Raw genomic sequence first — 72,089 nt, forward strand, 5'->3', positions numbered from 1 at the left:
TGCTAAAATACTGGCCAGTCCAGAGACCATCAGAGTCATTGATCCTTACAAGGAACAGACAGCAGTAATGAGGTGGTTAATGAAATAAAAAGACAGTTAAATGTAGTTTACTGAATTAATAGTTGGAGATGGAGTATCATCAGGAACTAGCGAGCAGAGGTAGCACAACTTGTGGGCACTATGAACTGCCATATGTATCATAATTTCTAAATATACTATATGGCAATTTAAATATACATATTGAAACTCGCAGTTCATACTTTTCCAGGCTATTGTTCTCAGGCGTTGATCCATTTTCTCCCTCTTTGTAAAGCTGCAGGTACCTGTCAGTCACTGACGCGATGGTGGAATAACATTGCAAGGAGAATCTTGTTTAGATCAAACAGAAACCTCGCAGTGACACAAATAGGTCCCTTGGCAAGTGCCATGAATTACAGTCAGTAAACAAACAAGGTCAGTGACATGCTTTCTTCTGAACACGTTATATGTCAAACAGTGTACTTGCCCAAATATTGCGCAGACATGAATTGAAGCTTTCTAAAACCCAGAATATAATTTGATTGAATGTTCCACTGGTGAAAACTGCACAGCGCTATCGTTACATTGGTACAATACTGTCCATATCGACCTGTGGATTTTGTACAGTGCCATGCGTGCATTTAAACAGTACTGCCTCCCTCTGCTGGTGAATACTGCACAGTACAATTGTTTCATTTGAGCAGTAAAACCTCCATCCTTGTGTCGGTATGACAGTGCAGTATTATATTAATATAGCAATGATGAGTGCAAAGACTACATTGATATATTAATGTCTACCTCATTTGGTGAATACCAACTTATACTTCTGGTGGGGAAGACTAAGCAGTGCAGTGTCTACATTTGCACAGTCATACCCTCGTTTCTTTGGAATACAGAATAGTGCATTGGTTACTGTTCCGATCAGGTGATGAGGGTCACATTACTCCCCACTTGTCCTTCCTCTCATTTGACTGCAGCAGGGTTTATATTCTTTTTAGACACTGGATGTACTTAACAGTCCAGTGAGTGTTTTACCTTTTTCCTTTGTTGTCATAGTAAAAGAAAAATATTGGACAGGGTTTCTTGAGTTTAAACAAGGAAGAGGTGAGTTTATCACACTTAATAATCAGATATAAAAAATAAACGTACACTACACATTCACACACGTACACAGACACACAAAGACACATAGAAACACGCACACACACACCTGTATTACAGCGTGATAATAAGTTGATGGGTGTTTGGAGTAGAGTCCATAACACAGTCTGTCTTGTATCCAGCAAACAGCAGCAGATTCTGCTTGTTCCACACGAGGTCTTCTGGAGAGAGAAAAAGAGACACCCCTCATGGCGTCTTCACGGAATGAGTCACTGGCTTGTGTGCTTTGTCCAAGGGGTAACTCCCAGCTTTCACAGAGATGGACTGACGGTCACATGACTGCCTCAGTGTATTGCCTGGAACCGTCAAATGGAATTCAAGTTTCGTAATTTCAGTCCCTCAGGGCTCAGGATGTTAACCTTTACACCTGGAGGATTGGCTCTTTCAAGGCTAATGTTTAGGCTGGCTCTATACGGCCTTCGAATGAAAGGAATCTCCTGTGATTAACTCAGCAGAACAAACCATTATTTTGTGTACAGGCCCATCAGACATGTGTCTCCTCTTTGAGGCCTTGGAATGTTCAAGGTGTTCAAATACAAATTGTGGTGGCCATCTTGTCTGCCAGCTTTTTAAAAAAAGTTAACTGTAGAATTCCATCTTCTTCTGTTTCATTAAATGTTTAAAGTAGGTTTCCAATCCAAGAATTTAAAAAAAAAACTTTTTATAGCAGGTTTTCTTGACATTATGTTTAATATCATAATGCTTATAGCCACTGGTAGATCCACTTCCATAAACTGCACCAATGGCTCCAGCTGATGCAATATGTGCTTTCACACGAGACACAGTAAATTCACCCAGTATTTCTAAACTTTTTCAAGGTCAAGAAAATAAACGTGCACAGCATCTATGGAGTGACACATAAAACATCAACTGGCCACGAACCATAAACAGACAGTATTTTCATAAACTGACCTCCTACGGAAAAACTGAACTTGTTCATATAAACTGACGCCAACCATACATTTATACTATTCATAAAATATTGCGCGACTCATTAACTGAACAGGTCTCCAAAGCATACACATCGCAACTAAATACATAACCATCGACATCGAATTGTTTTGTGAAGTGTTCTCTTCTTTTATTCTTGTCCTAGATGTGCATCTCTTTAAGGGAGCTGCGGAAAATTGTAGGTGCCTCTCCACTCTCACAGGAGTGAGGTGCTTAGCCTGCCCAGTAAACATATATCGCTTTTACTGTCTCTGCTGACAGATTCCTCTGCACGGCTAGGCCCTTCAGAAGCAGGAGAACCAAGCCAGCAATACCAATCTGAACAGTCACCGCTCATACTTCAACACGCACCAGTTCAGCTTTGAGCACAATGCCTGGGAATTATGGTGAGTTCGCACAGTATGTACAGGGTGAAGTTCACTATGCAAGTGAGTAGCATTGGCAGTGGTGAAAGGTACAGCAGAGGACAGAGGAGGCAGGTGAGTGAACCCTGACCCAAACATTGCTGAAGAGTGTGGAGATTACCAATGTAATGCCTGAGTTTTCACGCAAAGGAAATTGGAATAGTACCAGCAGAGAACGGTTGTGTGAGTAACCTTTCAAAGACTTTCCACATCATGGATGAGACTATGGAGGAGCAAACAGTCTATGACTGGTACCTGGACGTTCCTGTTTATGGGACGAGTTGCCTGTGTCCTGTTATGGAGAATGTGCTGTCACCTACGGAAGCTGCAGTGAGGCTTACACAGAAAGAACCCTGGTAACCACCAAGGATAGCTTTGATTGCAGCCCAACCTGCTGCTATTGGGGCTTTGGTTTCTACAGTGTCTTCCAGCCTCGAAAAGTAGAGAATCAGCGTGGACAGATTTAGTGGCTCGAATGAAGAGGAGCTTTGGTCAGATCACTGATGTCCTTCAGTTTTCTCTCATGCAGATCAGTGATAGATAGATGTGCAGCCACATGGGAGCAGACTGGCGCTACGGCAGCTGCAGATAGTGTTCTCTTTCAAGAGGGAAGTGCATCTGTGCCCTTGAACAGACCCTCATACTATGCCCATGCAGGCATCAGCAAGTTAGTCGAGATACACCAGCCTGAAGCCAGTCACATTCTCGGTCGCACCGCCGAAAATGCCGGTTGTAAATATCAGCAGTGCCCTTTTTACGACTGCAGCAAGCGTCCAGCACGCTGAACGAAAAGGGGCAGCTCCATAATTAGAACATGCCAGCCTTCAGGGAAACACCATTCAGTGGCACATGAATGAATATTAATTTGAGTTCAATTTTTATTAACGTAACATAAGTCAAACGTTTATCCATGTCAATTTGTGCAAAACGTTTTGTTCATAATTTAGGGTCTTCACAGTATGAATGCCTCATGCAGGGAATTTCTCTGTTCTGGTGCATTGGAGATGTGAGCTAAATGTCGGGGAAGAATCATCTTCGTGTATCACTTGGTGCAGGGATGGGAGGAAGGGGTGTGAGTAGCATTTCAATACAGCCGATATTTAATCCCTTGTGCTCAGACTTCACATGTTACTCGCAGCTTCACCGTGCAATGCCAGGCACCACATGGTCAACTTTCGGTGTGGTCGCCAATTCTGCTGCACAATGACAGTGCAGTGACTGGTACGGCAGAGCCATCTCTCAGTGTGGGCTCCAGGTCTGGCTGCTGACACAGGGCAGTGGGAGGGAAATATTAAATATCTATCAAAGAGGACCACATATCTGCCAATGTGATAGGAAAGAGGAAGGTTAATCCCAGGGTAACTGCTACAGTCGTGAGTCAATAGGGGATCCCTCCACCGAGCACGAACCCACACTTCCTCCAATTCAACTTGCTCGTCCATTACCAATACATGCTATTCAAAAATACAGGAGCGCTTTAAAGGCTGAAAAGTGCCAATAGAAAGTTGACGTGTTCATTGAAGACTCATCCAATCGCCGTTTGGTCTGTGCAGAATAGACTCCATTGTGAGTAACGAATACCATGTACTCAATTAGATGCTTGTTTCGTCCAGAAAGAATGTTTGGGACGCTCTCTGTGAAAAGGGAGGAGGGGAAAGAACAGGTGCCACATCATCCGACACTTGCATGAGATGTTTCTGTGGGTAGAGGAGTGATTCTAGGATTGATAGAGGACTAAACTAGAGCTTCACAGAGGGAATAGAGCCTTTGGATTGTGGTCACATGGCGCTGGACGTCACAGAAATTGTAGAAAACTGTTGAATATGTAGGTGTTGCTGTGAAAAGTGAGGACAAGGCGAACTGGATCATGGCTCTGGTGGCGACGAGAAGGGATGTGGGCGGAATTGCAGGTTATGTGCCTGAAGAAGCGAACTCTTCAGTCGAGGAAAGACAGAAGCCAATTCGGAAATGATGATGTGGAAGGTGGCGTCGTTGGAACCGCTGGAACAGAGATGTAGATACCTGGAAAAGGCAATAGAGGCCTGACACGAAGCAGGATGGAGGAAGTAGGGGTGCATAATCAAGGTAGGTCTCTGAGTTGGTGCCTACAGATAAACATTGTGAGCTACCTGCTTATCCTCAGTTATGGAGATAGTAACTTGAGGAATCGAATTGAGGATGGGTCGTGTAAAGGTAAAGTAGGCATGGCAGCTAGAAGCCTTTCAGTTGGGAACCAGTTCAGGAAACTACACTGAAAAAGTCATCAATGTACCCAAACGAGATGCCGTTTGCTGGTGGGAGTTAAAGGTGTCAAAGGACTGGATGGCAAGGCGAGTGATAACGATGCCGAGAGGCTGCACTTCCCAGTCAGAGATACAGGTGTAGGTGTAAGATACATCCTGGTAAAAGATGGACTGTAAAGCGACTGGAAATCCCGGTGTGGGCAGGTAAAGTAGAGAGCTGCATATTTTGAATGGGCTAAGTTGTAGATGGTTTGAACATTGCGGTAACAAATGGAAGTGTTGTGGGTACAGCCGTTCTGATGAGGGATGAAGTAGACGGGATCCAAATTTTTTGAATGGATTGAGTTTAAAAGGGATTTATCGTACTGGTGATAAATAGAGTTTCAGCAGAATTACATGCTCTGGAGAGAGATCGAAGTTTAAAGGGAATGAACATCTTGGTGAGAGATGTAAATGTAGAGTGGTTGGACGGCCTGGGGAGGGATGGCGTTGAGGGAGTCTACATGTCCTGTTTACAGTGTTGGACTGGATGTCCATGGTGAAAAGGAAACATTTCTGGCCAGGAAACTAGAGTAGCTAAAATCGTGGATGGCTACAGAAAAAGACAAGGGGAGAAAGTGCAATAGAAAGAGTTAAGATCCATCGGGAAAGGAGCAGATTGAAATGTTGAGTCTATCGAGGTAGCCTTGTTTGTGGATGTTTGGAGGATTTGGAAGGGGCTGTGCGTGGTTACAGGCACGGGATGAAGATCTCAAGAGGAAATGATTTCAATGATAGTATGGGAAAGGATGACATGATTTTCGGTGGTGTGGTCATGGTCTGTGGGAGGTGGAACGATGTGTCAGAGCGTTCGTGTTTAGGCTCCCCAAGGAAGAGGTATTTACAAAAAACAACAACAGTGATTCCATTGTCAGCAGGTTTAATGACAATGTCAGGGTTGAGAGAATGAAGTGCTGCAGGTCACAGGGACACAGACAAGAGAGAGTAAAGGGGGCGGAATTGATTTAATCAACTTGCCTCCATCTTAACACAAACCTTCACTCTTTTACTCTCTCCAGTCCCCCTTCATCCCTGGTTCTATATTTGCTAAAAGTAATTAATCTCGGCTAATATATATTTCTGAAGAAACGCATTAACGTTCAAAGCGAGTTCTGTGTCTCTCGCCACAGATGGTATCTCAGCTGTTAAGTATTTCCAGCATGATTCTGCTGGTTGATACGGGTATTTCAGTAAGCCAACGAGTCACAAAAATCACAGTTTTCTGGAGAGTAATGCACGGTGTATTCGTTCTCCCGACAGAGTAACAATTGCGCTCTGCTGATGACGAACTGAAATGTTTAAAATTGCCGGTAAAAACACAAAAATTTCTGATCACATTCTCCTGCTCTCCCACCATACTCCAGAGTAATGTAGCGCAGTAAAACAACATTGTCTTGTATCTAGGAATTGGTGTATATTTAGTATTTGAACCATAAAAGAGTCATAAATATTGACAAAGGCACAAATTCCAACTGCAACATTGAATAAATGTTTTTAATTATTTTTTTTTAATTATTCCCATTGTACATCAACACTTACATTATAAACTGCAGTAATTTGTCCACGTTGAGTATATGGCGGTGGAGCAAACAGTTACTATAAATGCAGACTAAAGAGACAGACTATTTATTTGTCACATGACGTGTTCTAAACCTTTTTATTAACAGGATATGGAAAAGTGACTCGGTTACTAAACGAACTTTGTATAAGCTCTTTATTAATTAAGCAATGGTTTTAATCTCTGTGACAGTGTTGGTAATAACAGGCGGAGTAATATATCTCAGTATTTGTATAGACAGAGAAATGATCCGAAATCAATTCTGTTTGGTATTTTAATTAAACAGAATACACACACTTCCAGAAAAAATACCAAGAAAAGGCAAATCTAGTTATTTCAACACAAATTAACATGATAGTTCATTAAAATAAAGTGATGTTTATATAGTAAAGCAAAGCACATTTATCATGTTCACACTGTTGGATAAGTTCACATCATTCGTTCATATTTAACACAGAATATTTTCCACCAATCTGTGATCATACTCCAGACATCATAGGCAGGATTTGAGGCTGACTTTTACCTTAAAGAACAACAAAAACGACTGGTGAGGGTTACAGCAATGTTAACCATCAAACCAACACATCAAATACATTATATGATCCCTTCAGAATATTTATGCTTCAATAAGCCTCCTATTTCTTTAGTAAGTACAGAAAATGTTCTCTCTGATACTTTGGAATCACTGACCATTGAAAACACCATTAATGATCATATAAAAATTGGAAACAGCCGGGACTGCACACTGTCAGCACAAATACATGGAGCAAATAATAAAACATTGCTCTCACCGGACTAATGGAGATGGAAGATGTTGAACCACATAGTCACTGCCCATCGTTGTTGGAACGTCTGCTATTGTGAACGTGTCACAGTGAGCATCCTCATAGTTGTCAGCAATGGAGGGAACCGGTAAACCGGGATCAGTGCGAGTCTGAGAGCTGTGTACTGTGGAGAGAAATATTATGTATTAATGATTGGACAGAAAGCGGGTTCAGTGCGGGTCTGAGAGCTATATACCGTGGAGGGAAAGAATATGGAGTAACGACTGGACGGAACGCGGTTTCAGTGTGCGTCTGAGAGGTGCAGACTGCGGAGAGAACGATTATGGATTAATGATTGGATTGAAAGCGGGTTCAGTACGGGTCTGAGAGCTGTATACTGTGGAGAGAAAGATTATGGGTTAATGATTGGACTGAAAGTGGGTTCAGTGTGGGTCTGAGAGCTGTATACTGTGGAGAGAAAGATTATGGAATAATGATTGGACTGAAAGCGGGTTCAGTGCGGGCCTGAGAGCTGTATATTGTGGAGAGAAAGATTATGGGTTAATGATTGGACTGAATGCGGGATCAGTGCGGGTCATAGAGCTGTATATTGTGGAGAGAAAGATTATGGAATAATGATTGGACTGAAAGCGGGTTCAGTGCGGGTCTGAGAGCTGTATACTGTGGAGAGAAAGATTATGGATTAATGATTGGACTGAAAGCGGGTTCAGTGCGGGTCTGAGAGCTGTATATTGTGGAGATAAAGATTATGGATGAATGATTGGACTGAATGCGGGTTCAGTGCGTGACTGGGAGCTGTATCCTGTGGAGAGAAAGATTATGGAATAATGATTGGACTGAATGCGGGATCAGTGCGGGACTGGGAGCTGTATCCCGTGGAGAGAAACGTTATGGATTTATGATTGGATTGAAAGCAGGTTCAGTGCGGGTCTGAGAGCTGTATACTGTGGAGAGAAAGATTATGTATTAATGATTGGACTGAATGCGGGTTCAGTGCGGGTCTGAGAGCTGTAAACTGTGGAGAGAAAGATTATGGGTTAATGATTGGACTGAATGCGGGTTCAGTGCGAGTCTGAGAGCTGTATACTGTGGAGAGAAAGAATATGTATTAATGATTGGACTGAATGCGGGTTCAGTGCGGGTCTGAGAGCTGTATATTGTGGAGAGAAAGATAATTGATTAATGATTGGTGTGAAAGCGGGTTCAGTGCGGGTCTGAGAGCAAGATACTGTGGAGAGAAAGATTATGTATTAATGATTGGACTGAAAGCGGGTTCAGTGCGGGTCTGAGAGCTGTATATTGTGGAGAGAAAGATAATTGATTAATGATTGTTGTGAAAGCGGGTTCAGTGCGGGTCTGAGAGCTATATACTGTGGAGAGAAAGATTATGTATTAATGATTGGACAGAAAGCGGGTTCAGTGTGGGTCTGAATGCTGTATACTATGGAGAGAAAGATAATGGATTCATGACTGGAGTGAAAGAGCGTTCAGTGCGGGTCTGAGAGCTGTATTCTGTGGAGAGAAAAGTTATGGATTAATGATTGGATTGAATGCGGGTTCAGTGTGGGTCTGAATGCTGTATACTGTGGAGAGAAAGATTATGGATTAATGATTGGACTGAAAGCGGGTTCAGTGCGGGTCTGAGAGCTGTATATTGTGGAGAGAAAGATTATGTATTAATGATTGGACTGAATGCGGGTTCAGTGTGGGTCTGAGAGCTGTACACTGTGGAGAGAAAGATTATGTATTAATGATTGGACTGAATGCGGGTTCAGTGCGGGTCTGAGAGCTGTATATTGTGGAGAGAAAGATAATTGATTAATGATTGGTGTGAAAGCGGGTTCAGTGCGAGTCTGAGAGCTATAGACTGTGGAGAGAAAGATTATGTATTAATGATTGGACTGAAAGCGGGTTCAGTGCGGGTCTGAGAGCTGTATACTGTGGAGAGAAAGATTATGTATTAATGATTGGACTGAATGCGGGTTCAGTGCGGGTCTGAGAGCTGTATATTGTGGAGAGAAAGATAATTGATCAATGATTGGTGTGAAAGCGGGTTCAGTGCTGGTCTGAGAGCTGTATACTGTGGAGAGAAAGATTATGGATTAATGATTGGACTGAAAGCGGGTTCAGTGCGGGTCTGAGAGCTGAATACTGTGGAGAGAAAGATTATGTATTAATGATTGGACTGAAAGCGGGTTCAGTGTGGGTCTGAGAGCTATATACTGTGGAGAGAAAGATTATGTATTAATGATTGGACTGAGAGCGTGTTCAGTGCGGGTCTGAGAGCTGTATACTGTGGAGAGAAAGAATTTGTATTAATGATTGGACTGAATGCGGGTTCAGTGCGGGTCTGAGAGCTGTATATTGTGGAGAGAAAGATAATTGATTAATGATTGGACTGAAAGCGGGTTCAGTGCGGGTCTGAGAGCTGTATACTGTGGAGAGAAAGATTATGTATTAATGATTGGACTGAAAGCGGGTTCAGTGTGGGTCTGAGAGCTGTATACTGTGGAGAGAAAGATTATGTATTAATGATTGGACTGAAAGCGGGTTCAGTGTGGGTCTGAGAGCTGTATACTATGGAGAGAAAGATTATGTATTAATGATTGGACTGAAAGCGGGTTCAGTGCGGGTCTGAGAGCTGTATACTGTGGAGAGAAAGATAATTGATTAATGATTGTTGTGAAAGCGGGTTCAGTGCGGGTCTGAGAGCTATATACTGTGGAGAGAAAAATTATGTATTGATGATTGGACAGAAAGCGGGTTCAGTGTGGGTCTGAATGCTGTATACTATGGAGAGAAAGATAATGGATTCATGACTGGAGTGAAAGAGCGTTCAGTGCGGGTCTGAGAGCTATATACTGTGGAGAGAAAGATTATGGATTAATGATTGGACTGAAAGCGGGTTCAGTGCGGGTCTGAAAGCTGTATACTGTGGAGAGAAAGTTTATGGATTAATGATTGGACTGAAAGCGGGTTCAGTGTGGGTCTGAGAGCTGTATACTGTGGAGAGAAAGATTATGTATTAATGATTGGACTGAATGCGGGTTCAGTGTGGGTCTGAGAGCTGTATACTGTGGAGAGAAAGATTATGGGTTAATGATTGGACTGAAAGCGGGTTCAGTGCGGGTCTGAGAGCTGTATATTGTGGAGAGAAAGATAATTGATTAATGATTGGTGTGAAAGCGGGTTCAGTGCGAGTCTGAGAGCTATATACTGTGGAGAGAAAGATTATGTATTAATGATTGGACTGAAAGCGGGTTCAGTGCGGGTCTGAGAGCTGTATATTGTGGAGAGAAAGATAATTGATTAATGATTGGTGTGAAAGCGGGTTCAGTGCGAGTCTGAGAGCTATATACTGTGGAGAGAAAGATTATGTATTAATGATTGGACTGAAAGCTGGTTCAGTGTGGGTCTGAGAGCTGTATATTGTGGAGAGAAATATAATTGATTAATGATTGTTGTGAAAGCGGGTTCAGTGCGGGTCTGAGAGCTATATACTGTGGAGAGAAAGATTATGTATTAATGATTGGACTGAAAGCGGGTTCAGTGTGGGTCTGAGAGCTGTATACTGTGGAGAGAAAGATTATGTATTAATGATTGGACTGAATGCGGGTCAGTGCGGGTCTGAGAGCTGGATACTGTGGAGAGAAATATTATGCATTAATGATTGGCCTGAAAGCGGGTTCAGTGCCGGTCTGAGAGCTGTATACTGTGGAGAGAAAGATTATGTATTAATGATTGGACTGAAAGCGGGTTCAGTGTGGGTCTGAAAGCTGTATACTGTGGAGAGAAAGATTATGTATTAATGATTGGACGGAAAGCGGGTTCAGTGTGGGTCTGAGAGCTGGATACTGTGGAGAGAAATATTATGCATTAATGATTGGACTGAAAGCGGGTTCAGTGCGGGTCTGAGAGCTGTATACTGTGGAGAGAAATATTATGCATTAATGATTGGACTGAAAGCGGGTTCAGTGCGGGTCTGAGAGCTGTATACTGTGGAGAGAAAGATTATGGATTAATGATTGGACTGAAAGCGGGTTCAGTGCGGGTCTGAGAGCTGTATACTGTGGAGATGAAGATTATGTATTAATGATTGGACTGAATGCGGGTTCAGTGCGGGTCTGAGAGCAGTATATTGTGGAGAGAAAGATAATTGATTAATGATTGTTGTGAAAGCGGGTTCAGTGCGGGTCTGAGAGCTGTATACTGTGGAGAGAAAGATTATGTATTAATGATTGGTCTGAATGCGGGGTCAGTGCGGGTCTGAGAGCTGTATCCTATGGAGAGAAAGATTATGGAGTAATGATTGGACTGAGAGCGTGTTCAGTGCGGGTCTGAGAGCTGTATACTGTGGAGAGAAAGATTATGTATTAATGATTGGACTGAATGCGGGTTCAGTGTGGGTCTGAGAGCTTTATCCTATGGAGAGAAAGATTATGGAGTAATGATTGGACTGAGAGCGTGTTCAGTGCGGGTCTGAGAGCTGTATACTGTGGAGAGAAAGATTATGTATTAATGATTGGACTGAATGCGGGTTCAGTGTGGGTCTGAGAGCTTTATCCTACGGAGAGAAAGATTATGGAGTAATGATTGGACTGAATGCGGGTTCAGTGCGTGTCTGAGAGCTGTATACTGTGGAGAGTGAGATTATGGATTAATGATTGGACTGGAAGCGTGTTCAGTGTGGGTCTGAGAGCTGTATACTGTGGAGAGTGAGATTATGGATTAATGATTGGACTGGAAGCGTGTTCAGTGCGGGTCTGACAGCTGTACACTGTGGCGAGAAAGATTATGGATTAATTATTGGGCTGAAAGCGTGATCAGTGCGCGTTTGAGAGCTATATACTGTGGAGAGAATTGTTATGAATTAATGATTGGACTGAAAGTGGATTCAATGTGGGTCTGTGAGCTGTATACTGTGGAGAGAAACGTTATGGATTAACGATTGGACTGAAAGCGGGGTCAGTACGGGTCTGAGAGTTGTATACTTTGCAGAGAAAGATTATGTAGTAACGATTGGACTTAACGCGAGTTCTGTGAGGGGCTGAGAGCCGTACACTGTGGAGAGAAATATTATGGATTAATGTTTGGACTGAAAACGGGTTCAGTGCGGGTCTGTGAGCTGTATGCATTGGAGAGAACGTTTATGAATTAATGATTGGTTTGAAAGCGGGTTCAGTGCGGGTCGTCTATATATGTGTCAATAATGTAAAGGGGAATGGAATTTTCTGACAGCTGAATGTTTCCCAGCTCCATTCACTGTTTTTTTTAATCGCTTCGTGATAGCAGATGAAATGGATCAGCTAAGCCTGAATCAGTGTGTTCATTTTGAGCACCTGAAAGATTTCCAGTGACTGTGTTAACAAGAGAGATATCACACACCGAATAACATAAGGGTGTCCTTTCCAAAATAAGTCAAGCACTGTTTTGTCTAATTTCCTTTAATCACAACATGAATTTATATCAACCAGTAGTCTGTGACATTGCCGAGTGGAACGAAATTCAAAGTAGTGATGGAGAGCTGGTGACTGTGGGAGTTCAACTCACCGAGAGTGGAGAGATCACGGCCGGCACTTGTCAGTGTGAAGAGATCATCAGGACCACTGTCCAGCAACATGTGACCATCCTGAGTGTCAATGGCTCCAGTCGTTACATCATCATAATCACCCGAACCCACACCTGAGAGGAAATAATGATTTTCACTGACATTAAATGGTAACAATGAATACTTAGAATTATATTATTAGACGTCAGTCTACCAGGGCCGGCCAGGGTAGACTGTGATCTTCAGCCGTAGTGAAATTAGATGCTGATGAATGGTGGGAGCATGTCGTGTCACAATAGGTAAGTCACAGATCATGCTATGATTAAAATGCAGCCTGCAATCGATTGAAAGGCAGGGCCAGTGTGGGACATTAGTTGGGAGACAGACAACCCGCATGTTTGGCAGATGGCAGCAGCCAGAGCAAGGGTGGCGCCCAGGCTTTTGCATGCCTCCATGAGCGTGTTCCTTCAGACAGCAAGGGCAAGGAGGGAAGCGCTTTTCCATCGGGACGGGAGGAGAAGGCCAGCATGGCAGGTGAGGAGGGCATGGCAGGAGATTGAGCAGGGGGTGAGCAGCCGTGATGTGTTCCCATGGGCGGCACAGTGGCGCAGTGGTTAGCACCGCAGCCTCACAGCTCAAGCGACCCGGGTTCAATTCTGGGTACCGCCTGTGTGGAGTTTGCAAGTTCTCCCTGTTTCTGCGTGGGTTTTCTCCGGGTGCTCCGGTTTCCTCCCACAGCCAAAAAGACTTGCAGGTTGGTACGTAAATTGGCCATTATAAATTGCCCCTAGTATAGGTCGGTGGTCGGGAAATATAGGAACAGGTGAGGATGTGGTAGGAATATGGGATGAGTATAGGATTAGTATATAATGGGTGGTTGATGGTCAGCACAGACTCGGTGGGCCGAAGGGCCTGTTTCAGTGCTGTAACTCTAAAAAAAAGTAAGAGGTTTCAGTGCAGAAACGGGCTAAATGCCCTTATGTCGTATGGCAAGGTGAATGCACTGCGTAACATTAATCTGACAGCCTTTAATGTCACAAAAGATAAAAATTAAACTCATTGGTGCAGATGTTCCTCCACTTTCGAGCACAGCTCAGCGACCACCTCCTTGGAAAGGCACAATCATCAGTGACACTGCTGCTCCGACATTTGCAAGGAGCAGAGCCTCTGATGGTAAGCCCTCTTTGGTGGGTGGCATCTTCTGCACTCAAGAAGCTGGATGCGTGCGGCTGTGCACCCTGCTCATCCACACTCTCTTCCAGCCTCACGATTCTTGTCCCTGTCTGAGTGCTGCAGCCTAACCCCAGGGAACTGCAGCTGTCTCCATCTCTGATTGTCGTCCACTATGGGAGTCCTCAAAAACGGAGTGACAGACACCTATTGTAAATTGCTGCACTCACTTCTCAAGGCCTCCATTCTTTTTACTTGGCATATGTAAGTTACAAGTCGGAGAGGATGTTCATCCTGAATACTTCTGTTGTGATCTCCAAGATCGGTCAGCCTCCAGATTACCAATACCGCGATACAGTATCTCTCACCCTCCCTCCAGTGCCACAATGCTTTTCACAGCCAAAACGGAGCTTCCTCTGAGCTTCCCCTCCCTTACAGATGGAGAGTCTCTGAAAACTGTTGTTCTTGCGCGCCTTTCACGAAATTGTGAATAGCTTGGAACATTGCCATGAATTTCCTGTTTTATAGATTCAATTACCTGCCCAGCGCCTTAAAGTGCCGCCTCCACCCACCAGCTCGGCCGCTTCCAGGAATATCATTTAACAGCGTAAAGACGTCGGGTTTCCTTTGCACCGCTATCCAGCGGCATTTTCTCTCCTAGTCTGTCGCCACTGTGTGACAAAATTCTGCCCGCCATTTTGAATTCACATCTTTCTCATTGAATTACCCATTCAACATACGCACACATGTCACATTTAACCGCCCAGACATCAGTGTCAAAAATCACAATAATTGAATGTCTCATTCCATTAATGTACTGGGTGCAATCGGGATGATTTTGTAAAATTCCAAATTATTTCTCCATTTTTTAAACTAAAATCACTCAGTCAATCTCCATGTCTTCAGCAGCATCACTTCGCAGTGAGTACGTTCTGATATATTTAGTTCTTGATTTTAGATAGCAGACAGCGTGATGGATTAAAAAAAAGTAAAGGTAACAAGTAAAAATGTACCCACCCTGAATGCTGGAGGAGTTCCCTTCAGGATTTTCTGATCCAGGATCCGTGTCACCCAAACTGTGACTGGTGTAATATTCAATCTGATTGAGGGACTCAATGGAATCAGCAACTGTAAGACACAAACATGGATGGTTATTGGAGAGATTGAGTGGGACGTTCGAGAAAATAACAATAAAACGTCATCATCTGGTGACAATATCCTGGAACTTTGTATCTGACACGATTGTGAAACATTCATCACAGGGATTGCAGTGGTTCAAGTGCAACTAGAGATGGACCATAAATGTTGGCGCATATAGCGAGCAGTTAAAACAATACACAGTGCAGCTGGTGGGTCAGATTTCAGACATCAGAGCGGAGACAATAGTGTAAAACATAGTCTGTTAGCACAGCTTCTTAATCCAGAATTCCTCCACCCTGTCCCCGAGTCCTTCCCTTTCAGAGTCTCAGACGGCTGGTGGTGGCTTCAAAACCGAATCCCACCCCGGATAATGGGGCAGAAAAGAGTGCAATGAGGCTAATAACGAAGTTGTTCTTCTTGGTGTGTTTTGTTTCAACCTGAGAAATTTCTATCAGTGGTTAACTCGCTCCCCAAATGTAGCGCAAGACAAAACTTTTATTGATTTGGTAGAGTTTTTGCCCCTAGTATCGTGAAGCAGAATTTGCCGATTAATGGGTGGAATAGGTTTTTTGAAGAAACCACCGATTTCAGGTAAGGAGTTCCTGGTGGGAACATGTTTCCGATCCAGAAATCCAGTCACCGAGAGAAATAAAATCTGTGTCAATGTAACTGTCTCCTCCTGAGAGCAGTGAATATTTATGGTCCAGTTTAAAGGGAATAAAATGACATGATAGTGATAAAGATTTCAAAGTCAGCAGACACAGAAAATGCTACAAAGATGTGATGATCCATGAAATATTGAAGAGAGTTTCAGTCGATTTATGATATTCAATTGCTGTAGGATACACTATAAAATAACAAAAAATAACACGAACAGCCGATGTGTTTGTTATTCAGGTGTTCAGATATCTGAGGCAGTCCATGTGCAGACGGAAGGGAAAATCGATCATCGGTTTTGATTGCTAGTTAAAAATAAACAGAAATCACGGGTGAATATCTTCCCAAACCCATTGCTCATCTTACTATACACACAGATATAGACACACTCACACTGTAATAGGACTCCTTCACATGGTGATAGTGAGCGGATTTCTGATAGGGTTCAGTCAGTAAACTGACAATTAAAATGTGGTATTTAAGCGGAAGTGACATTTTTTTGTTGAAAATTCAATTCGGTATGAAATATAAAACACAGACCTGAACGCCGGATCTGATAGGAATCTTTGCCTGGTGGAACATTCCCAATCTCTTCATAAACTGCTTGGTACAAACCAACCAGTGAACCGTTGGTGCTAGTGACAAAACCTGTCAGATGGGTGGGAAGATTCACGTTTTGTTACAACCCATGAGCGTTTAACAGTAAATTATCTGTGAACACATCCAAATCACATAGATAGTAATAGTAAAGAGTAAAAAGCCAGAAATTGTGAATGCGGAGTAGATTTGTTGTGTGTATTTTCGTGTACGTCTATGTGTCTATTTTTCTGCATACTCATATCTTCACCTGCAACAGACTGGGGACAAATGTGTTGACTGAGGAAAAAGTCAATCAATTTTGTTAGAAACGATCTCCCCTGAGAAAGCCATGCTGACTAACCCTGATTGATCCCTGCCTCTCCAAGTGGAGATTAATCCTGTTCCTCAGAATTTTTTCCAACAGTTTCCCTACCACTGATGTTAGATTCACAGGCCTGTAATTACCTGGTTTATATCTGCTACCCTTCTTGAATAATGGTACCACATTCACTGTCCTCCAGTCCTCTGGTACATCTACAGCGGCCAGAGAGGATTTGAAAATGTGTGTCAAAGCCCCTATCTCCTCCCTTGACTCACATAACAGCCTGGGATATATCTCATCTGGGCATGGGAATTTATCCATTTTATGCCCGCTAAAACAGCGAATACTTCATACCGTTCAATGCTAATTTGTTCAAATATATCTCAATCCCCCTCCCGGATCTCTACATCTACGTCGTCAGTCTCCATGGTGAGCACAGATGTAAAGTGATCAATTAAAATCTAATCCATGTCCTCGGGCTCCACACACAGCTCGTCACTTTGGTCCCTAATCGGCCCTACTCTTTCCCTGGTTATCATCTCGCCCTTAATATACTTATAAAACGCACTGGGATTGTCCTTTATCTTGCTCTCCAGTGTTTTTCCATGTCCCCACTTCGCTCTCCTAATTCATTTTTTAAGTACGCCCGACACTTTCTATACTCCTCCATGGACTCTGCTGTTTTCAGCCCTTTGAATCTGCCATAAACCTCCTTTTTTGTTCCTTATCCAATCCTCTATATCCTTTGACATCCATGATTCTCTGGACATGTTGGTCCTACCCTTCAACTTTACGGGAACATGTTGGCCCTGAGCTCTCCCTGTTTCATTTTGAAGGTAAGACATCATGGGATCCAATACAATTTGACAAATTGGATCCAAAATTGGCTTAGTGGCAGGAGGCAGAAGGTGATGGTCTAAGGTTGCTTTTGCGTGTGGAGGCCTGTGACCAGTGGCGTACTAAAGCGGTTGGTGCTGGGACCCTTATTGTTTGTCGAGTACATTAATGACTTAGACGTGAATATAGGAGGTGTGGTCAGGAAGTTCGCAGATGGCACGTAATTAGTGGTGTTGTAAACAGTGAGGAGGAAAGCCGCAAATTACAGGGTGATATAGATGGGCTGGTAAGATGAGTGGGAGAGCAACAAGTGGATTCTATTCTTGAGAAGTGTGAGGTGAAGCATTTCGGGAGGATTTACAAGGCAAGGGGATATGCGATGGATGGGAGGACCCTAGGAAGTTCAAAGCGTCAGAGGGACCTTGGTGTACCTGTCCATAGATCATAGAAGGCAGTAGCAAAGGGCGATAAGGTGGTTAGGAATGCATATGGGATACTTGCCTTTATTAGCCGAGGCATAGAATATAAGAGCCGGGAGGCTATGATGGAGCTGTATAGAACGCTAGTTACGGCAAAGCTGGAGTACTGTGCATAGTTCTGGGCACCACACTATCGGAAGGATGTGATTGCACTGGAGAGTGTGCAGAGGAGATCCACCTGGATGTTGCCTGGGCTGGAGCATTTCAACTATGAAGAGAGACTGGATAGGCGAGGGTCATTTTCTTAAGGGCAGAGAAGGCTGAGCGGGGACCTGATTCTGAAGGCCATTGATGGGATAGATTGGAAGAAACTATTTCTCTTAGCGGAGGCATCAGTAACCGGGGGCATAGAGTTAAAGTAAGGGGCAGGAGGTTTAGAGGGGATTTGAGGAAAAAGATATTCACCCAGAGGATGGTTGGAGTCTGGAACACACTGCCTGAAGAGGTGGCAGAGGCAGGAACCCTCACAACATTTAAGGTATTTGGATGATCACTTGAAATGCCACAACATACAAGGCTAAGAGCCAAGTGCTGGCAAATGGGATTAGAATAGATAGGTTCTTGATGGACAGCATCGACACGATGAGCTGCGGGGTCTGTTTCGGTGCTGTATAATTCTATTACTCTATCACTCTCTGACCTGATCTCGTACTTGCGATCGTTTGTAAAATACTGCCAGTCTAGTGAGGTTACAAGGCTCGATCTTTTCAGCTTTAGGATTGTCTTGTTTCAGAGCCTTATCTGGTCACGTCCTCGGAAGAGATAATATGCCTATGCTGCCCTCGCTGTGGAATCTTTCGCAATAAGAGAGAGAGAGGGAGAGTGAGAGACTGCATTTTCTGTAAGAAGTCAAAATTATTATGTAACGTGTTTTTTTTATTAAGAGTTCCATTTGTTATTATAAATTAGGAGAGATTTGAAATATGATTGGAAGCCTTGCTTTGGAATGTAGAATCATGGCTGGTGAATGCAGAAGTTCCTAAACAAGTATCACTTGTCAAAATAACGGACAGACCCGGTTAGACAGCTCGAGATTGGATGCCCAGAGCCAGAATTTGAAGGTTGGAATTGATTCCCAATTGATGAAGGAAGATTAACAGTCAAATAAACTGCTGAATGTACAGCTCAAAAGTTTCAATTAAACGTCCTGATCCATAGTTACAATAAGTAAATTCTTGCAGAGTTTCATGTATTATGTGATGAACTCTCACAGTAAATGTGGACACTTCAAATCAGTCTCCATTTTAAATGTCACATTTTACTAATTCTGGAGCACACTGAATGCAGCAAAACAGCAAAAAAAAGATTACTATGTATTTCAAACAAGGTCACTTGACATTCCATAGAAAGCTGCAATGAACGAGAGTCTTGCAAGTATATGACACAATATCTGGGATCTTGTGTTGGATCCGCGGTAAGAGATGAGCCTCACCTCTTCGAATTGACTTTTTCAGTATAACCACCATCAGTGAAATCAACACACCGATTAGCAGGACTCCAAAGCAGACCGCAACGAGGATGAAAGTCGTTGCATATCCCTGTTCTTAATGACAAAAATAAAGAAAGGTTTAACACAGACACAGTCCGTCTTGTGTGATAAAATATTTACAATAGTTATTTAATATTATATCCACTGCTTTTGGGCAATGAGTCGGGCTGAACATTCCCCAGTATGTGTGGTGCACATTGCACCAGAGGAAAGTGTGAACCATTCTAAATTAAAGGCAAAGTGTCCCCATGTTTCTGCTGAGTACAGGACAATTCAGGTACAGCCAGCAACTGGGATTAGAAGAGTTTCAACCTGACAATATGCAATATGTGGTGAGGAACAAAACGTTCCAGTCAGCGAGAACGTGCTCATAGTATCTTCAGAAAATGGCCGCAATACCAATTCAACTAATACAAACCCTAACACGAGCTGGAACACTAATACTGGTAAGTACCTGCAGATGTGGACGAGACAGCAATTGGAGGCACATCGGGTCCTGTGGAATATATTGTACAAAAAGTTCAGGAGGATGAAACTTCAGCACTTTGCATTTAAACAATAAATACTGTTATTAATTTCCTGAAGTAATGAGTCAATTTAACAAAACAAGGAACCCTAACCCCACTCTCCAAATCCTGCCACCCTCACCAGAACAAATCACACTGGCATCTTCCTTGTGATCACAGTCAGTTTGAGCCCGCGATGAGGGAGGACAGTCGGCCAGAGAAGATTCACTTCCAGTGCACTTCACCTCATCCAGCCAGATAACACCGTCACCCTGAAAGAACATGGCCCCTCCTGGGGCCAATCGAGCGTGGCCACAACTCAGCTGTCTGCAGACAACATTGGCATCGGCCATATCCCAGGAGTCATCACACACCGTGCCCCAGATGTTATTGCACAATATCTCCACTCTCCCAGAGCATTTCGTTTTACCTCCAAACAGGCGCAACCATTGTCCCGAGTCTGTCAAAAAGAATCAACGATTATTATTAATGTGGTAGAAGACAGGAGTACCAGTCACATAGTTGATGTAATAAAGATGAAGTAGTACCTTGTGAAAGTACACGTTTACAACCATGTTGTCGAAAGCAGTCCTTTGATCTGTGGGGCTGCTCCTTAATTACCTTTGCTTCTGTTGAGAAGAGAAACATGTTGACTGTGTCAGACACAAAAGTTTGAAATGACACTCCCACATTGAGAGGAGTGTCGTGTTACCTGATCAAACAACACCAGCATCCGCCCTGTGTTCACAGTTGTGTTTACCCCACGGTTCTGTTCGACACTGCCAAAGGAACGATTCGTGTGAAATACACTCCATCCCATCAAGCCAAATGGGTCCGGATCCTTCTCCGAATGACTGAGCGTAATAATCGATAGAACTGAGGGGACCGCACTGTAATTGTTTACAGATCACTTCTGCATCCGGTCCATCAAGTGAATCTGAGCACACTGTTCCCGATGTGCCATTGCTAGAACACTTCCACTCTCCCCTAACAGCGATGCTTTCCATTCACCAGCCGCATCTCTTTGTGCTCTGTCAATGACACAAGAAATATCCAGATAGTTAGATTGATAACTCGTTGTGTGTTCATACTGCACAGCTCAACACATGCTGCACCGGTTGCGTTCACTGATTGCGGGTAATTATTTCAGAAAATTGATAGAAAAACACCGACAGCCCATAAAGTAATAAAAATTAATGAACATGGTTTTCACAACAGAAGAAGAAACAATGTTATTGAATTCTTTGAAGAAGTTACAGAAAGATAACGGGGATACTGCAGTCGATGCAATATGCAAGTTTATTTTTTCAGAAGTACCTCTGACAAGGTACAACATGGTGGGATCATGACTGGGGTCAGAGCATGTGGACTCAAGAGATCAGTGGAGGTTTGGTAGAAAACTAGCTACAAAAAGTGGTAACCCAGAATGGCAGAATGTGGGAAGTGGTGTTCCTTTGGGCTGGGTTCACTGCTGATCAATATTTGTACAAACGGTTTGGACTTTGGCATGGGAGACATAATTTCAAAATTTAAGATGACAGCAATTTGGGGATACAGTTAACACTAAGGAAGACAGACAAAATACGGGAAGACGTGACTAAATGGGCCGAATGGGCATACAATTACCAAATTAGTTTTAATACAGATAGGTCTGAGGTGGTGAGTGTTGGTAGGAAGAATAAGGAGGCCACCTATTTCTTGCAAAATAAGAGTGAAAATGATGTAGAGCAGCAACGAGATCCCGGGATACAAAGACACTAATCACTTATAAAGTGACAGAGGCCGAAGCTAGTGATCATAAATATAGGATAAGCATGAATAAGTCTCATATGAAATTCAGGAGATTTTGATTTTTACGTAGGGAGTGGTTTGAATTTGGAATTCCGAACACAAGCAATTGTTGAGTTGAATAGCACCGATGTCTTTAAGGAAAAGCTGAATAGTTACATGAGGGAGAAAGAAGTAGGAGGACATGCAAAGAGTGTCAGATGCAGTAAAGTGGGGCGATACTTGTGGGCAACATAAACACCAAATTGAACAGTTAGGCCGAATGGCCAGATTCTGTCCTGTGCATTGTATGTAATTCGATGTAATATCTTCCCTGTGACGCCACCTGCGCAACATTACGGAAAATGGGCACATGGAAGCACCCTTACCTGAACACATGATCCTCAGATCTTCTTCATGAGAACAGTCGTGGTTACCCCACGATGCTGAGGGACATTCCCAGAGAAATGATTCGTTACCGTAACAGTTCAGTTCATCAAACCAAACTGGCCCTGAGCCTGGTCCACAAGATGCAGGAAGTGACATGTCCAATGCCTTTCCACAACCCAGCTGTTTGCAAATCACGTCAGCGCCCGCCAGATCCCAGGAATCAGCACAAACTGAGCCCCATGTCCCATTGTAATAAATCTCCACTCGGCCAGTACATGGGCTTCCACCGCCGGACAGCCTTAGCTGCACGTGGTCTGTTGGACAACAGTACATGAGCATTATAAGTTCAATACACATTCACCTCATCACTCAATCCAACTTATTGTCCCATCACCAGATAAATCAAACATGTTAAATGCGCCTTCGAAAGGTAAATAAAACTATACAACAGAATATCTGTTTACACTTCCTTATTACATAGAATATAAAGAACAGGAATGTTTCAGATGTCCTACTAGATCTGCCTTTGACAAGTTATGGTCTCCAGTTCCCCTTTTATGTTTGAATGCTGTGTACGTTGTTGTAAGGCAAGCAGTCACGTGATTAACTGTCAATTTATACTCATGTTATATAACTCTATCTGTTCCTTGTCTATGTATGTTACCCTTATTTGTTTTTTTTGGTCAGACATTTACTGCCATCTCCTCTTTCCTTGACTAACAAGTGACTTGCATTTCTCTAGCGTCGTTAACGTTATAAAAGATTCCAAGGCGCGAAACAGGAGTGATTTCAAAGAAATTTTAACACAAAGCACCTAAGATGACCAAAAGCTAAGTCAAAGAGTTAGTTTTTATGGAGGATCTTAAAGCAGGAAAGAGAGGTTGACAGGCAAAGTGATTTAAGCAAGTAATTCTGGAGTGTGTGACCTTCGCAGTTCAAAACACAGCCGCCAATGGTGCGCAATTAAAATGAGGAATGCTCATGAAGCCAGAACTGGGAGCTGTCAGACTGGAGCCGATTGTAAAGACAGGAGCTGTGAGGCCAAGATTTCCGCTGTGTCCGAAGAAAATACTTACTCTAACCAATCGGTATCAAAACTGAATCATTAAATATCTCATACGTTGTAAGTTCCACTCTGGCATATGTAAATAAATGTTCATTGGAACAATCCAAAACATCTGTCCACACTTACATTCTGCAGAATAAAACATCCCCAGAACATATGCCTGCATTTTCATGCTGCACAATAGAACTTTCAAGGGTAAGTCCAAAACATCTGTCTACTTTTATACACAGCCTAATGAAACTTACACCAGGCAATCTCCCACACAGCTGTGAGGCCTACTTACATACTGGACAATGGAACTGATTGCAAGCTCGCTGCTGGATTTGATACCAGAGCTCAGAGTCCAATTCCATATTCTATTTATCACAAGACCTTTATCTTTAACCTCTATCATCATTCACCCACCTTCCTGCCTCAGCCCATCTGCTGCTGAAATGCTCACCCATGCTTTGTTGCCTGCAGAATCGAATATTTCAATGTTAACCTGGGCGATTATCCATCCTGCATACTCCAGAAACATCAGCTCATCCAAAGCTTTGTTGCCTGCCCTACATGAAGCCCCTTTCAGGAGCGCCACTGAACTCACTGTTCTAATGGTTTCCCTGCCGCCAATGCCTCGAGTTTTCAATTATGATCGTCATGTTCAGACACCTTCATGCTCTCCCCCTGCCATCAGTATAACCGCCTCCAGTCTGAACCATTTCAGTAGCTCTGCTTTTCTCGGAATCCAGCTGCTTGTACTTCACCCACTTCCATTGCCCATAACTTTCAGTTTTGCCTTTAACCATCTAACCCCTCCCCCCCAGATCCGAATTTTCACCCGAAATATTTCCGTGTCTCCAGCTCTTCAAATCCAACCATCTGACTAAGAATTTAGTCACCCACTCTAACATCTCTTTGTTTGGCTCTTTGTCAGTTTTCAGTCCGATTATATTCCTGTTCGTCTCCTTGTGATGTATGTGTTAATTGAAAGTTCTGTAATAAAAAAAGTTCTTGCTGTTTAATTGTGTCCGTGTCCTCTCTTTCTGCACACGACCACCATCCAGCCCCAGCTCCCCGACCGCCCACCATCCTTACCCCCTGCCCCCAAGTGAAATTACTGGTCTGAGACACCCAGGAACAAGTAACCAAGATTATCACTTTTCTCAGCAGATTAGACATTTCACATCCTTGTTATTGTAAAAGCAGTGAAGAATTTGTTTACCTGAACACAGGACCCCGACATCCATACTGTCAGTGATAGACGAATTCAATGTGAAGAAGCTGCAGTTCTGGAGCTGCAATTCGTTTCCTTCACACTGGACATCATTCACCCAGACGGGTCCTTCTCTCTTTCCGTCCTTTGAATATTTATAAGCGGCTGTCGCTTCACCGCAGCCCAGTTGCATGCAGAACACGTTGGCATCATTCAGGGTCCAGTGTCTATCCTGCAATCTCCCCCAGCTGCATTGTAGTAAATATCCACTTGCCCATCACACCAGCTTCCCCCATTAGTCAGCCTCAGTGACCAATTTTCATCTACAGCATGCAACAAATTGAGAATTGTGAAACTGAAGCAAAATATCACAGAATTTACTGCCACCAGAAAAGTTATTAATTTTAATGGTTACTATTTCTGTCATCATTGTTCAGAAGGCTTGTCGAAAGATCTTCTTCACCATTACCTTTTCTCAGTAAATACATTTTAGAGACGGGAAAAGTTTAGAGGGGATGTGCGACACAAGTTCTTTACACAGAGGGTGGTGAGTGCCTGGAGCTTGCTGCCGGGGGAGGTGGTGGAAGCAGGCACGATAGCGACGTTTAAGAGGATCTTGACAAATACGTGAATAGGATGGGAATAGAGGGAAACAGTCCCCGGAAGTGCAGAAAGTTTTAGTTTAGGCAGGCATCAAGATCGGCGCAGGCTTGGAGGGACGAATGGCCTGTTCCTATGCTGTCCTGTTCTTTGTTCTTTGTTCATCCAAGCCCCAAAACACTGCTTCTCAGTGAAACAATGATTTACTTGTACTGCCTTCTTTTTAGTAAACTGCATTTACTGCATTGACTGATCATGATACAGCCTCCTTTACATTGGGAGACCAATCACAGTTGAGTGCTTACTTTGCACAACTCCTTTGTTCAGTCTGCAAGCTTTACCTGAAGCTTCCAGTTGCCTGTCCTTTTCATTCTTTATTCCGCTCCCACTTTGACCTCTCTCCCCTCTTTCTCCTGTACAGTTCCAATGAAGGTTAACATAAGTTTGAGAAACAGCACTTCCTCTTTCCACTAGACTGTTTACAGTCCTATGGAATGAACACGAAGTTCAGCAATTTCAGATCCGATTCCCTCCATTTTTGGACGATATTGTGCCTTTTAATTTGCAGCTCCTCTCGAGATGTGCTTTTTAGTTTGCTCATTCCGATATCTTTTTGCCTTGCATTGTGCCATTTACCATTTAATCTCTCCTGTCTTCCACCATATCACAAATTGTTCCTTTCGTTCTTTCCTTGTTTCCCCCTTTCTTTAAAAACTGTTAAATCTCTAAGTTCTGATGAAAAAGCTGCAAATTGCAAGGTTGATTCTGTTTCTTTCACTATAGATGCTGCCAGAACCTCTGAGTATTTTCAGTACTTACTGTTTTTATTACCTATATTTTAAATTGTGAAACGTGGGAGCAATTTGCGTTGAGCAATGTCCCACGTACAGCGATCAGTTAACTGAGCAGATAATCTGTTATAAGAGGGCGCTGGTTGAGGAATAACTGGGAGAATTGTAATTTACATCAAGTTTGTGAAATAATCAAAGACATAGCATATTGGTGAAATAACGAGTTACTTCACTCACTATCATTTTATTGCCCTTAATGTAATGGAAATTAAAATTTATCTCATGTCATTTAGCTGGAAACAAGTTCACAGATTTTTCTATTTGTCAGCTGATCTTTGCAGAGAATTCCATGATAATTCATATTTGAACGGCCAACATTGATCACAGTTTCAATGCTCGAGCAACATTTCCATTCTATGGCAGTGGTCCTGGGAGCAAATTGCTGATTCTATAGCCCTTGAATAATGCCCTAGATTTACCACAAAAGAGATATTATATGAGCGGGAAGTACTAATCACGAGACATTGTATGTATTCAATGTTTACTGGAGTGAAGCTCTTTGATTCATTTGTAATTTAATTCAGACCAATAAACCGACAAACACATCTCAGAATCTTAGTGTCAAAGGCAGCATGGGATCAGCAAAACTAGTGAATCAGCGACCTGTAGAAATAGTCAATGATGCTTGACAGCAGAACAGTTGAGGTATTTCAGTTCAATTGACTGAGATGACTCACCCGTACAGATGACACTGGCATCATTTTCATGGGAGCAGCTAAACTGTTCCCAGGATGAAACAGGACAATCCCACAATCGCGTCTCATTCCGCCGACACCTGTAACTTTCCTTCCACACTGGACCGGCTCCCTTCCCAAAGTGAGCTCCTCCCGGGATTGAGGTTACTGTCCCACACTGCAAGTGCTCACAGACCACATTGGCGTCTTCCAGATCAAAGTACATGTCACACAGCGTCCCCCACTGGTCTCCGTGCAGCACCTCCACCCGGCCAGAGCATCTGTTCGTCCCATCAACCAATCGAGGTCCATGTTTCCCTGTATTGGAAACCAATCCAAATCCAAATAATTTATAAATCATCCTCTGCATAGAAACAGCAAAATAGAAAATGGGTATAAAAGTTGAATCTTATGTACACGATTATCTATCCATACTTTACACAAATTATCTATCAAAAACAATTAGAATTATCACAGCAACACAAAAGCAAAATACTGCAGATGTTGGAAATCTGAAATAAAACAGAAAATGTTGGAAATACTGAGCAGGGTTAGCAGCATCTGTGGAGAGAGCAAGAGAGTTATGTTTCAGGTCTGTGTACTTTCATCACAATAATTACTACAGGACCTCTTTAAGAAGTTGGCTGAACACTCAAAAATTAACAGCTCTTCTTGCAATCGCTAATCGATTGTTGGTCTTGCTCTCTTGGATTTTGGAATGTAAACGATGAAGGATGTGATGTTTCTGTTGTCTCTGTTGTCACGTTTGGGCACGGCACTTCACAAAACCACTGGCTTTGGAGGTTGTTCAGGACAGTGTCACTAGAATGGCAACAATGCTTAAAGCGTTACATTATGAAGACAAGTTGCATAAACTTTGTTTGCAGTAGATTTGGTTCAGAAGGATTACAGCTTATCTAGTTGATGTGTTTAAAATGGTTAAGGGGTTTGATAGATGAGCTGTCGAAGATCTGGAGAACAAATACAAAACAAGCCCATTTAGGAGCTGCTTTTATTTATGCGGATGTGGACATCTCTGGCAGAGGTGGCAGTTATTGCTCAACTCTATTTGCCCTTGAAACCGGTGTCAGGACCGTCCTCTTGAACTGCAATTGCCTGCATGGGGAATGTTCTTCTGCAATGCAGTCAGGTAGAGTTAAGGCAAAGTGTGCAAGCATCGAGTGTACCTTTAACTCCATGTGTTGTAAGCAGAGTGGGAAGTTTGGAATTTGGTAATTAGTGGCTAACACTGAAATCTAGCCTTAACAATTAGCAATTCGCTTGGAATTAAAAACCAAACCGCAAGGCAGTTCATTGTTCGCAGTTAACAGGGCAAGTCAGGTTAGCAGTAAGCTGTCAATCAGCTGTGATTGTGCGAACTCGGGTAATTACTGTCAGCTGGAAACTGTCCAGACTGTTGCATCTCGAATGTGCCTCAAAAAGCATATAATATTGGACGTCATTGCAAGAGGATTTGATTCAAGGAGCAAGATGTTACTGCACCTATACAGGGCTTTGGTGACACCACACCTGGAGTACTGTGTGCAGTTTTGGTCTCCTGTTCTGAGGAAGGATGCCCTTGCCATGAAGAGTGTGCAAAGTAGATTTACAAGGCTAATTCCTGGGATGGCAGGATTCACGTATGAAGAGAGATCGGTTTGAATCGGACTATATTCACGAGAGTTTAGAAGAATGAGAGAGGATCTCAGAGAAACCTATAAAACTCGATCAGTACTAGACAGGCTAGATGGAGGGAGGACGTTCCCGATGGCTGGAGAGTCCAAAACCACGGGTCACAGTCTCCGGATATGGAGTATGCTATTTAGAACCGAGATGAGGAGAAATGTCTTCACTCAGAAGGTGGTGAACCTGCGGAATTCTCGACCACAGAATGCAGTGGAGGCCAGATCTCTAAATATATTCAAGAAGGAGATAGATATCTTTCTTAATGCCAAAGGAATCAAGCGATATGGGAAAAAACGGGAACAGCGTACTGAATTAGATGATAGGCCATGACTTTGTTTGAATGGCGGAGCAGGCTCGAAAAGGCTGTCTGGCCTGCGCCTACTCCTATTTTCTATGTTTCTATTTTTAGACTTCTAGTAAGGCAGAGTGTAACCACAGATTGCAATGTTAACTGAATACATTATGAAAATAGTGGGAAGTTAGAGTTTGCTAAGAGTAAGAATTCGGTGCAGAGGGGGAAATGGAGGTATTTTTTATTCTTTCACAGGGGGTGGTAATTTCGTGCTAGGACAGCATTTATTACCAATCCCGAAGTGCCCTTGCAAAGATGGTGGTGAGCCGCCTTCTTGTACCACTGCAGTGCATGCGCTTTCAGCGCACTCACATTGCTGTTAGGAAGGGAGTTCCAGGATTTGACCCAGCGACAGTGAAGGACCAGTTATATAGTTCCAAATCAGGATGGTGTGTGCTTCGGAGGAGAACATGCAGATGGTGTTCCCATGCATCTGCTGTCCTCGTCCTTCTAGGTAGTACAGGGTGAGCGTTCGGATGGTGTTCTGTTTTGTCTGTTAAACTGGAGTCAGTGACTGGAGCCACCGGTTTAAAACAGCGCCACAGCCAGCAGGAGCAGAGCCTATTGGAAGGGGCTGAGAGGCAGACACCAGGCAAATAGAGGGAAAAACTCACTAAGTGAAGCAATTGTCAGGTCAGAGTGTGAGAGGACGTGGGTAAGTTGTAAATAAGTATTAAGTTAATTGATGAGTGCTTAGTGTTTCGTCGTTAGCTAACCAGTAAAATAGCGTTAAAGCTAAAATGCATCTACAAATAATTTTACCTCTAAAATAAAGACAGATTAAGTTCTGGCAGAGCAGTTTTTTTTCTGGATATAGGAATGTGGATATAGAACTGTCCCGAGGGAACTTGTCTGATGTAGATATCTCCACCTGGAAACTCTCTGGCTCAGGATCATAGAGATGTTGTGGGAATTGGAGAAACGCCAACACATCTGGCAGCAAGAAGAGTATATGACAGTTTGCTGCAGATTTCAGTCACACCTTGCAGAGAGCTGCAGGATCAGAATGAGGTTGTTGCAGCTTATAGTACACAGTAATGGAAATCCAGATCTAATGGAGAATGAGGATAAACAGAAGTGAACAGGAACAAAGTACTGTCTATTTGTGAGGATAAGGATGAAGACTGTTAGAAGGACAGCCAGAATGTTGACCGGGATACCTTCGAATAGGAAGCTGTTCAAAAGGAGGAGGAGTGGAGCATAATGTGATACTTTTAAGTGATTCAATAATTAGGGCATTAAGAGTCCCACACAGTATTTTCCCAACTTGTGCGAAATGAGGGTTATCTCAAATCAGATTGCAAGAATGGAGGGGAAATATCCAGTCGTTGTGGACCATGTAGGGAGAAACAACATAGAGAAGAGTAGGCAAGAGGTTCTTTTCGGAGAGTACCAGGAGCTGAAATAGAAAAGAAGATCTCAAGGATTATAATCTCTGGATTATTATCCAAGCCGCTTGCACATTGGCATAGGAAAAATAAACGATTAGGGAGATGAGCACGTGCTTGAAGTTTATGATGTTGGAAAGAGGTGTTACATTCCATGGGACGCTGGCACCTGCACTGGGATATTAAAGAACCATTCTGTTGAATTGAGCAGCACCTCAATCGGGTTGGGATCAAGGTCCCAGAATAAAGGATACATAGGGTTGTTACAGGAACCTTAAAGTAGTAAATGGGTGAGGGGAGGTTGGTGGGGGTCGGGGTGAGGGGGTAGAGCACAGTTGTAAATGTAGAATATCTAGGTGCTACAGGAAAATAGAAAACTAAAATATGCAACATTTGAGTCAGACCATTTTCCGGTTTTCCATCACGTGCCTTTGCGCTGAAAACAGCAGTTGCTTTCTTGAAAAAGCAGTTAGAAATACTGACAGACAACGACGTTTTGGGCCATGTACTCTGCCCATTGTTTGGAGAAATAATTGTAATTGGTGGAAGCTCTCTATTTATATGTAGTGCAGAACGGGAATGTGGGCAGGATCTTACTACTGATAGGTTATTTTATGTTCTTGTTCAGGCTGTTATTGGTCAGTTAATTATATTCCATGAGAGGTCAGTATATGCCATTATTCTTGCTGCTGATTCGTCAGTTATTGTGCATCGTGGCAAGTCAATCCATGCTACTGTTCTGGACGTGGTATGTTGGCTGCACAGCAGGTGCTTGTGCGTTTCTCGAGGAGGGAAACCCTGATATTCACTGAGGAACAGGCCACTGTGAGGGGGAAGGTCTTGTGTTTATCGATCTCCATAGCTTCCTTGACGCAGTGAACGGCACAAGCCTGCCATCAAAGAAGCTCAACTCAATGACCACCGCATTGAATGGTCCAATTCCAAACTCAACCTCATCTATTATGGACTGGCGTGCACGCCACAATAACATCATAAGTATAAAAGAGACAAAAAACATGCAAAAATGCAAAACGAAAAATGTACAGATCTTCGTGAATGGCAGAGATACAAAGAATAGCAAAGGATGACAAAACAGTTCGCAAGAGCTGCAAAACGTTTACAATAACTTCATAAATATATTGTCATTAAAAGCAATGTGGTCTCATTACAATGACAGTTGTGATATTATAAATGAAAATAAGGAAATAGCAGGAATTATACATAATTACTTTGCATCAGTATTTACATGGACACAACTTTTATTAAGGTTCTTTGTTGCCGCAGTCGGACAAATGCTGACCTGACATTGAGGGATGTCACTGTCATCTGGAATGCAGCTTTATCATACATGTTTGTACAAAGGGTGTGATGAGGTCTGAAGCTGAGTGGTCCAAACAAACCCAAACTGAGCATCAGTGAGTAGTTCATTGGTAAGTACTGCTTGATAGCGCTGTAAACAACACCTTCCATCACTTTGTTAATGATAGAGAGCAAACTGCTGGGACAGTAGATAGAAAATTTCAATTGTCACACTGCTATTTAAAGAAAATTTAGCGAGGGAACCGAGGGAATTATAGACTGGTTAGCCTAACAGCAGTTGTCAGGAAATTACTAGAGTATACATTTAAAGATGGAGAGGCTGATCACCTTGAAAAGTTGCAGCTAATCAGAGAGAGCCAGCATGGATTTGTAAAAGGTAGATCATGCTTGATGAACCTGATCAAATATTTTGTGGAGGTAACTAAAGTAGAGGACAGGGGATCCTCAATGGATGTTATTCAGATGAACTTCCAGAAAGCACTCAGCAAAATCCCTTGTAACTGATTGTTGGCTAAAGTTGAAGCTCATAGAATTTAGGGAAAATTATTGACCTGCTTCGGACGTTTGTTTAGTGGGAGGAGACAGACAGCAGGGATAATGGACAGATCATCTAACTGGCAGGATGTGATGGCGCCGTCCCACAGGAACCTCAACTATTCACCATATTTATTAATGATTTCGATGACTGGATAGAAAGCCACATATAATTGACATACTAAATATTGCAATTGAAAGAAACCATCAGCCATATTGTAATCATGTATATTTTAAGCATAACTTTCCAAAAAACAGATTCAGTGACTGTGCAAAACTATTTCAATATTGGTGAGTGTGAGGTGTCCAACTTGGACTTAATAAGATTACAGTACTTTCTAAATGGTGAAAAGCCGGATGCAGCACAGGGAAAAGAGACTTCAGGGTGATAGGCAAGTACAGGAACGAAAATCAAAACAGTCAATGGATTGCTGGGATTTATATCTACAGGAATGGAATACAAGGGGCTAGAAATGATGCTGCAGCTAAAAAGAAAAAACTGGTCAGGCCCCATCTGGTGCAATGTTCAGCTATGGGCAATGTGCATTGGGAAGGATATATTGACCAGGGAGACTGTACAGCATAAGAGATACGAGAATGATACCTTGGCTTCAAATGTTTCTGTTTTTTTATTCATTCATAAGATGTGGGTGTCTCAGGCAATGCCAGCATTCATTGTTCATGCCTCGTTGCCTTTCACAACTGGGTGACTTGTTAGACTATGTAAGAGGACAGTTAACAGTCAACAACATTGCTGTGGGTCTCTAGTCACATGTCGGCCAGACCAGGTAACAATGGCAGATTTCATCCCCTAAGGATATGATTAAACAAGATTTTTTTTTAAATGACAATCGACAATGGTTTCATGGTCACCATTACTGAGACGAGTATTCAATTCCAGATTTATTAACTGAATTTAAATTCAACATGCTGCGATGGTGGGAATTGAACCAGCGTCCCCAGAATTTGCCTGGGACTCTGTATCGCTAGTCCAGTGACACGAGCACCACGCCACTGCCTCCCCTCATTATGAAGAAGGATTACACAAACTGAGGCTGGGTTCCCTGAAATTTGGAAGAGTCATATCCTTTCACATTCCCAACCCATGTCTTCCAGCTGCTGGAAAGTCTTTGGGAATTCTACAGGTGAGCTACTTGCCACAGAATGCCGATCATCTGACCTGCTCCCGTCACACAACATTATTGTGAATGGTCCAGTTCAGTTTCTTGTCAATGACAACACCCAGTAGGACTTGATGCTGGTAGTGAATTCACTGATTATAATAGCGAGGGGAGATGATATTGTCTCTCTTGTTGGAAATAATCATTACCTGACACGGAGGTGGTGAGTGTGTTACTTTCTACCTTTCAGCCCAAGTCTAAATAATGTCGTGATCTTGATGTAAGTGGGCATGAACTGTTTCTTAATCCGAGGAATTGTGAATGGAACTAAAGACCATGCAATCATCAGCAAAAAGCCCAAATTCTGTCATTTTGATGGTGGTAAGGTTACTGACAAAGCACCTGAAGACAGTTGGGCCTCAGCGAACAATTAGGAAACACATTTTTCTGCAAAAACAGTGTAAATCTGGAACATTCCCTAACAACTTCCAAAGTACATCTAATCTAAATTTTCAAGACTAATATTGTTAGATTTTTGTTAGCTCGGTGTATCAAGGAATCTGGTTCAAAGCCAGGTAAAGAGACTTTGAAGAACATATCAGGTATGATCTAACTGAATGATCGAACAGGCTGGTGCAACTGAAAGCTCTGTACTGATAATGTGGATATGTGTCCGATCCGGTGGTATTTAGCGAGTAAAATGCACACATTCGATAAAATAACGTTGTAATCTTTCACTTCTGGCCTGATTGCACTGAGCAGTGCTAGAGTACAGCCGTTCTTTTATACCCTGCCGTTCAGTAAGTGTTAACGTGGGCACAGTGGAACAGTGGTTAGCATCACAGCTCCAGTGACCTTGGTTCAGTTCTGGGTGATGTCTGTGCGGAGTTTGCACGTTCTCCCTGTGAATGCGTGGGATTCTGCCGCGTGCTCTGGTTTCATCCCACCGCGTAAGACTTGCAGTTCGAAAGTAAGTTGACCATTGTAAATTACCCCCAATGTGGGTAGTTGCTCGGAGAATGGTAGGTAATGTAGGATTAGTATAAATGGGTGGTTGTTGGTCGGCAGAGACTCGGTGGGCCGAAGGACCTGTTTCAATGTTGTATGATAAGAATAATAACGTGGTCAGGGAGGGTCAGAAGGCTATTGTAATGTCGGATCATTCGTGGTGTTCAAATTAATGTATCGAAATAGGCCAGTGCATATTCATTCAGTCAACTCCCAACTGTTGCAGCCAATATTCAATTCTAAATATACATTCGGTGCAGTGGTAAACAAACTTGGGAAAATTCTGCTTCTTGCAGAATAAATGTTAAGATTTAGAACCATCTTGTTAACCATTAATTGCGGGTATTTTGTATCACGTTACACCAGACCTTTAAAGTAATAGTAAACTACAATGACTAGTTTAGATATGAACCTTTCAGACTGCAACATGGGAATGCCACTTTCCTCAGTTTTGCAAATATTAAGCAGGACGTTGTCTGCTTTTAGGTAAGTCTGTACTCACCGGAACAGATCAAACTGGCATCGTTCCTATGGCTGCACTCCTGTTGAGTTCCTTGAAAAAGGCGGCAGTCCAATAAACTGGACTCGTTTCCAGTGCATTCAAAGATATCAGTGCGTACGAGCCCAGTGCCCTCTCCAAAATGGGCATATCTTGGCACAGACACGACGACTCCTCACTGAAGCTGACTACAGACCACATTGGCGTCTTTCAAATCCCAGTCAAGGTCACAGACTGTTCCCCAGTTTTCACCACACTGGATCTCCAGTCTGCCTGAGCATGGAGAGTCTCCGGATGTTAGTCTAGGATATCTGTGATCTTAATCAGCATATTATATCATAATTAGCATAATACTTTAATAATCACAATAATACAAATATTTACATTTCAATTCGCATCTGATTAATCACAGATCTGGCAACATTCGTTCTCAGATTCTGTTCAAAACGGATGATGCTGGATTTCCTGTATCACTACTGCTTATAATGTGACAGAACTATCATGTTTAAAATGTTACTTTATTTATTTATAACTTCCCCAGTCGCCGTCACTGTAACTGAGAAACATGCACTGTATCAGCAGTTAGAACTGGGCAAGAAGTATTGTGTGACAAGAACTGGTGCTAGGAGTACTGTTGTTCATATTTAACATAAATGATTTCGACTCAGAAAAGGGATGCACAATTGTAATATTCACTAATGACATCTACTTGGAGCAATAGTTAATACAAAGGCAGATTGTGAGAAAAATACTTTACGTCAACGAAATTGTAAGTGAATTTTAATGCAGATAAATGTACACTTACACATTTGGGTAGGAAGAGTGAGAAGCCATATTCCTGAGACAATGATAATCTAAATTGCATCGAGGAGCAATGGGACTTAGGGGTACAGACACAAAAATCAATAAAATATCAATACATGTTAACAAAGTTCTTGGAAATACAAAAAATGATTGAGGTTTGTTCATGAGTGATACGTTGAAAGGGGAGTCACACCCAGCACAAGGAAATATTTGGTGTTGATTGGGAGAAGGTTGATTGGGTGCTAACTAGTCAGTGTTTCCCTGCTTTTCCAGGCAGTGTGTAACTGAGCAACTTTACACCATATCAGTTGAATCCTAGTGCTGTAACTGCTGTAACTGTACTGGATCAGCTTGGCTAGAGTTGTCGCTAGTTTCAGAGCACAGATCTTCAGCACTACAGTTGCAGTATTATCGGGCCCTTAACGTCTGCTCAGCCGCTTCTTAATGTTGTGTGCCGTAATCTTCGGAATGGACCAAACAATAGAACACATTTGCACAGCGCTAACACATTGACATGAATTATCACATAATACTTCTCACCTTTTGTCAGTCTGAATAACTACCTTTAACCACACTTTGTTGATTGTTTTGCACCCAGTTTTCTACTGTCTGTCATGATCACCCTTCAAAGCCCTTCATATGAAATTAATTATCTTGAAACCACATTCACAGTTTGAGGTTTAAAAAACTGGACAGACAGTTTATGACCAGCAAGATACAGCAGTCAGCATATAATCATAGAATGTTCACAACACAGAAGGAGGCCATTCAGCCCGTTGTGTCCATGCTGGTTCTCAGTAAGAGCACCTCAGCTAGCCCTATGCTTCTGTCCTGTCCCCATAGCCATGCAAAGATTTTCTCTTCAGGTGCTTGTCCAATTCCATACTGAAAGCCACAATTGAATCTGTCTCCATCAGACTCGCAGGCAGCACATTCCAGATCCTAACCACTCGCTGTATAAATAACTTGTTCCTCATGTCACGTTTGGTTCTTTTGCCATCCACCTTATAACAGTGTCTTCTGGTTATTGACCTTTCTGCCAAGAGGAACTCTTCTTCTCTATCTACTCTGTCTTGACCCCTCATGATTTTGAACACTGCTATCAAATTTACTCGTAGCATTCTCTGTTCTAAGGAGAGCAACCACAGCTTCTCCAACCTATCAATGTAACTGAAGTCTTTCATCTCTTGAACCTTCCTTGTAAATCCTTTCTACACCCATTCTAAAGCATTCACATTCTTCTGAAATGTCGTGCCCAGAATTGTACACAATACGCCAGTTGAGGTGAACCCAGTGTTTCACAAATGTTCATAATAACTTCCTTACTTTTGTACTCGATGCCTCTATTTAAAAAGGCTAACATTCCATTGCCCTATTAACCACTTTCTCAACCTGCCATGCTGCCTTCAACGATTTGATTAGAAATACTCCCAGGTCACTCTTGGCTGCAGTCACTTTATAATTGTACCCTTGAAAAGAGACCGGCAGCTAGCATTAAAAGAAATCCCAAAGTTTTCTCCAGACAGAGAAATAGTAAAAGGGTGGTAAAAGGAGGAGTGGGGCCGATTAGGGATCAGAAAGTAGATTTACATATGGAGGTAGCGGGCATAGTTGAGGTATTAACTGAATTCGTGGCGTCTTTCTTTGCCAAGAAAGAAGATATACCACAGGCAATAGTGAAAAAGTAGGTAATTCTGATACTATAGGGGTTTAAAATTAATAAAGAGGATGTATCAGATATACCCTGTTATATATGAAGATATGCGTGAACATACAAATTAGGAGCAGGAGTAGGCCACTCAACCCCTCGATTCTGATCCACCATTCAATAAGTTCATGGTTGAACTGATTACTCCACATTTCCACCTACGCCAGATAACCTTCCAGCCCCTTGGTTATCAAGAATCTACTTACCTCTGCCTTAAAAAAATCAAAGACTCTGCTTCCACTGCCTTTTGAGGAAGAGAATTCCAAAGAGTCACGACCCACTGAAACAAAGAAATTCTCCTCATCTCTGTCTTAAATGGGCGACCCCTTATTTTTAAACAGTGACCCCCAGTTCGAGATTCTCACACAAGGGGAAACATCTTTTCCACAACAACCCTGTCAAGTCCCCTCAGGATTTTATATGTTTCCATCATGCCGCCTCTTACTCTCCTAAATTCCAAAGGATGCAAGCCTAGCCTGTCAAATCTTTCCTCGTACAACAGGTGACCCATTCCAGATATTAGACGAGTAAACCTTCTCTGTACTGCTTCCAACGCATGTACATCATTCCTTAAATAAGGAGACTAGTACTGTACACAATATTCCAGATGTGGTTTCACAAATACCCTGTGTCGCTGAAGCATAACCTCCCTACATTTGTATTCAATTCCATTCGCGATAAATTATAACATTCTCCTAGCTTTCTTAATTAAGTGCCGTACCTGCATACGAACGTTTCGCGTTTCATGCACTCGGACACCCATATCCCTCTGTACCTCAGAGCTCTGCAATCTCTCAGTATTTAGATAATATGCTTCCCTTCTATTCTTGCTGCCAAAGTGGGCAATTTCACACTTTCACACACTATACTCCATTTGCCAGGTCTTTGCCCACCCAATTAACCTAATTATATCTGTTTACAGACTCCTTATGTCCTCTTCACAAGTAACATTCTTACCTATCTTTGTGTCATTAGCAAATTTAGCAAGCATACCGTCGGTCCCTGCATCGAAGTCATTTCTATAAATTGTGAAACGTTGAGGCCCCAGCACAGATCCCTATGGCACACCACTCATTACATCTTGTCAACCAGAAAAATGACCCATTTATGCCTACTCTCTGTTTCCTGTGAGCTAACCCATTTTCCATCCATGTTAATATGTTGCCCCCTCCACCATGAGCTTTTATTTTCTGCAATAGCCTTTGATGTGGTAACTTATCAAATGCCTTCTGGAAATCTAAGTACAATGCATCTACCAGTTGCCCTTCATCCACAGTACATGTAATTCCCTCAAAGAACTCCAATCAATTGGTGAAACATGATTTCCCTTTCACAAAGCCATGTTGACTATACCTGATTACCTTGAATGTTTCTAAATGCCCTGCTATAACATTTTTAATAATAGCTTGTAACATTTTCCCTAAGGCAGGTGTTAAACTAATTGACCTTTAGTTTCCTGCTTGCTGTTTCCCTCCCTTTCAGATTGAAGGAGTTGCAATCGCTATTTTCCAATCAAAATGAACCTTCCCCGAATCTAGGGAATGTTGGTAAATTAAAATTAACGCATCAACTACCTCACTTGCTACTTCTTTTAACACCTAGGATGAAGTCCATCAGGTCCCGAGGACTTGTCAGCCTGCAGCTCCTATAATTTGCTCAGTATCTTTTCCCTGGTGTTTGCAATTTTATTGAGTTCCTCCGTCCCTTCCATTTCCCGACTTACAGCTAAAACTGGGATGTTACTTTTATACTCAATAGTGAAGACCGATGCCAAATATCTGTTCAATTCATCTGTCATCTCCTTATTTTCCATTACTAACTCCCCTGACTCACATTTTATAAGTTCAACGCTCAGTTTACTACCTCTTTTCTTTTTTTTTTAAATGTATATGTACAAACTCTTAATATCTGTCCTTATATATCTATCTCGCCTTCTCTCGTCCTCTAATGTTACCTGCCTTATCAATGTTTTAGTCATCCTTTGTTTTTTAAAAAATATTCTGTCCAATCTTTTGACCTGCCTCCCATCTTTGCGCAATTACAGGCTTTTTCTTTAAGTTTGATACGACCTTTGGCTGTTTTACTTAACCACGGATGGTGGGACCCACTCTTGGAATGTTTCTTTCTCGTTGAAATATGAGAAATTGTGTATTCTGAAATATTCCCTTAAATGTCTGCCACTGAAACTCTATTGAACTATCCCATAACCTGATTTGCCAATTCACTTTAGCTAGCTCTGCATTCATGTCCTCATAATTGCCCTTATTTAAGTTTAAAATAATAGTCTTGGACCCACTCTACTCTCCCTCAAACTGAATGTAAAATTCAATCGTATCATGATCGCTGCTACTTAGGGGCGCCTTAACTGTGAGGTCATTAATTATTCCTGCCTCATTGCACAGTACCAGGTCCAGTATATCCTACTCTCTGGTTGGCTCCACAAGGTATTGTTCCAAGAAATTATCCCGAAAATATTCTATGCAGTCCTCATCTAGGCTATCTCTGCCCATCTGACTTTTCCAGTCCATATGTAGGTGAAAATCCGCCCCTAATTATCACTGTACCTTTCTGACAGGCTGCCATTCATTCTTTCATTTTTAACCCGCCCCACCGTGTGGTGAATGTCAGGTGGTCTGTACACCACTTCTGACAAGAAAATTCTTGCCTTCATGATTTTTCATCTCTACCTGAACAGCTTGTATATCCTGGTCTCCTGAACTTAGGTCATCCCTCACCGTTGCGCTAATACCATCATTAATTAACAGAGCTACCCCTCCACCTATTCCTAGCTTCCTGCCCTTCCTAAATGCCATGTATCCTTCAATCTTCAGGTCCCAGTCTATTTCTATATATAAATGAACCTTGGTGTCCAGGGCACAATTTAAAAGTTTGCAGATGATACAAAACTTGGAAGCACTGCGAACTGTGTGGAGGTTAGTACAGATCTTCAAAAGGACATTGACAATTTGGTGGAATCGGCAGGCAGTTGGCGGATGAAGTTCAATGCAGAGAAATGTGAAGTGATTCATTTTGGTCGGACTGACATGAAGATGAAATATAAAATGAAGGGTTCAATTCCAAAGGGGTTACAGGAGCAGAGGGACCTTGGTTTAATAGTGCATAAGTCATTGACGGTGGCAGGCTAGGTTGAGAGATCGTTAAATAAAGCATGCACGGCCCTGGGCTTTATTAATATGTGCATAGAGTGCAAGAGCAAGGTAGTTATGTTGAACCTGTATAAGGCACCTGTTCGTCCTCAGCTGGAGTATTGCATCCAAATCTGGGCGCCGCACTTGAGGAACGATGTGAGGGCATTGGAGAGAATACAGAGACGTTTCATGAGAATGGTTCCAGGGATGAGGAATTTCAGTTATGAAGATAAATTGGAGAAGTTTGGATTGTTTTCCTTGGAGAGGAGAAGGCTGAGAGGTGATTAGTCAGAGGTATTCAAAATAATGAGGATTCTGGCCAGAGTAGGTAGAGAGAAACTGTTTCCACTAGTGAAAGGATCGAGAAGGAGAGGAAACCAATTTAATGCATTTGGTAAAAAAAAGCTAAAGTGACATGCGGAAAATGTTTTTCATGCAGCGAGTGTTTAAGATCTGGAATGTTTGTCTGAGAACGTGGTGCAAGCTGGTTCCATTGAAGCATTCAAAATGGAACTAGACAGTTATATGAAAAGCAAGAATGTGCAGGGTTATGGAGGGAAGGCAGGGGAATTGAACTGAGTGAATTTCTCTTTCAGCGAGCCTATGCAGTCATGATGGGCCGAATAGTCCCCTTCTGCACTGTAACAGTTCAGTGATTCTGTGATATTGCCTCTCCTCCGTGTTCCAACCAGAATGCATCAGTTCACACTTCTCTGCATGAAATTTCATCTGCAACCTGTCCGCCCATTTCACCAGCCTCGCTTTATCCTCTTGAAGTCTATTGCTATCCTCATTACTGGCCATGTTTTCAGGCAAACTCGCCTCTTTTCTTCCAATAGTTCAACGGTGTTGAGTTTAATCGTTGCAGCTACTTCCGGAACTATCTTAGCTCCTTTGTTTAATATTCTGTGCATTTTACTTTCTCAATATTTCCTAAAATTTAAAAGGCAATGCGCAGGCAGCGGTGGGATATTAACGCGCAGTTTCCTCTTGTGATACCCACAATCATTGCGGACCCATTACTTCAGCTCCCCGAGGCTGAGAAACCTACCTCTCTCCCTCCCCTGCTCCCCAGTCTCAGCTTCACAATCTGTGTAATACATCAGATCTGAGGCCAAGCGATCATTGCAGGCGAACAGCCGGGCTGACAGTGCATGCCGGGTAGCGGCTGCTGGGTTGATGAAGGGAGAGTTGGATTAAGATTGTGACATTTCCATCGGTTCAGAACATTCTCTGCGGCTTTAGGGAAAATTGCAATTGGAACTGCACTGTCTGTCTTGTAAATGTGCTGAGTATCAGGTATTTGCTGCTGCCGGTGGAGAATGTTTAATAAATATGGTGCTAATGATATAATTTTAAACAGTGATCCGAACATTAACATTAATTCTTACCGGAGACTACTGGAATTATTAACATCTGACATTTCGGGTACTGACCGTCCCGGATTGTTTTACTTTTTCTACTTCCCAGATTCTATCAGCCGCGGTGGGAGATGAGAGACTGAGAAAGATTTTTACCTGAGCAGATGGCACCGGCATCATCGGAGTGTGATTAGGAATAGTGACTCCATTGAGCTGACTCACATTGCCGCAGAGCGGCCTCGGTCCCGCTGCACTTTACATTGAACGTCACAATGAGTCCGGACCCTTCCCCAAAGTGAGCCCGATGCGGTGCAGAGACCGCGGTCCCGCAGCCCAGCTCCCGACACACAACAGTGGCGTCAAGCAGGTCCCAGTACGAGCCATACACAGTCCCCCACTGTCCCCTTTAGTCTATCTCCACTCTCCCAGCGCACCGACTGCCCCCATTCGCCAGTCTCAGCTTCACCATCTCTGTAAAATATCAGAAATATCATCAAGCGGTTATGGTGTGTTAAACCCACAGGTTCCCAGCGCACCGACTGCCACCATTCACCAGTCTCAGCTTCACCGTCTCTGTAAAATATCAAAAATATCAGCAAGCGGTTCGAGTGTGTTAAACCCACAGGTTCCCAGCGCACGAACCCTCCCCATTCACCTGGCATGAATTGATAGGAACATCAGTCTGCACTCAGAACCCTAATAAAACCCGAAGTCAATATTACACATAAAAGAAAAAGGAAACTGAAATACTAATAAACGGTGCAAACGAGCAGGGAACCAGGAGACAGCCGGATATTCCCACCAACACAACGGCTCCAATGGGAACGGGGTGGCGACAGGCTCAGAGTCGATTTAACCGGCAGAAGTGGGGAGATGGGCGTGGCTGTAATGATCTCATATTTACGTGCTAAGTACTGATTGGGCGAACACAGTGAGATCCCAGCACCACGAAAGAGCAGGGGAAATTACCCCCTCACCCAACACAGCCAATAAAGATAAGGCTGGATGATGATGTGATCAGGATGTCAGCACAGATTGGTGAGGTGGACCTTTGGACCGGGAACAATGTCAGTGGAGGTGATTCTTCACACTCTGCTCTTCAGAGACCCTCAATTATTGTCCCACCGTATGAAGACAGCAGTCTCTCTCAGCTAGGTAACAGTGTGAGTGGAGCTGATTATTCTCACTCTGCTCTGCAGAGACCCTCAGTTACTGTCTCTCCACATGAAGGCAGCAGCCATCTGTCAGCTAGAATTAAAGATCTTTACTATCACAATGAGCGACACACTCCCTTTCTGACTAGCAACAGGGCAACGTGATCAAAAAGGTGCTGAGACTGTCGCCCAAGCTTAATATTTAATGGGATGGGTTGGAGCAGAGAGATAGCAGATAGTGTGAAAAAAAAGGGCGATTACCTGACGGGTCAGTCTTACTGTTCCCAGGTCTGCCTGAAATGAGAAGTTAACAATTAGAGTTCACTGGGAAAAGAAATGAGTGAAACTGTCTGAAAGAAAAGACACAAATACAACTAACTGCAGGGTCATTATTCCCAACACTTTGCGGAAGAAATTATAACCCTAACGTGATTTCATTCATTAAAACAGAAAATACAGATTCTGCATCAAATTAATATTGGTAATGGGCCTAAATGTATCCAGAATTGTTTTCACATATACAAACACTGACACCCGGATACACTCTCCCCTTGTGGCGGTGGGTGGGCCTTATGTATTACCAGTGTGAAGGTGCCTGAGAAGGCGGTGGTGATGATCCTCTCCCTTATAGAATTTTACATTGAAACAGCACAGAGGGATGCCATTCGGCCCATGGTGCCTATGCTGTCTCTTTGTAAGTGCAGTCCAATTAGTCCCACTCCCTTTCCCCATCGCCCTGTACATTTGTGCTGATGGTGCTCTGACCATTGATGACCTGTGTAGGTGCCCTGAGAAGAGAGTGGTGATGGATCTGCTTTTCAACCCACTGGTGATGGCACTGTCAGTGAATTCAGCATTCTGATCGAAAGTTCGAGAAGGAATGGGAACATTTAAATTCAATTAAAGATTTTCTGATCCTGCGGTAAATTTCGATGCCTTTTAATTTATTGCACAGCCTTCCACCTGTAACTTTCAAAGTTTCCATAAAGGTGTAATTGGGCCTTTCTGCTGTTCAATAAAATATATAGCTTCCTCAAACAAAACAAAACAAGATGAAATATCTGTCAGTCTCCTAACTCCGTGCTGACTGTGTCTTACTAAGTTGCTGCTGTTCCGATTCTCTTGTCACCTGCCTCGCCGACGTGCCCTATTCTTTTACCCGTTAATGATGTTCGATCAATGGTCCTCCCGTTTACTGGTTAAGTGTTTCTGCTTTTTAAAAATGCAGTCTGTCGTTTGACTCTCCCAATCCCCCTGATGACAATTTGTCTCACAGATCTCCAGGTGTTTTTCTATTAGCAACATTATATACGATAGAGGGTGTATTGAGCTGCTCCCCATCTCGCTGATCGCAATGTGTCTCACAGATCTCTAGGTGTTTTTTTAATTCTCAACATTACATACTATGGAGGGTGTGTTGACTTGCTCCCAATCCACCTGATCACAATTTGTCTCACAGAGCTCCAGGTGTTTTTCTATTAACAACATTATATACTATAGACGGTGTATTGACCTGTACCCAATCTCCCTGATCACAATGTGTCTCACAGATCTCCTGCTATTTTTCTGTTCTCAACATTATATACGAAAGATGGTGTGTTGACCTGCTCCCAATCTCCCTGATCACAATGTGTCTCACAGCTCTCCGGGTGTTTTTCTATTCACAACGTTATATACTGCAGACAGTGTGTTGACCTGCTCCCCAACTCCCTGGTGAAAATATATCTCCCATGTATTGTTGTCTCTTTGTATACTCTGGTGATATATTATTGCCAACGGGACACCAATTCCTGTCCTCAGCTGTGCCTTCTGAGTAATCTTGAATGTGTTACATTTTCCCAACTATTATCTCATTGGTCTCTTTATGCTCCTAATTCGATAATGTAAATAGTGTGTGACTTCCTCCCAGTAGGAGCCTTAGCATTCCTACCAACTTTCCGTGATAATAGTCAGTTCCCATACATCCCCTTTTCCAGTGACCCAATGACAGACGAGGGGGAATAATCTTTCAGTATTTACTGATAAACGGTTCCAATCTCAGTGTTTCTGTAGAGTCCGCGAATCTTCTTCAATCCATTCAGTCATTTCCCCTACTCTTCATGCATTTATCATTTCAGCCTGTTACCACCCATGTCACACTGGACTTTTTTTCCCAGATAATCCAGTGGTTCAAGGAGAAAACCCACGAGCACCTTCTTAGCGAAACTAGGGATAGACAACACATGGGTGCAGAACAATATCGCCAACATGACGATAGTGGTCCAAGAAAACACCCCGCCATCCCATCTGGCTAAGTCGGGTTATTCAGTAAATTCTGGCTAGCCAGCGAGTTCATATCCCGAAAATGAATCTAAACAATCTGTAACCGAGATTCCCATATTTGTCTATTCGACCAGTTTATTTCTTACCATCTCAGATAAATGTTCAGTCGTTCCCCTTTCTCAATCATTGCTATTTTTCCATTTATCTGCACTACTCATATCTGCTGACTCCTCCATTTGGCTCTCATATCCTTCCTCACAATTTCTAACCGCTCTCATTATTTTTCTTGAAAAAGTTTGAATGCATTTCTTTGTGTACCGTTATCCAAATCACCTCCACATACAGGGAATATACCCATTATTCCCATGCTCTTCTGGTCGGCCTCCATCCCGAGGTAAACTTCAACTGATCTAAAACTCTGCTGCTGTTATCCTGGCTCGGACAGTCCCGCTCACCCGTTTCCCCTGCTCTCACCGACAAGTGGTAACTCCCGCTTCCCACACCTCAGATTTCGGCGGTCGCACCATTACCTTCCTGATGTTTAGACTAATGGGTTTGGTGCAAAACTGTTAAGTTATTTTAACATTTTATACTGATGTCAACTTGCTATTGTACCGTATTACTACAAACAGTAACATGGAAATATTAATTATAAATAACAATCAACTCAAAGGAGGTGAACTGAAACGGGATAAACGTGGGATATACAAAGGCCAGAAATTAAACTCTTGAATGTGTTACAAAACCAGGGATGGAGTGGTTTAGGGATTACAAAATACAGTCAGTACAAAGAGTTTATAAGTACATGCTTGTCACGGCAGATTATTAGGTAGGTCAAGAATCAAAATAATTATATTTAATCAAACTATTTTAGTTCCAATTTGAACTACTTCCACAATTAGGTGAGCTCTTGTAGATTTCAGAAGCAAATTAATTGATAGAATTACAGTTATTATCGCTTACACTGACAAGCAAAGCACTGGACAGAAGAAACTCATATCAAACAATCCGGACTCTGTGCGTCAATAGCATTATCAGTAAGTTTTAGCAATCACTATCCATAACACATCAGCTAGTGTCTGAAGAAACGTTACCACGGTTAGAAATAAACAAACACGCATCAAAATTTTACAGTACCGAGACAATTTGTTCTGGGCCCTGTCTAGTGAATTGAAATATGCAAACGAATTCAGGGTTTCTTCCACAGGTGATCAGAGTATGGGACATGTGGAAGGACATTAAAGAATTTAATAGGAGTAGGATTAGGCCATACTGCCTACGCAGCCTACTCCGGCATTCAGTTAAATTATGGCTGATCTACTGCCCCAGATCTACTTTCCCACCTTTCCCCAGAGACTGGGAAACAACTCCAGATCTTTCATTAAACACTGCATCGCACCATATAAAAAAGTATGGGACATGTGGAAAGAGATTCAGAAACGCGTCTGGATATTAAATATTACATCAAATGTATGAATCATATAGAAAGAGTCTGAGAAACACTAATTATTACACAACACCGTGCACCTAAATGTATGAAATAGAAAGCATGATTTAATGTGAAAAGGCTTTGATTTGAAGATTTTCGGTGACTAAATAAAACTGTTCATACGTCAAATCCCCTGAAAACAGTAGCTTCATTTCTGGAGGGTGTAATTGATAACTCTAATAATAATCAGTACAAATGTAGCAATATTGATTGCACCTCCTGTTAATATATTATACAATATTTATTGTCCTTTCTGAACGTTCCAAATGCTGTAAGAACTATTTAATCTAATTCTCTGCATCACACGGCACTTCACTGAGAAATTCTGGGGACAGATATCTCAATGTGGGATGAGTCGGCTAGATGCAGATCTCAGTATACTGCAGTTCTGACTCCCATACACTCGATTGTAACCCTGAGCAATTTCTACTTCCAGGAGTCTCGGTTTTAAACGCCTCATTAGAATTTTAACTCCAGTCTTCAGCGTCTGTACGACAGCCATAGAAAACAATATAAAACCAACTCTTGCGGCATTTATGTTCAATTTTGGTACTAAAACTGAATTTAACTCAATTCTCCTCTGGAAATACAATTAAATGTTAATCAGATGACAAATATTAGATCCGCTTTTGCTGTCAGCGACAAAAGTGGATAACAGTTGCCTATTTGAATTTGATGAACTTAAAATCAAACAGGACAAAACGTATTTAATGACAAATTTATAAATTAAGGAAACTGTTTCAATATTCACTTTATACAATCTCAATAAGTGACAAATTAAAATAAATATGCACATTTCGTATAAATTGATTTTGATCTGGGGCCAATTGTTAAAAAAAATGATTCAGGGAGTCAGATAGATTTCATACTTTCTCTTTGTTCTTTGGCTTGCAGAAAATATTCTTAAATGACCTTCAAATTCAGGATTTTAGAATACAATCCATTTTGCAAAAACAAAAGACAATTCATCATGGAGGTATGCAATAACATTTAGGGAGAGTTTTCCTGTCGTGAACCAGCATTTGTTGTCGATAGACATTGACAAATGTAACCAAACCCGCACTGGAAACAATGAGAAACTGAATCGAATCATCCACTGAAAAACTCTGCAAAAATATCGAACAGGTGGAAGGAGACTATTCATGATATCTCATTAAACAATTCGCGGTGTTTTACATAAAAGAAGCATGTGGAAGGATACTTTGTCACATTTATTATTACTTGACACTGTACATATGAATATGTGAAATAAGTTGAGAATTTACAATGCAAAGATCTACAGTTTCAAGGTCATCATTAAGAAAACAATAATAAATGGAAAATCCTCCGGAGATTTTGGAATGTTCAGTAACATTATCTTTTGGAGAGGCACTTCACAATTACAGTAATAACTAATGCTAATTAGTTAACTGCCATTAACTGCCTCCAGTTAATATTATACAATATGATAAGATCATGTACAACACTCTAACGTGGAACAAACTATTTAAATTATTTCAGTTCCATTCAGTATGTCGCACAGGGTCAGACAACACTTCTACTGTGAAATACCTGGGACAGAAATGCCCGTGTGGGTTCATTCGGCAGTAGATTTAGCTTTGACTGCTGTTCTATAATCCCTGCATTACCATCGACCCCACACCCCAAACCGTGAGACCTTCTACTCTCTCAGTGATCACGTTCTACTGCTAGATTGCTGTGTTTAAATCATCTGCTTAGAATTTCAACACCAGTCAGTTGTGTCGGTACAAGAGCATCAGAGGACCAAATAAAACAAATTGCCACGGTATTTGTTTTCAATTTTGGATTTAAATCAAAGTTTTACACATGTCCCACCTGGGGATTTAGACAACGTGTTAATCAGATGCAAGCTATTATAAAAACAATGTTTTCTGATAGCAAAAGAATGAATAATTGTTCCCTATTTAAGACTGATGGAAAGTAAAATCAAACCATCAGCCCAAGCTCCGTATTCAATGTGAATTCTACAAATGTGATAAACTATTTCAATATTCTCTTCATATGATAGCAAAGAATAACATTGTTTTTTGTCATAAAGCATGCCTGCTTTTAAAAATGATTCTGAGCAACTAACGATTGGGGAAAAGGATACAGGGATTCATACGTGCTTCATTGTTTATATTTTCTGTGGCTTGAATAAAATTTTCTTTAAATAATCCACAAAACAGGATTTTACTCTCCAATTATTTCATATTCATGGAAATATAATTCGTTAAATACAGAAAGTATCTGATAACACTGGGACTAGGTTGTCCTGTCAGTAAAAGAATAAAGTATTTTTATAGACAGAGATTAATAAATGTAACCAAACACACACGGGAAATAGTGAGAAACAGAATGAAATCATCAATGGAATAACACAACAAACATCGAGCCGTTGGAACAATAATAAAGAACAATATCGCTAACTCATTACACACTACATGGCACTGTGTAAAAATATGTGATTGGGAAAATTAAACTATCTTTAGGCACTGTACAAAAATGAGGAAATAGAAGAATTAATTTAATATAAAAGATATTGATCTTGAAGATCATCACTAACTGATCAATAATACAGAGCAAATTCCCCAACGATTTAGGAACTTTCAGTAACATCATTTTTTTGCAGAGTGCTCTTGAAAATTATACTAACAATGAAAACGAATTGAAAAATATTGGTTCCATCTCCAGTTGAGTGGTTATTATAGCATGAATATAACACTTCAACAATGAACAAATTACTTTAAAGCATTTAGTTTCATGAACTGTATCACTAGGACAGCAGACAGCACTTGTATTGAGAAAAATCTGTGACAGGAATGTGTGTGGCAGTTCATGTGGACAGTTGAGGTAGTTTTCACTGGTGTTCGACACTCAGTGAGATAAGTTACACCCAGACTCTGATACACTCTATTCAAACAAAGACGGCGCTCTTCCTCTATCAGACGCACTTTAAATAATCAGATTAGAATTTTAATTCCAGCTGGCTGTGTCAGTATAAGAAACACAGGGGGAAATATAAAACAAACTCCCGCAGTCTTTGTGTTCGATACAAATTCAACTGGGAATTCAAAATACCCGTTAATTCGATGTAAAATATTCCAAACTCGTTTCATGTAACCAAAACAATATTACTGTCAGCAGTACCTCAATTGCCAGCACTCTGGCCTCTGAGTAAGGAGATGGTGTTTTCAAGTCTAATTCCAGAGACTTGAGCACAAAATCTGGGTTGCCACTCTAATGCAGTACTGAGGGTGTGCTGCACTGCCCAAGTGCTTTCCATCGGAGGAGAAGTTAAACCGAGGCTCTGTCGGCCCTTTCAGGTGCACTATTTGGAGGAAGGGCAGGGGAATTATCCCTAGTGCTCTGGCGAATGTTGATCCCTCAACCAACATCACACACACAAAGAAAGTATTCTGGTCATTATCACATTGCTGTTAGTCGGCACTTGCTGTGTGTAAATTGGCTGCCACGTTTCCTATATTACACGATGGACAACACGACAAAACAGTACCGAATTGACAGCAAAGCCCTTTGGGACGTCCTGACGTCGTAAAATGCGCTACATAAGCGCAAGGCATTTTTATATAAATGAAGGTTTATTCCTATTTGTAGTTGAAAGAACTTAGAATTGAAACATTCAATCCAAAATTTGTATTAAATGAAACTACTACAAATTAGATAAAACAGTATCCATGTCATACCATCCCAATGAATGACAACTGCAAACAAAATAGATCCGTTTTACGTAAATTGATCTCAGACACTGACATATTCTATTCTAACAGCGAAGTGTCTCTGATTCTAACAGACCCTGCTTAAATCGACCAATGAGATTTTCAACGCCAGTCTGCTCTGGACGAGCGGCTGGTAGAAGGCAATAAACAAGTGCCGATGTTTCATTAAACTCTACACAAGCAAATTAAAATGTATAAGGCATTATTTACTTTCCACACCTCCTGAATGGGTTCTGTATTAAAGATGATAATTAGATTAATAATATACATCATGTAATAATAATCAGTGTATCAGTAAATAACATAATGCATTCAATAATCTTTAACTTACAGGTCAAAAGCTGCAGTAGAGACAGGGTCAGGAAGGACGGCAGCATCGTTCTGGCGCCGGGTACAGCGATGTGAACAAAACATTAACCGAACGCTGTTCTCAGACACTAAGAGCTCCTTACAGCAGCTTCTGAAACTCTGGCTGTTGTGGAAATTAATTCTTTGACAGAAGGTTCTGCAGAAACCAATGTTTCCTTCCAAATAACCAATAGATTTTGACTTGTGTGAACCGTGAATTACAGGATGGTAAAATAAACCAATGAGAAGAAATGTGACCATTAATGGATAAAATGAACCCAGGTTCCAACTACCAGCCTATCCTGCGAGGATAATGACGTGTGACAGTGTGAAAAGTAAATGAATCGCTGATCTGGCGTCCAGATCATAGATTCATAGATGCACAGGAAAGGCCATTCGGCTACTTTAGTCAGAGTCGTCCCTTTGAAAGAGCTGTCTAATTTATTGTCACATATGCAGCTTTTTCTCATAACCCTGCAAATTATTCCATTGCAAGCACTTGTTTAATTGTCTTCATAAATTCCTCTGGAATCTGAATTCATCACTCTTTCGGGTCGTGCTTTCCAGATCTAAACAAGCCTTAGTGTGAAGAAATGTCTCTTCACTACCTTTCTAGTTATTCTGCCGGTTCTACAGAAGGTCTCGGACCCAGGCCCATCTCTGGAACTGCAGAGAAGAGGTAGGTGAGGCAGGGTCACTAGAGCCAGTACGCAATGCCCCGGTGAGAGGGCCTGGTGGTTTTCTTGTGGTGCAGGAGGAGGGAGGTCCTGGGGAATGAACTGGTTCCTGGTGGGGGTGCTCTGTGCGTCACGCATTGGCCATGAAGGAGGCAATGCCCCATCCCACCCGCAAGGCCACAGGGAGAATGCTTCGTTTTACAAGGTGTCCTCTCCATATGGTGGAGGACATCGCTGCTGGTAAGATCCCAGCGGCGGTGGAATGATCCCATAATTGTCCCTTAATAGGCCACTTAAGATCCTCAATCTGCCATTGGGCGAGAAAGCTGTTGTCGGCCTATCCTGCCTCCGGGATCACTGGACGATGGGGAGGCTCTGGGATCCCCATCCTGCCAAGTCCCTTGCCACACAGTGCTTTTCCCTGTGCCCCCTGCCCACCCCTCCTGGTTTCCAATCACGCCTCTGGGGGCCAGTAAAATCCTGGCCATGATGTCTGATGACAAACGCCGCCATGATGGGAAATAATTTCCGGATTCTTACTCTACCATAACCCCTCATTATTTTGAACTCTGTTAGATCTGGGACGGCGGGACTGACGTATGAGGAGAGATTGAGTCGGTTAGGATTATATTCGCTGGAGTTCAGAAGAGTGAGGGGGGATCTCATGGGCGCCTACAAAATTCTAACAGGACTCGACAGGGCAAATGCAGGAAGGATGTTCCCGATGTTGGGGGATTCCAGAACCAGGGGTCACAGTCTAAGGATGCAGGTAAGCCTTTCAAGACAGATTTAAGGAGAAATTTCTTCACCCAGAGAGTGGTGAGCCTGTGGAATTTGCGAGCAGAGAAAGCAGTTGTGGCCAAAACATTGTATGTTTTCAAGAAGGAGTGAGATGCAGCTCTTGGGTCTAAAGGGTTCAAAGGGCATGGGATGAAAGCGGGAACAGGTTACTGAGTTGGATGATCAGCCATGATCAGAATGAATGGCGGAGCAAGTTCGAACGACCGAATGGCCTACTCCTGCTCCTATTTTCTATGTTTCTATCCCACTGAACTTTCCCTGCTCCAATGAGAAAAATCCAAGCTCCTGAATTCTCTCCATGTAAATGAATTCCCTTACCCGTGGTGCCTTCTTGATAATCCTCATTTGTACGTTTTGCAGGGCCTTGAAGTTCTTCCAAGGTATTCATGCCCGGAATTGCACATAGGACGCCAGCTGAGTCATAACAATTGATCTATAAAGTAGTAGCTTGATGCCCGTTATGTTTGAATTCAATAACCCCATTTTCAAAGCAAATATCTCGCACACTTTCTCAATGAGCTTCTCTACTTGCCCTGCAATCCTTAAAGATTTATGAACATGCATTCCCCTGTCCCTCTGTTCTAGCACCTCCTGAAAATGGTACTATTTATGTTATATTGACATGGTGTTTTCACAATGAACATCACTTCTGACTTGACTACAATAAGTTGCATCTACCGTTGATCTGCCTATTTCAGCAGACTTTCTACCCTGAAGTCTGCTATTATAATATTCACGATTTAATGCAGAGCCATGTTTTTCACCATCCAGAAATGTAAAAATTATACATTCTAAACCCAAGTCTATGTAATTTGCATGTCGAAGGAAAAAAATGTAGTCTTAAAACCAACCCCCGGGCAACAGCCACTCTCGCCTGTCAGAAGAACATCCATTCACCACTGTTCTCTACCTCCTATCTTTTCCCCAATCGACTACCCGAGCTGACATCGTACCTTTAATAATATGCATTCCCATTTTCTGAATAAGTCTGTTATGAGGTACTTCGTCAGCATTGGATGCCCAAATACACAAGGCCTACTTCAGTCTCTTACTTGATTAAAGAACTCAATCAGTTAAGTTACACGCGATTGGCCTTTTATAAATGCAAGATGTTTTTCTCATCTTACCTCATGCTTCTGCAAGTGAGAATTAATTTTGTCCTTGATGAAGGCCTCTAGTAGATCTCTCAACTTTCACTGTGGTTAGACAGATTGGCGTGCTGTCACAAGATTTACCCTCTCCTCGCGTTTTGAAAAGGAGTCTAACGTTTGCCAAATTCCAGTCCTTTGGCCCCAGTGCGATATACAAGGAGGATTGAAGTATTGTGGTCAGGGCTAATCTTATCTCTACCCAGCTTCCTTTATCTCCCAGAATGCTTCCCATCTGGACCAGGGGTGTTGTCGACATTTAGTGACAAACTGTTTAGCAACGAGTTCCCATCTATTTTATCCGATGCAGGATATCTACATCCCTCTCCTCGATTGGGACATTAATTTCAGCCTCTTCTTTTCTGAAGGCAGTTGCAAATTATTCATTCTGTACCTCAGTCACGCCCTCTGCCTCGACAGGAATATTTATTTGCTTCTCCATAATCGGCTGCACCGTTCCTTTATTTTTACTTGCATCTGTTTTACAAGATTTCTGATCCCCTTTACCTTTAGCTGCTAATCTTTTCTATGCTTTCCCTTTGTCCTTCTTGTATTCTTTTCCAATTCTCCCTGTATACTCTGCTTTCTATTTCGTTTTAGATTATATTTTTTAATTGGAATTTGTAATGAATCCCTCCTTTAGATTAGATTAGATTAGATTAGAGATACAGCACTGAAACAGGGCCTTCGGCCCACCGAGTCTGCGCCGACCGTCAACCACCCATTGAGACTAATCCTACACTAATCCCATATTCCCACCAAACATCCCCACCTGTCCCTATATTTCCCTACCACCTGCCTATACTCGTGACAATTTATAGTGGCCAATTTACCTATCAACCTGCAAGTCTTTTTGGCTTGTGGGAGGAAACCGGAGCACCCAGAGAAAACCCACGCAGACACAGGGAGAACTTGCAAACTCCACACAGGCAGTACCCGGAATTGAACCTGGGTTGCTGGAGCTGTGAGGCTGCAGTGCTAACCACTGCGCCACTGTGCCGCCCTGACAATTCATTTTTCATCCAGAGAGTGCAGCATTTAATTCCCCATCTTTACCTCTAGATTTGAGTATTCCAATGCATTCCTGGCCAACCTCCCTGTTTGCATCCTCAGTCATCCTGAGGGCATCCAAACCTCTGCTGCCTATATACAACTCTCGCAAGGAGACGTCCATCCATCACCTCTGCACTCGCATTAGCTTCTGGTCATGCACCTTAACAATATTGAAATTCCCACGTTTATTTTATAATCTCCCCATGAGCTCTTCTCTCCCGATCTCTGTAATCTCTTTCAGCCCTACAAGATATTTGTCCTCCTTCAATTCCGGATACCTGAGCATTCCCAAATTTAATCGCTCCACCGCTGGTGGTCTTATTTTCATCTGCCAAGATACGAAATTCTGGAATTCTCTCCATAAACCTCTGCCTCTCTGCATATTTTTCCTCCTTTAAGATGCTGCTTAAAACTTACCACCTTGATGAAGCATTTGGTCATCTGACATAATATCTGTTAACGCTGCTCGCTATCAAATTGTGTTTGATAATATGACTTGGAAATTTTAACTATGTAAGGAAACCTCATAAATAAGAAGTTGTTGATCTTGTTTTCCACCTTCTCCTTTACTCTTCTCCAGTTAGAAGTGTGCTTTAGAATGAAGTGTATTTCGCTCTTTGCCACCGTGGCTGAAAGGGCCTTTGAACCTCTCCATTCCAGTTCCACTATCATTCCTTCCATCCTTCCTTAACTCTTATGAAGTTGCCCTTACCCTCAACTTTCACTCCACCAGACTCTACATTCAATGAAATATCCTCCATCACTTCTGCCAACTTCACTGCAATGCTACCACCAGACATCCTCTACTCTATTTTCAGCATTCTGAAGGTACAGCTTGACCCACTCTTCCTTCACTCAAAACACCCACTTACTCTTCCAATGTAACCTCCCCAGGCAAGTGTTGGTGATGCATGACCTGCCCTTTCACCTTCTCTCCTTCAACTGTCAGGACCACAAACAGTGATTTATTTGTATTTTTATTTTTGTTTAATCAATGCATTAATTCTTAACAATTGTCCTCAAAACCATGGAGATGAAGTATACCTTCTGCAATTACTTTGCTGAGTTCTTCCATTAAGTCCCTTAGCTTCCATTCACTTGCCATTATAATTCCCTGTCCCACTCAGAGCTGACCCCTCTGTGTTCAGCCGCCGACATAGTTTCAATTTTTCTGACTCAGCATCAACTTCAAAAATAAAAACACGTGGGAACTATTGCCCCCATTTGTTTTTGACAGCAGGTTCTGGTAATGATTCTGTTCTTCATTTAATCACTACTGCCTTCCACCCCATCACAGTTTCTCTCTTTATTTCCTTCCTCCGTTCCTCTATTCCCAGCCTCTTTGCTTACTGAAACACTGTGACAGCACAACATTTTCTAGTTCTGAAGAAAGTTCTCCAGCAGGAAGGGTTAAGTCTGTTTCTCTTTCTCAAAATGCTGCCTCGACTACTAAGTAGTTCCAACATTTTCAGTTCATGTTTTAGATTACCAGCATCTGCAATATTTTGACTTTTTCAAGAAGTTGATGTCATGGAGAAATGTGGTGAGGTTGCAATTGAATGTAAATACATACACACAATAGATAAATAACTTCGTAGAGAGTGGCAAAAGGGAATATCATGGGATCAGGAAAGTAATCTCCTTCGGCACACACTTGGTCAAATGTTGCCTTGATGCGGAGGGCAGCCACCTCGATGACCATTACCACCATTACCAGCAATCCAGCAATCACTGCTTTTCTGCTGAGTTTTGCTGTATTTTCCCACTGTAGAACAGCAGAGTGTATCTGAGACATTCCTCTCAAAACTGCTGCACTTCATATCGGGACTGTGCAGCTTTATTGGGAAAACTGCCAAATATTTGAGGAAATGTTATCTCTAATTGAGACTGTCGAGAGACGCAGAACACACTGAGACACTGAGTGGTCATCATAAGTTGTGAATATTCACCATCGTTGAACTATACAGGGAGGGATGTGATGTGTTTCCTCCAAAACAAAGTAATCTGTTTTCTGGAAGGTGACCACTTGGAGTCAAGAACGGCTTTCCATTGCCAAAATATGTAAAAAGCAGCTCACATTCTGCAGAGCCTCAGAACAGTCACTGTGTGTTTTTCTGTTGAACTGAGAGGAAGCACCTGGCGTTGTGGTGATTTCTCTGCTTCCGTTTTTCTTGCCTGAATCTCTGTAATGTCAAGAAACTGCAGCAGCATATTTCAACTCGGAATTTGAAATTACGTTGTTTAAAATCCAAAAGGACAAAGTATCAGGGGAAGCATTTCTGGGCAATATCATTAATTCATTGGAAATATTTGACAGCTTAGTGTCTGCAAATAAACGTACCTCTTATCACAAAAACTGAATCACAGCACAGAATATCTGTAATCTGTGTACAATTTCCAAATGTATAACACACAATATCAACAGGCCATGATAAATCATTCTGAGTCCAAATCAATCAGCAAAGTCAGATACACCAATGCATCAATTCTCACTATGGTTTTAATTTAAAATAGAAGAACCCATGAGATGTTGCCTGTATAGGTTAATGAAGCAGGAATACTGTTAAGAATCAAATACAATCAGGAGGATTGAGCCTGTGTTAATGTAAAGTGTTAACTCGCTGTGATCCGATCACTGAAAATGCAGCCTGTGTCAATGTTAGTAGTTAACTTGCTGTGATTCAATTCAAAGAGGGTACCTGAAGGTAGACAGTTGCTTCAATAAATTGTCCACTGTGCCCCAATAAATAACATTTAATGTCAGCCCGATTTCTCTGGGAATGAAAGTAAATCTGGGTAATGAAAAGAGTCTGAAGAACTAAAACAGATCAATAAATGAACACAGCTGAGCAGCCACTGCAAAGTTATCACAGGTAGAAAATGTTCAAATGATTAATTCCTCTGGATCTCACAGAGAATGAAACAAAAAATCCCCAGAAACGGACATTTAATAAAAGAATCCCACAAACTGCATTGTCAATCTGGACAAAAATGATTTGAAACAAGGTAAATCCCCCACAACACTGCCACACACTCTTTGGTTTCTGAGGATATGTCCGATCCTTTCCCAATCTGATAGACTTGTCCCCCTGAGGTGTGTTTTGCAGAAATCACAGACTGTCAATTTCAGTATGAGCCAAGGGTATTGACCGCAACTGGTTGTCAGAGAAACTTGAAACACACGCACAGAATGGTGGGGATTGAAGATATTTGGGTCAATCTCTTGTATCTGTGAGGAGCTGATCAATCCTGTAAACAGTGGCACTTACACATGAACATACTGAGAAATGGTCACACTAACCAAGGAAATTGCAGTAAGCACTGATACTCAGCAAAGAACCTAGATAAATTATGTCATACATGCAAGATCTCCTCAGACTTTCTCAAATACTTAAGAGAATGCAGTATGAAAGTAGCGATCTGAGGATCTCTCTGCCAACACTGTCATTTTCTGGGATCCCTGTTAATAATGTGACACTCAGGCAACCTAATAAACACTGATCTTAAATCAGAAAGTGCTGGAAATACTCAGCAGATCTGACAGCATCTGTGGAAACAGAGTTAGCATTTCAGGTCTGTGACCTTTCATCAGAACTGGAAAAGGTTAGAAATGTAATAGTTTTTTTTACAAAGTGAAAAGAAGGGGCAAGCAGAAATATAATTAAGATGTGTGATAGGACGGAGGGCAGGAGAGATGTTTTGTTGTTATTATTCATTCATGGGGAGTGGGCGTCCCTGGCGAGACCAGCATTTATTGACCATACTTGATTGCCTTTGCGATGGTGTGAGTTGCCTTCTTTAATTGCTGCAGTCCTTGGGGTGTAGGTACACCGACAGTGCTGTAAGGAAGGGAGTGCCAGAATTTTAATCCAGCGACAGTGAAGGAACGACGGTCTTGTTCTTAGTCAGGATGGTGAATGGCTTGGAGGGGAATATTAAGGTGGTGGTATTCATATGCATCTGCTGCCCTTGTTCTTCTGGGAAATATGGGTAGCGGCTTTGGTATGTGCTTGGTGCGTTGCCACAGTGTACCTTGTTCTTGATACACGCTGCTTCCACTGTGTGTCTTTGGTGGAGGGAATGAAAGCTGGAGGTTGTGAATAGGGTGCCAATCAAGTGGACTGTTTTCCTGGATGGTGTCGAGCTTCTTGAGGGTTGTTGGAACAGCACCCATCCAGGCAAGTGGAGAGTATTCCATCATAATTCTGACATGTGCCTTGCAGGTGGTGGACAGGCACTGGGGAGACAGGATACGAGTTACTTGCGGCAGAATTCCTTCACAGCTGACTTGTGTCTGTAGCCACAGCGTTTACCTGGCTGGTCCCGTTCAGTTTCTGGTCAACGTTTACCCACTGTGTATTTATAGTGGGGGATCAACATTTCTAATACCAGTGAGCATCAAGGGGAAATCGTTAGATTACCTCTTGTTTGAGATGGTCGCTGACAAGCACTTGTCTGGTGCGAATATTACTTGCAACTCATTAGCACAAGGCTTGATGTGGTCCATGTCTTGCTGCATATGAATACAGGCTGCTTTTGTAAATTATGAGTCGCAAATGGTGCTGAACATTGTGCCATCATCAGCAAATATCCCCACTTCTGGCCTTATAATGGAGGGATGGTCATTGATGAAGCAGCTGAAGATGGTTGAGCCGAGCACACTGCCCTGAGGAACTCCTGCACTGATGTCCTATGGCTGACAGAATTGAACTCCAACAACCACAACCAACTTCCTTTGTGCTAGATACTACTCTAACCAGTGGAGAGCTTTCCATCTGATGTCCTTCGGTTCCAGTTTTGCTGTGGCTTCTTAATGCCATACTCAGTCAAATGTTGCCGTGATGTCAAGAGCAGTCACGCTCCCCTCATCTCTCGCATTTAGCTCTTTTGCCCATGTTTGGACCAAGGTTGTAAAGATATCAGGAGCTGAGTGGCCCTGGCGGAAACTCAACAGAGCGTCAGTGAGCATATTATTGCTGAGCAAGTGCTGCTTGAAAACATGATTGATCACCCCTCCCATCTCTTTGCTGATGATCGAGAGTAGACTGATAGGGCGACAATTGGCCAGGTAGATGTCAATGTTGTAGCCGTAATGCAACACCCTGGCTCGGTGCATGGCCAGCTCTGGAACACAAGTTATCAGTATTATTGCCAGAATATTGTCAGGGCCCAGAGCATTTGCAGTATCCGGTGCCTTCGGCTATTTCTTGATATCAGGTGGAGTAAGTAATATTGGCTGAAGACTGACATATGTGATTCTGGGGACCTCAGCAGGAGGCCGAGATGGATCATCCACTCTGCACTTCTGGCTGAAGATGGATGTAAGTATTGCAGCCTTGTCTTTTGCACTGATGTGCTGGGCTCCACTATTAGTGAGGATGTGGATATTTGTGGAACCTCTTCCTCCTGTTAGTTCATCATCTGTCCACCACCATTCGTGACTGGATGCGGCAGGACTGCAGATCTGTTTCAGTATTATTGGACCTGCACTCATCCAGGCAGGTGAGTGGGGACAGCATCAAGAATGATTTTTTAACTGTTAGCTTGTAGGTTTAAGAGCATACACAAAGCTTGTGGAAGGGGGTGGAGGAGTTTTATATGAACTTTGGGAAAAATGAAGTTCATCGACCAAAGGACTTACCTTTTTTCTCTACAAGTTATTTTTTCTGGTGTGTCATGTGGCTGGAAGTCTTGCCTGATTCAACCGGCTGAATTTTTCAATCCTTTTGGAGATGGGTTGGGAGTCAGGACGGCTGGCAATACGGGTGGGGAAGGCATCAGGTTGGGAGCTGATCTGTGTGTTGTGGAATTGTTTAACTGTGTCTATCACATGTTGCTTCCACTGCTGGGAATATAAGTAGTTCTGTGTTGTAACTTCACCAGGCTGACACCTCATTTTTAGGTATGTTTGTTGCTGCTCCTGGGAGACCTTCCTGCACTCTTATTGCACCAGGGTTGATCCTATGGCTTGATGGTAATGGTAGAGTGGGGGATACACCGTGCCATGAAGTTACACATTGTGGTTGAATATAATTCTGCTGTTGCTTCTGTTGCCTATGGCACAAAGCGTCTCGTGGATACACAGTTTTGAGTTGCTGGATCTGTTTGCAATCTATGCCATTTAGCATGGTGGCAGTGCCACACAATGTGCCTCAATGTAAAGATAGGACTTTGGCTCCAGAGGGACTGTGCGGTGGTCAAGCAGAGAGTCAAGGAGTAATACAGCACAGAAACAGGCCCTTTGGCCCAACGTGTCTGTGCTCGCCATCAAGCACCAAACTATTCTAATTCCATTTTCCAGTACTTGGCCCGGACCATTGTATGCTATGGCGTTTCAAATGCTCATCTACATAATTCTTAAATGTCGTGAGGGTTCCTGCCTCTACCACATCTTCAGACAGTGCGTTCCAGACTCCAACGACCCTCTGGGTTCAAATTATTTTCCTCCAATCCCCTCTAAACTCCCTGCCCCTTACTTTAAATCTATGCCCCCTGATTATTGATCCCTCAGCTGACGGAATACGTTTCTTCCTATCTAACCTATAAATGCCTTCAGAATATTGTATACCTCAATCACGTCCCCCCTCAGCCTTCTCTGCTCTATGGAAAACAACCCAGGCCTTTTCAGTCTCTCTTCATACCTGAAATACTCCAGCTCAGGCAACATCCTGGTGAATTCCCTCTGAAATCTCTCCAGTACTATCACATCCTTCATATAAAGTGAAGGCTAGAACTGTACACAGCACTCTAACTGTGGCCCAACTTACATTTTATACAGTTCCATCATAACCTCCCTGCTCTTATATTCTATGCTTCAGCTAAAAAATGCAAGTATCCCATGTGCCTTCCAAACCACCTTTGCTGCTGCCTTCAATGATCTATGGACAAGTACACCAAGGTCCCTCTGACCCTCTATTTCCCAGGGTCCTACAATCCATTTTATATGTCCTTGCCTTGTTAGCCCTCCTATGCATCACTTTTTCAGGATTAAACTCCATTTGCCACTGCTCCGCCCATCTCACCAGAACATCTATATCGTCCTGTAATCTAAGGCTTTCCTCCTTCACTATTTGCAATATCATCAATTTTAGTGCCATTTGCAAGCTTACTAATCATACTTCCTAGATTCACGTCTTCATCATTAATGTACACTGCAAACAGCAAGGGGCCCAGCACCGATCCCTGTGGTACAACACTAGTCACACGTCTGCACTCCCAAAAAAAACCCTCGGCCATCAGCCTCTACTCCTGCCACTAAGCCAGATTTGGATCCAATTTGCCAAATTTCCCTGGATCCCATGGGCTCTTACCTTCTTAACCAATCTCCCATGTGGGGCCTTAGCAAAAGCCTTACTGAAGTTCATGTAGACTACATAATCCACTTTACCCTCATCTACACATCAAGTCACCTCCTCGAAAATTTTCAATCAAGTTTGTTGGACAGGATCTTCCCCTGACAAAGCCATGTCGATTATTGCTGATTAATCACTGCCTCTCGAAGTGAAGATTAATCCTGTCCCTCAGAATCTTTTTCCCAATAGTTTCCATACCACTGATGTAACTATCTGTCAGATCACTGCTCCCCTTCTAGAATAATGGTACCCACATTCAGTGGCCTCCAGTCCTCTGGTAACTCTCCTGTTTCCAGATTGGATTTTAAAATTTGTGTCAGGGTCCCGGCTTTCTCCTCCCTTGCCTTATATAACAGCCTGGGATGCATCTCGTCTGTGCCTGGGAATTTATCCACGTTAAATCCCACTAAAACTGCTAATACTTCCACCGTTTCAATGCTAATTTGTACAAGTATATCACAATCCCCCTCCCTGATCTCGATGCCTACATCCTCCTTCTCCATCGTCAAAGCAGATGAAATGTAATCATTTAAAACCATACCTATGTCCTCCAGCTCTACTCACAGGTTGACACTTTGGTCCCTAATGGGCCCTACTCTTTCCCCAGTTATCCTCTCGCCCTTAATATACTTATAAAATGCCTTGGGACTTTCCTTTATCTTGCCCACCAGTGTATTTTATGTCCCATCTTCGCACTCTTAATTACATGTCTTCAGTAACCACCCCCTCCACATTCTACAGGCTCGAGGGGCAGAATCGCCTACTCCTTCTCCTATTGTCTATGTTTCTATTCTCCTCTATGGACTCCACAGTTTTCAGCGCTCGAAATATGCCACAAGCCCCCTTTTTTCCTGATCCGATCCTCGAGATCCTTTGACATCCAGAGTTCCCTGGGCTTGTTAGACCTACCCTTCACCTTTACGGGTACATGCTGGCTCTGAACTCTCACTATTTCCTCCTTGAATGACTCCCAATGGCCTTATGTAGCCTTTCCTTCAAGTAGGTGCTCCCAGTCCACTTTTGCCAGATCCTGTTTTTCATATTGATATTGGCCTTCCCCCAGCTCGGCACTTCTATTTCCGGTCCCTCATGGTCCTTTACCATAGCTCCCTTAAATATTACAGAGTTATTACCACTAAGCCCGAAATGCTCCCCCACTGATACTTTTATTACTTGTCCAGCTTCATTCCCCAGGATTAGGTCCCTTTGTCTTGTTTTGTCAAACGTTCTACCTACTGGCTCAAAAAACTCTCCGATATGCATTTTAAGAATTCCGGCCCCATTAAGCCTTTTGCTCAAAGAATATCCCAGTTAATACTGGGGGAACATGAACTCCGCTACTATAGCCCTATCAGTGTTGCACCTGCCTCAGATTAGCCTACGTATCTGCTCCTCTATCTCTCCCTGACTGTTTGGAGGCCTGTCGTAGACTGCCAGCCAAGTGATTGCCCCTTTTTTTGTTTTGAAGTTCTACCCATATGCCCTCATTTGAGGATCCCTCTAAGATATCATTCCTCCTTACTGCAGTAATTGACTCCTTGATCAACAGTGCAATGCCAACTCCTCTTTTACCCCCTCGTCTGTCTCGTCTGAAGATTCTATACCCTTGAATACTGAGCTGCCAGTCCTGCCCTTCCCACAAATATGTTTCTGTGATAGCATTAATATCATAATCCCATGTGCTAATTAATGCCCTCAAATCATTTGCCTTGTTTGTGAGACTCCTCGCATTAATAAAATAGATGCAATCCATCCTTGCATTATTAGCTGGTGCTTCAACAGGTCTGTATTTGCTCTGGCTTCCAAACTGACTTAGATTTCCTTCTTTATTTGACTGTGCATCACCCTTACTGTACCTCCAGTCTTATACCATTGTGCTACCAAATTAGTTTAACCCCCAACAGCCCCCCTCCCACCCCAACAGCACTCGCAAATCTACCAGCAAGGATGTTGATAAAACACACACAGTCAACACACACCGATCAGACCCCAAGCACTGAGCGAGACAGATATACAACCACAGACACAGACAGACAAAGAGAATCACACACACATACATCGATCAGACCCCAGGTTCTGAGCCAGACAGATATACAAACACACACACACAAACACACACACACACACACACGGTGGGATGAGAACCTTTGCAAAGAGTCAGAGGAGGGATGATCAAAGACAAGGACAAAAGACAGGAAGGGTAATAGGAATAGTGAAAGGCAGAGAAAACAAGGGACAGAATCAAACAAGGCCGCAGTGAAAACTAGTGGGAAGGGACCAAATAATGTTAAAAAGGCAAGCCATAAGGCTGTGTGCCTTAAAGCGTGCAGCACTCACAATAAAGTGGATGAATTAATCGCGCAAATAGACATAAACGAGTGTGATACAGTCGGGATTACGGAGAAATGGCTGCAAGGTGACCAGGGATGGGAAATGAACATCCAGGGGTATTCAGTATTTTGGAAGGACAGACAAAAAGCGAAAGGTTGTGGAGTTGCATTGCTGGTTAAATAGGTATTTAATACAATAATGAGGAAGGATATTAGCTCTGACGATGTGGGATATGCATGGGCACAGCTGAGAAACACTAAGGGGCAGAAAAGGTTAGTGGGGGTGTGTATAGACTCCTCAAACTGTATTGGTGATGCTCGGAATGGCATTAAACAGGAAATTATAGACGCATGCAATACAGGGACATTTGTATTTTCGGGTGTCTTTAATCAGCCTATAGATTGGACCAATCAAATTAGTCACAATACCGTAGAGGAGGAATTCATGGAGTATATACGGTATGGTTTTCTGGAACCAACTGGAGAAGAGACCATCCTAGACTGGGTATTGTGTAATGACAGAGGAATAATTCAAAATCTGGTTGTGCGAGACCCCATGGGGAAGAACGACCATAATATGACAGAATTCTTCATTAAGATGGGGAGTGACATAGTTGATTCTGAGACTGGGGCCCTGAATCTTTGTAAAGGAAACGCTGAAGGTATAAGGCGCGAATTGTCTATGATGGACTGGGAAACGTTACTTAAAGGGATGACGGTGAAAAAGCAATGGCAAACATTCAAAGTGTGCAAGGATGGACTGAAACAATTGTTTATTTCTGCCTGGCGCAAAAGTAAAACGGGAAAGTTAGCCAATCCATGACTTACAAGGGAAATTAGAGAAAGCATTACATCCAAGGAAGATGCATATAAATTCGCTTGAAAAAAAACCAACAAACCTTAGGATTGAGAGCAGTTTAGAATTCAGCAATGGGGTTCAAAGGGATTGATTAAGAAGGAGAACATAGAGTATGAGAGCAAGCTTGTGGGGAACATAAAAACTGACTGTGTAGGTTTATATAGAAATGTGAAGATAAAAAGATTAGTGAAGACAAATGTAGGTCCCTTATCGTCAGAAACAGGGAATTTATTATGGGGAACAAAGAGATGGCTGACCACCTAATTGTATACTTTGGTTCTGTCTTCACAAAGGAGGACACAAATATCATACCAGAAATGTTGCGGAACACAGGGTTTAGTGAGAGATGGGAACTGAAGGAAATCAGTATTAGTAGAGAAATGGTGTTGGAAAATTGGTGGGATTGAAGGCTGATAAAGTCCTCGGGCCTGATGGCCTGAATCCCAGAGTACTTAAGGAAGTTCCCGAGAAATGGTGGATGCATTTGTTTAGTTTAGAGATACAGCCCTGAAACAGGCCCTTCGGGCCACCGAGTCTGTACCGACCATCAACCACCCACTTATACTAATCCTACACTAATCCCATATTTCTACCACATCCCCACCTGTCCCTATATTTCCCTACCACCTACCTATGCTAGGGGCAATTTATAATGGCCAATTAACCTATCAACCTGCAAGTCTTTGGCATGTGGGAGGAAACCGGAGCACCCGGAGGAAACCCACGCAGACACAGGGAGAACTTGCAAATTCCACACAGGCAGCCCCCAGAATTGAACCCGGGTCGCTGGAGCTGTGAGGCTGCGGTGCTAACCACTGCGTCATCTTCCAAGATTCTATCGACTCTGGAACAGTTCCTGCAGATTGGATTTAAAAAGGGAGGTGGAGAGAAAGCAGGGTATTATAGACCAGTCAGCCTGACGTCGGTAGTGGGGAAATTTCCAGAATCCATTATCAAAGATTTTATAGCAGAGCACTTGGAGAACAGTGGTAGAATCGGATAGAGTCAGCATGGATTTACAAAAGGGATATCATGCTTGGCAAATCAACTGGAATCCTTCGAGGATGTAACTAGGAGAGATGATGAGGGGCAGCCAGTGGATGTGGTTTATTTGGACTTTCAGAAGGCATTTGAAAAAGTCCTACATAAGAGATTGACATGTAAAATTAAAACGCATGGGACTGGGGGTACTGTATTGCGATGGATAGTAAATTGGTTGGCAGACAGGAAAAAAGGAGTAGGGATAAGTGGGTCTTTTCCCGAATGGCAGGCAGTGACTAGTGGGGTACCACAGGGATCGGTGCTTGGACCCCAGCTATTCACAATATATATTTATGATTTAGATGAGGGAACTAAATGTAATATCTCCAAATTTGCTGATGACACAAAACTGGGTGAGCGGATGAGTTGTGAGGAGGATGCAGAGAGGCTTCAGGGTTATTTGGAGAATTTGAGTGAGTGGGCAAATGTATGGCAGATGCAGTATAATGTGGATAAATGTGAGGTTATCCAGTTTGCCAGCAAACACAGGAAGGCAGATTATTATCTGAACGACTCTAAACTGAGAGAGGGAAATATTTCATGAGTCCTGTGTATTCTCATTCATCAGTCGCTGAAGGTGCAACAGGTGGTAAAAACTGCAAATGGTGTGTTGGCCTTCATAGCGAGAGGGTTCGAGTACAGGAGCAGGGATGTCTTGCTGCAATTATACAGGGCCTTGGTGAGGCCACGCCTGGAATATTGTGTGCAGCTTTGGTGTCTGAGGAAGAATGCTCTTGCTATCGAGGGAGTGCAGCGAAGGTTTACCAGATTGATTCCTGGGATGGCGGGACTGACGTATGAGGAGATATTTAGTGGGTTCAAATTATATTCGCTGGAGGTCAGAATAGTGAGGGTGGATCTCATAGAAAAGTATAAAATTCTAACAGGGCATGACAGGGTAGATGTAGGACTGATGTTAACAATGGTGGGGTGAGTCCAGAACCAGGGGTCATAGTCTAAGGATACGGGGTTAACATTTCAGGACTGAGATGAGGAGAAATTTCTTCACCAAGAGAGTGGTGAGTTTGTGGCATTCGCTACCACAGAAAGAAGCTGAGGCCAAAACATTGTATGTTTTCACGAAGGAGTTAGATATAGCTCTTGGGTTTAAGGGGATCAAAGGATATGGGGCGAAAGCGGGAACAGGTTACTGAGTTAGGTGATCAGCCATGATCATAATGAATGACGGAGCAGGGCCGAATGGCCGAATGGCCGACTCCTGCTCCTACAGACATACACACACCGATCACACCACAAGCACTGAGCCAGACAGATTATACGCACACACACATGCACTGGTCAGACTCCAGGCACTGAGCTAGAGCCATATACAAACACACACTCACAAAGAGACAGACAGACACTAACACACAGCACACACACATGCATGAACACACACACACGCACAGGCACACACAGATCAGACCACAAGCACTGAACCAGACAGATATGCATGCAAACACACACACACACACAAGCACTGATCAGACCCCAGGCACTGAGCTGGAGCGAAATACAAATAAATGCACACAAACAGAGACAGACACTACACACCCACAGACACACACCAATCAGACCCCCGGCACTGAGGCAGACAGTTATACAAACACTGAGACACAAACAGAGACAGACACAAACACACACACACCGATCAGAACACAGGCACTGAAACGGACAGATGGACACACTCACAAAGAGAGACAGACAGGTGTACACACAGAAACACACACGCGCACACAAACACAGATCAGACTACAAGCACTGAGCCAGACAGATATACATATACACACAAACACATACACACAAACACTGATCAGACCCCAGGCTCTGAGCCAGACCGATATACAAGCACATACAATCAAACACAGACACACACCACACACCCACAAATGCATACCGATCAGACCTCAGGCACTGAGCCAGACAGATATACAAACACAGAGGCACAGTCACACGCACACACACACACAGCTCAGACACCGGGCACTGAGCCAGACCGATATACAAACACACACACTCACATCCACACACAAGCATAGACAGACAGACAAATACTCACCAAAGGCACACCAATCAGACCACAGGCACAGAGCCAGAGAGATATGGAAATACATACACATAAACACAGACACACATATACACAATCGCACACACGCACTTATCAGAGACCAGGCACTAAGCCAGACAGATATACAACCACATACACACAGACAGGCAGAGAAGAGACACACACACACACACACTTACACACACAATCATACCAATCAGAACCCAGCTGTGAGCCAGCCAGAGATATAAAAACGCACACACACATACACGTACACACACACTCACACAAACAGCGATCAGACCCCAGGCACTGAATCAGACAGATATACAAACACATAGATACAAACAGAGAGAGACAGACTCACACACTAACACACACACGCACACCGATCAGAACCCAGGCAGCAAGCCAGACAGATCTACAAAGAAAAACACAGACACACGTCACACACACGCCACACACTCACACACCGATCAGAACCCAGGCACCGAGCCAGGCAGATATACAAACACACACGCACACACACACAAACATACACCAACTCACACAGGCCAGCTTTGATTAAAGCCCAACCTGCTGCTGTTGGGGCACTGGTTTCCACAATCCCTTCCAGCCTCGAAATGCAGAGAGGCAGCATTGACAGATTTAATGGTTCGAATGGAGAGGAGCTTTGGTCGGATCACTGATGTCCTTTAGTTTTCCCTCATGCAGATCAGTGAGTTATAATGTACAGCCCTATGGGAGCAGACTGGTTCTATGGGAGCTGCAGGCGGTGTCCTCTTTCAAAAGGGAAGTCCATCTGCGCCCTTGACGGACCCTCGTTCGATGCCCATGCAGGCATCACCAAGTGAGTCGAGATGCTCCAACCAGACGTCAGTCCCACTGACGGTCGCACTGCCGAAAATTCCGGTTGTAAATATCTGCAGTGCCATTTTTATTACTGCAGCAAGCGTCCACCACACTGAGGTCAAAGGGGCAGATCTAGAATTCGAAAACACCCAGCCTTCAAGGAAACACTATTGGGTGGCACATGAATGAATATTAATTTGAGTGCAATTTATGAACTTAATATTAGTTAAACGTTTACCCGTGTCAATTTGTGCAGATTGTTTGGTTAATAACTTTAGTTCCTTCACAGTGTGTGGGCATGTGAATGCCTCATGCAGGGATTTTCTCTGTCCAGGTGCAGTGGAGATCTGAGCTAAATGTAAGAGAAGAATGATGTTCGTGGATCTCTGGGTGCAGGGGTGGGAGGAAGGGGTATCGGCAGCATTTCATTGCATCCGATGTTTAATCACTTGTTCTCAGACTTCTAATGTTACTCGCTGCTTCACCATGCCATGCCAGGCACCACATGGTCAGCTTTCGGTTTGGTCTCCAATTCTGCCTGCATGATGACAGTGCAGAGACTGGCACGACAGAGCCATCTCTCAGTATGGGCTCCAGGTCTGGCTGCTGATACAGCGCAGTGAGAGGGAAATTGAAAATATTTGTCAAAGAGGAGAAGTGCTTTTGTCATCCCCAATGTGATGTACCTGTCTCACTGCAGTTGCGATCCACCTCTAACCATCTCCATCTGCTGGTGTCCCTGTCTCACTGCAGTTACTGTCTCCTTTCTCACTATCTCCATCTGCTGGTGTCCCTGTCTCACTGCAGTTACTGTCCCCTCTCACCATCTCCATCAAGACTCTGCCACACTCTCCTTGGTTTCTGCAGGTGTATCCGGTCCTTTCTTAATCTGATAGACTCCTCCCCCTGAGATGTGTTTTGCAGATATCACAGACTGACATTCAGTATGAGACATGGGTGATGACAGCAACCGGTTGTCAGAGAAACTTGAAGCACACGCACAGAATGGTGTAGGTTTAAGATACTTGGGTCAATTCCTTGTGTCTGCGAGGAACTGATCAATCCTGTAAACAGTGGCACTTACACATGAACATACTGAAAATTGTAATACTAACCAAGGAACTTGCAGTAAGCACTGATATTCAGCAAATAACTTATATAAATTATGTTACACATGCAAGATCTCCTCAGAATTTCGCTTAACGGGATGTCGTATGAAAATAGAGATCTGAGGATCTGTCTGCCAACACTGTCATTTTCTGGGATCCCTATCAATAATCTGACACTCGGGCAAACGAATAAACACTGACCTTAAATCAGAAAGTGTGGGAAATACTCAACAGATCTGACAACATCTGAGGAGACAAAATTAGCATTTCAAGTCTGTGAACTTTCAGCAGAACAGGGAAAGATGAGAAATGTCATAGTTTATTTTTTGAAAGTGAAAAAAGGGGCCAAGAAGAAATAAAGTTAAGATGTGCGATAGGACGTCGGGCAGGAGAAATTATTTTTTTATTATTATGTATTTATGTGGAGTGGGCGCCCCTCACGAGACCAGCATTTATCGACCATCCTTGATTGCTTTTGAGATGGTGTGAGTTGCCTTCTTTAACTGCTGCAGTCCTGGGAGTGTAGGTACACCCATAGTGCTGTAAGGAAGGGAGTGCTAGAATTTTAACACAGCGACAGTGAAGGAACGATGGTACAGTTCCAAGTCAGGATGGCGTGTTGCTTGGAGGGGATTGTTTCAGGTGGTGGTGTTCATATGTATCTGCTGCCCTTGTTCTTCGAGGTAGTAGTGGTAGCGGTTTTGGTAGGTGCTATTCGAAGGAGACTTGGTGTGTTGCCACAGTGTACCTTGCTCTTGATACACTCTGCTTGCACTGTGCGTCGGTGCTGGAGGGAATGAATGCTGAAGGTGTTGGCTGGGGTGCCAATCAAGCGGGCTACTTTCTCCTGGATGGTTTCGAGATTCCTGTGTGTTCTTGTTGCTGCACCCATTCAGGCAAGTGAAGAGTATTCCATCATACTCCTCACATGTGCCTTGTAGATGGTGAACATGCATTTGGGAGACGGGATATGAGGTACTAGCGGCAGAATTCCTAACCTCTGACTTGCGCCTGTAGCCATAGTGTTTACCTGTTTGGTCCAGTTCACTTTCTGGTTAATGGTTACCCACTGGATTTTGAAAGTGGGGGTTTCAACAATTCTAACGCCATTGAACATCAAGGGGAGATGGTTAAATTATCTCATGTCTGAGATGGTCACTGACTGGCACTTGTGTGGTGCAAATGGTACATGCCACTTATTAACACAAGAGTTGATGTTGTCAGGTCTTGCTGCATATGGACACAGGCTGCTTCAGTATATTATGAGTCACAAATGTTGTTGAACATCAGCGAATATCCCCACTTCTGACCTTATAATGGATGGAAGTTCATTGATGAAGCAGCTGAAGATGGTTGAGCTGAGCACACTGCCCTGAGGAACTCCTCATCGTGGGGCTGAGACGATTGACCTCCAACAACCACAACCAACTTTCTTTGTGCTCGGTAATACTCCAAACAGTGGAGATCTTTCCCTCTGATGCCCTTGGATTATAGTTTTTCTGGGGCTTCTTAATGTCATGCTCAGTCAAATGCTGATGTGATGTCAAAAGCTGTCACACTCCCCTCACATCAGAACTTCAACACTTTTGCCCATGTTTGGACCAAGGCTGTGATCAGGTCAGGAGCTGAGTGGCCCTGGTGGGAACCAAATTGAGCGTCAGTGAACAGGTTGTTGCTGGACAAGTGTCGCTTGAGAACACTGACTCCCCCTCCCCCCCCCCCCCCCCATCACTTTGCTGATGATCGAGAGTAGACTGATAAGGCGATAAGTGGCCAGGTTTGATTTCTCCTTTTTTTGTGGACAGGACATACCTGGGCAATTTTCCACATTGCATGGTGGATGCTACTGTTGTTGGCGTACTGGAACGACTTAGTTCGGCGTATGGCTAGCTCTGGAAAATAGGTTATCACTACTATTGCCGGAATATTGTCAGGGCCCATAGCATTTGCAGTATTCGGTGCCTTCAGCTATTTCATGACACGTGGAGTGAATAAGATTGGCTGAAAACTGACATCTGTGATGTTGGCGGCCTCAGGAGGAGGCCGAGATGAAACATTCACCCTGCACTTCTGGCTGAAGATAGATGTAAATATTGCAGCCTTGTCTTTTGCAGTCATGTACTGGGCTCCCCCATCAGTGAGGATGTGGATCTTTGTGGGACCTCTTCCTCCTGTTACTTGTTCATTTGTCCACCACCATTCGCGGCTGAATGCGACAGGACTACAGATCTGTTTGTGTTATTGGACCTGCACTCATCCAGGCAAGTGAGAGGGGACAGTATGAAGAATGATTTTTCTTTTAACTGTCAGCTTATAGGTGTAAGAGAGTAAGAAAAGTTTGTGGGAGGGGGGAGGAGGCGTTTTATATAAACTGTGGGAAAAATGGAGTTCATCGACCAAAGGGCTTACCTGTTTTCTCGACAAGTCTCTTGTGTGTCATGTGGCTGGAACCCTTTCCTGATTCAATA

The 72,089-nt window shown here is 42.9% G+C and overlaps 1 protein-coding gene across 4 annotated transcripts; it reads right to left on the reverse strand.

Moving 5' to 3' along the window:
* Positions 1–6,338: 6,338 nt before the first annotated feature.
* On the reverse strand, positions 6,339–50,421 carry LOC137361389 (scavenger receptor cysteine-rich type 1 protein M130-like). 4 transcript variants are annotated; one of them, XM_068026258.1, is made up of 17 exons: positions 50,336–50,421; positions 42,775–42,807; positions 34,341–34,655; positions 26,433–26,747; positions 24,314–24,627; positions 22,043–22,357; positions 20,647–20,917; positions 20,435–20,515; positions 20,029–20,346; positions 19,835–19,876; positions 19,324–19,434; positions 16,215–16,322; positions 15,893–15,979; positions 14,895–15,005; positions 12,710–12,841; positions 7,166–7,322; positions 6,339–6,897 (listed from the first exon to the last, which is right to left on the reverse strand). In XM_068026258.1, exons 7-17 carry the CDS (start codon positions 20,891–20,893, stop codon positions 6,894–6,896), a joined length of 1,398 nt encoding a protein of 465 aa, XP_067882359.1. In that variant the 5' UTR covers positions 20,894–20,917; positions 22,043–22,357; positions 24,314–24,627; positions 26,433–26,747; positions 34,341–34,655; positions 42,775–42,807; positions 50,336–50,421; the 3' UTR covers positions 6,339–6,893. The 4 variants fall into 4 exon arrangements, with proteins under 4 accessions (XP_067882359.1, XP_067882361.1, XP_067882360.1 ...); XM_068026260.1 differs by lacking the exon at positions 15,893–15,979; XM_068026259.1 differs by lacking the exons at positions 42,775–42,807; positions 50,336–50,421 and adding an exon at positions 41,516–41,602.
* Positions 50,422–72,089: the final 21,668 nt, after the last annotated feature.

Source organism: Heterodontus francisci, unplaced genomic scaffold (assembly GCF_036365525.1).
Source record: "Heterodontus francisci isolate sHetFra1 unplaced genomic scaffold, sHetFra1.hap1 HAP1_SCAFFOLD_214, whole genome shotgun sequence".
Taxonomy (NCBI): domain Eukaryota; kingdom Metazoa; phylum Chordata; class Chondrichthyes; order Heterodontiformes; family Heterodontidae; genus Heterodontus; species Heterodontus francisci.

Bases quoted from the DNA above. Each gene is read 5' to 3' on its own strand.
- LOC137361389 (XM_068026258.1), bottom strand. From the start codon at position 20,893: ATGGAAAGCATCGCTGTTAGGGGAGAGTGGAAGTGTTCTAGCAATGGC. The intron at 16,323-19,323 runs GTGAGGCTCATC...CCCATCTGACAG, and splicing joins GAAAAAGTCAATTCGAAGAG to GTTTTGTCACTAGCACCAAC. The intron at 7,323-12,709 runs GTGAGTTGAACT...TTCTCTCCACAG, and splicing joins CCGTGATCTCTCCACTCTCG to TACACAGCTCTCAGACTCGC.